This window comes from Salvelinus alpinus, chromosome 15, assembly GCF_045679555.1.
Source record: "Salvelinus alpinus chromosome 15, SLU_Salpinus.1, whole genome shotgun sequence".
NCBI classification, from domain to species: domain Eukaryota; kingdom Metazoa; phylum Chordata; class Actinopteri; order Salmoniformes; family Salmonidae; genus Salvelinus; species Salvelinus alpinus.
This window is the reverse complement of record NC_092100.1, coordinates 12598129-12670217: the sequence shown is the minus strand read 5'-3', so window position 1 is coordinate 12670217 and position 72089 is coordinate 12598129. Positions and strand designations below refer to the sequence as shown.

At 42.9% G+C, this 72089-nt stretch overlaps 3 protein-coding genes and 1 long non-coding RNA gene across 10 annotated transcripts in view; 1 reads left to right on the top strand and 3 right to left on the bottom strand.

Moving 5' to 3' along the window:
* The window catches only part of LOC139539499 (prolyl 3-hydroxylase 2-like), a 108642-nt gene extending 106363 nt beyond the window's left edge, over positions 1 to 2279 (bottom strand). The window contains exon 1 of the mRNA XM_071342515.1: positions 1729 to 2279. Within this exon, the coding sequence (XP_071198616.1) occupies positions 1729 to 2148 (420 nt within the window). The 5' untranslated portion in view covers positions 2149 to 2279. The remainder of the gene's footprint in view (positions 1 to 1728) is intronic.
* A 9385-nt stretch (positions 2280 to 11664) lies between these two features.
* On the bottom strand, positions 11665 to 14632 carry LOC139539498 (claudin-1-like). The gene is made up of 4 exons (XM_071342514.1): positions 14185 to 14632; positions 13642 to 13806; positions 13287 to 13377; positions 11665 to 12698 (listed from the first exon to the last, which is right to left on the bottom strand). Exons 1-4 carry the CDS (start codon positions 14402 to 14404, stop codon positions 12521 to 12523), a joined length of 654 nt encoding a protein of 217 aa, XP_071198615.1. The 5' UTR covers positions 14405 to 14632; the 3' UTR covers positions 11665 to 12520.
* A 21813-nt stretch (positions 14633 to 36445) lies between these two features.
* LOC139539255 (uncharacterized) lies at positions 36446 to 38106 on the top strand. Its single transcript, XR_011667897.1, has 2 exons — positions 36446 to 36522; positions 37611 to 38106. It is a non-coding gene; the product is annotated as an uncharacterized lncRNA (long non-coding RNA).
* Positions 38107 to 40826: 2720 nt separating this feature from the next.
* On the bottom strand, positions 40827 to 71836 carry LOC139539496 (coiled-coil domain-containing protein 50-like). Of its 7 annotated transcripts, none has more exons than XM_071342507.1 (12): positions 71554 to 71836; positions 65961 to 66023; positions 61144 to 61273; positions 55954 to 56044; positions 54377 to 54476; positions 48144 to 49037; positions 47162 to 47322; positions 46845 to 46889; positions 45429 to 45545; positions 45006 to 45085; positions 44092 to 44195; positions 40827 to 43863 (listed from the first exon to the last, which is right to left on the bottom strand). In XM_071342507.1, exons 1-12 carry the CDS (start codon positions 71600 to 71602, stop codon positions 43844 to 43846), a joined length of 1854 nt encoding a protein of 617 aa, XP_071198608.1. In that variant the 5' UTR covers positions 71603 to 71836; the 3' UTR covers positions 40827 to 43843. The 7 variants fall into 7 exon arrangements, with proteins under 7 accessions (XP_071198608.1, XP_071198609.1, XP_071198614.1 ...); XM_071342508.1 differs by having other exon boundaries at positions 47168 to 47322; XM_071342513.1 differs by lacking the exon at positions 48144 to 49037.
* Between the last annotated feature and the right edge of the window lie 253 nt (positions 71837 to 72089).

Here is a 72089-nt window from a genome sequence, read left to right as displayed (position 1 = left end):
GTTCTTCATTCACAATTGGTGATTGCATAATTATTCATCGTTCGCTTCATTAACTCGCCCATTCTACCCCATCATACTTTTCTTAATCTATTTCATCTACTGTTCTATGTGTGAAATTCATTTCAGTATAGTTTATGTTCAGTTGAGGCAATTATCAGGGTGATCATGAGATGCACATTTAACAGTCAGAAGGAGCGGAGCAGGCCCTACTGTCAGAAGAAGGAGGGGAGCAGGCCCTACTGTCAGAAGAAGGAGCGGAGCAGGCCCTACTGTCAGAAGAAGGAGTGGAGCAGGCCCTACTGTCAGAAGAAGGAGCGGAGCAGGCCCTACTGTCAGAAGAAGGAGCGGAGCAGGCCCTACTGTCAGAAGAAGGAGCGGAGCAGGCCCTACTGTCAAGAAAAGGAGGAGCAACGGTGGAAAAACATTTTTTTTAAGTGACATGCCCTCATAAAACTGGTTCTAACTCCAGTTCTGTTTGTGATATTAAGATTCTAACAATCACAGTGTGTTATATAGACTTATTTAGGACAAGTCAATGAAGAAGAGGGGCTTGACATTTTTTGAAATGGCAGAGTAATAACTAATATAAAATGATGAACAGTGAAAATGACTGCTTTAGCGGTTCTAGTGTTAAAGAGGGGAGGTGAACGGGGCACTTGAGATTTCTTCACAGTTCAAATAGATCTGATGTTGTTGGTGGTTTAGAGATGGGAAAAATTCACTATTTTTTTGATGTTGTTAGGCAGGCATATACATGTTTGTTTTTAGACAGTCCAATGTCAAATCAGGATTTGAGGGGCACCACCATGTAATCCAGGCTGTATCACATCCGGCCGTGATTGGGAGTCCCATAGGGCAGAAAACAATTGGCCCAGCGTCGTTGGGGTTTGGCCCGGTAGGTGTCATTGTAAATAAGAATTTGTTCTTAACCGACTTGCCTAGTTGAATAAATACAAATAAAAGTAATCAGATACCAGTGTAGTAGTTTCTGTGTAATGGGCTGGTTGGTCATCGAGGAGTTGCCAGCTGTTGGCATGACACCGGCACACCATCAGAGACCATAAAAAAAAGGAACCATGACATTCTCTGATGGAGAACAAGTTCACAGATGTGTGTACCTGTTTCGATTCAATGGCAGAGGTATTGTCTGGAAAACGTTATGAATGAATGCAGGCAGAGACATAGTGGGGGAGGGGCTATTACAATTCCATAACCTGCAGGCCTACTATGGATGTACATGCGTGTGTGAGAAAGTCGTGTTTGCTTTGGAGAAATAGTATGTTTTGTGAGGATGCTTCATATAACTGACGGAAATTCCCCTCTCAGTGTCGAACCTGTGCTACTATAGCCCGTTATGTGTTATATTTACGCTAGTAATTGGAGACAGTAGGGATGGGAAAAGACAAAGTTTCACTCAAGTCCCAAAAATGATTTGCAACAAAACTAATACAGTAGGCTATATCAGATATACTTGAGCGTTACATTGTATCTTTTCTCTCGTCGCTACCGAAAGGACAACACTGTATCACACTCAACAGCACACCGGGTAGAGACGGCGTCACGTTGCTCAGCAGCAGCAACAGCTGGGTGAGAATACAGCTGCGCACCAGTTTATTGCAGTGGCCTGTGTAGGACACCAAATGATGCACTGTAGCCTAATAAAAATGACTAATATAATAAATAACTACATCAAAAGTTGTTGGTGAGATTTACTAAAAAACATTTTACCTTCTGATAAGCCAACTGAAGATAGTTGTACGGGATTCGTCTGTGGAAATCCTGGATGACATCCTCGCTGACTTTGTGCATGGACTGTGTTCCAACTTTCTCTTCAATGCACTCGTTCTGACAATTGGATCTTCGGAGAACCACGTCAAAGAACTGCAGGTCCATGGAGACGGAATCAAACGGGTGCTGGCTCTGGCATCTCAGCCGACATCGGACTTTAGTCTGGCGGACTTCTGCGTAGCTTCTGAGCGCACCCTCCATGTGTCGCACCACATCTTTATAGTCACTTCTGTAAAAGGCTTCGACAGCATTGTTGTATAAAAGGTCGTAGGGCTCCAACGAACCATATGAAGAAGACAACAGCAGCACTTGAAGAACAATCGACAAGATACTACCAATGGAAAAATGCACAACATCCATCTTCGGCGTTAGTTATCTTTTTCACGCGCACCAGTTTGCACAAGCTCCTCGGTTTTGTGATACAATTACCAGGGCAGCTTGCGGAGTCCAGATAGAAGATGTGATAGTCACGTGATAGGCTAAGAGTTGAAAAAGGTTTGCTTCCCATTCAATGAGTCTTTTGGTAGATGTTCCGGACGGTAGTGGCGGGGCTTAAATGGGACTACTTCAGTCAAGGAAACAGTTTCTGTAATGACCCCCCACTCTCGCTCCACTAACTCCGTCCCCTCTGCGATTAAATCAATGGTGACATCTCACTGAGTTCTTACGATATTAGCAGTCATTTGACACAATTGTAAAGTCACTAGACTAAGCTTTATGAATTGCCCGATGGCGCTACATGAAATAACAATTTTATCATACCAACAATCAGCCTAGATCTATAGGCTACTTCACAACAACAAATATAAATCCTAGCTGGACGTAGCCTACTGTTTAAAGTGTCAACATATATATCTATAGTCTACTAGTAACACACGGGATACAGTAACTACTGTTCAGTTTTAGCGTTTTATAGTGCTGTTGTAACTGTTGACTAAGGCTACCCTGCAGGTCTACCTTCTAGTCTATGTTTTCCTACAAATACACAAGTTTGGCGACACAATGGTAAATGGGACTCTTTTCATTCCCTGTTTTCCTTTAACCAAACATGTTCTGTGATCTCTGAGATCGAAGAATGGCTAGAGTGGAACAACGCCACAGTATCTCAGATCATCTCGAGTAACACGCTCTGAAAATGTTCAATCACTGTACATTGTCTCCCCCTACAGGTCCCAATACTCTTTCTAGTACTTTCTGCAGAGCTTCATTACTTGCCCCTATGGCATATACAGGTAACTGCCAAAATAAATACATATATTAAAGGAAATATATTGAAAGCAGGTGCTTCCACATGTGTAGTTCCTGAGTTAATTAAACAATTAACATCCCATCATGCTTAGGGTCAATGACCAGTTGCCCATTATGTTGGTTACCATGGCTAGAAGAAGATATCTCAGTGACTTTGAAAGAGGGGTCTCAAAGGAGCATAGGGGGTTTAAAGGCTTGTGTGTGTGTTTGTTTAACTGTCCTTGTAGGTACCAGAAGTCCTCACTAGAATAGTAAAACAAGGTATATTGGGAGACATTTGAGGAAAAATGCTATTTTAGGCTTAGAGGTTAGGTTTAGGGTTACAATTGGGGTTAGGATTAAGGGGTTAGGTTAGGGTTAGTTAGGGTTAGGGAAAATAGGATTTTGGATGGGAATCAATTCCTTGGTCCCCACAAGGATAGCAATACAAAACTGTGTGTGTGTGTCAGTCACCACAACTAAGACCAATTGAACACTTCTGGGAGATTCTGGAGCGGGGCCTGAGACAGTGTTTTCCACCACCATCAACAAAACACCAAATGATGGAGTTTCTCATAGAAGACTTCCAGACACTTGAAGCTGTTCTGGCTCGTGGTGGCCCAACGCCCTATTAAGATACTTTATGTTGGTGTTTCCTTTATTTTGGCAGTTAACAGTATATCAGCAATACTTTATTTCAGGGATCATCAACTAGATACAGCCGTGGGCCGATGTTTTTCTTGAGGTGATGGTCAGGGGGCCGGACCATAATTACAAATAATTTGTAGATTGCAAATTGACCACAAGAGGCCCAAACAGACTAAAACATAATCCTTTCAAACCTTGCTTACATTTGTATACGATCACATATATCTCTCTATTATGCTTGGGAATACTTTGGGACAAATTTCCCAAATGTAAATCACTTGGAGCTGATTTGCTGGTGTTTTTACAGTATTTTATGTCCAACAATAAATAATAAAAATACATGTATTTTTTGGCTCAGAAAACTGGGGGGGAAGGCATTTAAAATCACCCGCCCCGCTGGCCGCCTGTTGGGCACCCTGCTTTATTCATTTCAACAACAAGATCTTAAGACAGCATACAGTATCTATGAATCAATGCAACCATATTTTGGATCGGGAAGAATAACTATTTCCATACCACAATATGAGCCATATGGATTGTGATATTAACTGTCCCATGATATACCTGTTGGCAACTCATTAATCCATTGGGGAACATGCAAGTGATCCGTCAAATTCTTACCTATGGAATACTCTATGGATGATTAGCTAACTCATGAATACAATTGCAGCCTATGTAATACAATCCTCGACCTGCCAGCTAACCCAACTGTTGCTGAAGGAATGAATGCTGTTATTGCCCCAGTAGAGGGCACTCAATGCTTTTAAACAGTGAAAAGTATATGGCCCACCACTACGGCAGAGTTCCTCTGTCCAGTGTCTGTGCTCTTTTGCCCATCTTAATCTTTTCTTTTTATTGGCCAGTCTGAGATATGGATTTTTCTTTGCAACTCTGACTGGAAGGCCAGCATCCCGGAGTCGCCTCTTCACTGTTGACGTTGAGACTGGTGTTTTGCTGGTACTATTTAATGGAGCTGCCAATTGAGGACTTGTGAGGCGTCTGTTTCTCAAACTAGACACTCTAATGTACTTGCGCTAATGTCCTCTTGCTCAGTTGTGCACCAGGGCCTCCCACTCCTCTTTCTATTCTGGTTAGAGACAGTTTGCACTGCTCTGTGAAGGGAGTAGTACACAGTGTTGTACGATATCTTCAGCTTCTTGGAACAAGAATAGACTGATGAGTTTCAGAAGAATGTCCTTTGTATTCAGAAAATAGTAAAAATAAAGGAAAACCCTTGAATGAGTAGGTGTGTCTAAACTTTTGACAGGTACTGTATGTAAAATGCATTTTTGGCGCATACAGTGCCTTCGGAAAGTATTCAGACCCTCTTGACTTTTTCCCCATTTTGTTACATTACAGCCTAACTCTATTATACATTTAAACTCAGTTTTCACAATTCCTGACATTTAATCCTTGTAAAAATTCCCTGTCCTAGGTCAGTTAGGATCACCACTTTATTTTAAGATTGTGAAATGTCATAATAATAGTAGAGAGAATAATTTATTTCGGCTTTTATTTCTTTCTTCACATTCCCAGGGGTTCAGAAGTTTACATACACTCAATTAGTATTTGGTAGCATTGCCTTTAAATTGTTTAACTTGGGTCAAACGTTTCGGGTAGCCTTCCACAAGCTTCCCACAATAAGTTGGGTGAATTTTCCTCCTGACAGAGCTGGTGTAACTGAGTCAAGTTTGTAGGCCTCCATGCTCGCACACGCTTTTTCAGTTCTGCCCACATATTTTCTATAGGATTGAGGTCAAAGCTTTGTGATGGCCACTTCAATACCTTGACTTTGTTGTCCTTAAGCCATTTTGCCACAACTTTGTAAGTATGCTTGGGGTCATTGTCCATTTGGAAGACCCATTTGCGACCAAACTTGAACTTCCTGACTGATGTCTTGAGATGTTGCTTCAATATATCCACATCATTTTCCTTCCTCATGAAGCCATCTATTTTGTGAAGTGCACCAGGCCCTCCTGCAGCAAAGCACTCCCACAACATGATGCTACCACCCCCGTGCTTCACGGTTGGGATGGTGTTCTTCGGTTTGCAAGCCTTCCCCTTTTTCCTCCAAGTATAACGATGGTCATTATGGCCAAACAGTTCTATTTTTGTTTCATCAGACCAGAGGACATTTCTCCAAAAAGCACAATCTTTGTCCCCATGTGCAGTTGCAAACCGTAGTCTGTTTTTTTATGGTGGTTTTGGAGCAGTGGCTTCTTCCTTGCTGAGCGGACTTCCAGGTTATGTCGATATAGGACTCGTTTTACTGTGGATATAGACACTTTTGTACCTGTTTCTTCCAGCATCTTCACAAGGTCCTTTGCTGTTGTTCTGGGATTGATTTGCACTTTTTGAACCAAAGTACATTCATCTCTAGGAGACAGACCTCGTACAAAGATTGTACTTTTTGGATAAATGTCTTGTGGTCTGATGAAACAAAAATATAACTGTTTGGCCATAATGACCATCGTTATGCTTGGAGGAAAAAGGGTGAGGCTTGCAAGCCGAAGAACACCATCCCAACCGTGAAGCACGGGGGTGGCAGCATCATGTTGTGGGGGTGCTTTGCTGCAGGAGGAACTGGTGCACTTCACAAAATAGATGGCATCATGAGGCAGGAAAATGATGTGGATATATTGAAGCAACATCTCAAGACATCAGTCAGGAAGTTAAAGCTTGGTCGCAAATGGGTCTTCCAAATGGACAATGACCCCAACCATACTTACAAAGTTGTGGCAAAATGGCTTAAGGTCAACAAAGTCAAGATATTAGAGTGGCCATCACAAAGCCCTGACCCCAATCCTATTGAAAATGTATGGGCAGAACTGAAAAAGCGTGTGTGAGCAAGGATCCTACACACCTGACTCAGTTACACCAGCTCTGTCAGGAGGAATGGGCCAAAATTCACCCAACTTATTGTGGGAAGCTTGTGGAAGGCTACCCAAAACATTTGACCCAAGTTAAACAATTTAAAGGCAATGCTACCAAATACTAATTGAGTGTATGTAAACTTCTGACCCACTGGGAATGTGTTGAAAGAAATAAAAGCTGAAATAAATCCCTCTCTCTACTATCTGACATTTCACATTCTTAAAATAAAGTGGTGATCTTAACTGACCTAAAACAGGGAATTTTTACTATGATTAAATGTCAGGAATTGTGAAAAACTGAGTTTAAATGTATATAGCTAAGGTGTATGTAATCTTCCGAATTCAACTGTAGATGCAACATTTTCATTTCAGCTTGTGTTGCCTGGCCTTAATTCAATAGGGGCCTAGTCGTAAAGATTTGTAATTTAACTTTTACAACTCCGTCGCAGACACTGCCGCCTTGCCGCCGGACAAGCTACACACCTTCTTTGCCCACTTCGAGGAAAACAGTGCTGCTTACGTGGACCACCACCACTCATGAGGACTGTGAGCTTTCGTTCTCCATGGTCGACGTGAGTAAGACATTTCAGCGTGTTAACCCTCGCAAGGCTGCCGGCCCAGAACGCATCCCAAGCCGCTTCCTCAGAGCATGTGCAGACCAGCTGGCTGGAGTGTTTACGGACACATTCAATCTCTCCCTATCCCAGTCTGTTGTCCCTATTTGCTTCAAGATGTCCACCATTGTTCCTGTTTGCATACCGCCCCAACAGATCCACAAATGACACAATCGCCATCTCACTGCACACTGCCCTATCCCTTCTGGACATGAGGAATCCCTATGTAAGAATGATGTTCATTAACTACAGCTTTCAACAACATAGTGCCCTCTAAGCTCATCACTAAGCTCAGGGCCTTGGGTCTGAACCCCACACTGTGCAACTGGGTCCTGGACTTCCTGATGGGCTGACCCCAGATCGGGAAGGTAGGCAACAACACCTGCCCTACGCAGGGACCACACAAGGGTGTGTGCTCAGCCCCTCATTTACTCCCTGTTCACCCATGACTGCGTGGCCATGCATGTCTCCAACTCAATCATCAAGTCTGCAGATGAGGGCCCTGACGGAGTGGTGCCAGGAAAATAACCTCTCCCTCAAGTTTTACTGGTAAGGCGTAGGAGGCTACCCCCACTATTTATTTGGCTGGTACGGACGCTGTACCGGACCATACCGGACCATAACGCCTTACTTTCACTTTTGCTTTAGAGCCAACTCGTAATGAATGCTTCCTGTCATATTTTCACCCTTTCTGTTTTGATATTGTTATTAAAATGCACTTGGAACAAAGGGAGTGGGCAACAACACTTAGGATAAAGATTAGTTTCTCACTCATTTTACATTGACATCTTAGTAATTTAAGTGTTCAGTGCCTTGCTCAAGGGCACATTGACAAATGCTACTTGCCACCCTACTTCTCCCAACATGAACTTTTGATCAGCACTGAGAACCTTTGGTATCTAGTACAAGCATTTGAATCAGTAAGGATGTTGTGATTAACTTCAAGGATCTCCCAGAGCATTATTATAGGGATAATCCAGTATGGATGGACCTGGACCCATAGAGATCCATTATTATGTAAACCATTGATATTGAACATACATACATGTACAGTATGTATAACTATGCCTGGACCTAATATTAAAAGAACTGAATGGACTACACAGAACCATTATTTCCTATGCATACCACCATCTCATTGTGTCCTATCTCTGCTTCTAGGTCAGAGGTTAAGGTCTGGACAATTCTCTGGACAATTCTCGGACCTACAGTAGATATGCTAATTCTAGACTTACGGGAGAATGGGGAGTGTGCTTCCCATCCGTTCTGAGTAGGAAGCCATTTCTGTTTGTTTCGTTACTAGGTACACAGTAGTAATACTAGTGAATGTGTTATGTCTTAGGCATATGCCCTACTTCTCCCCCACAGCCCATCTCATAATGAAACTGTAGTGAGGCAGGAGTTAATGTAATTCCTGTCTTTCTGAAGAATCGCTTATCTAGCCAGCCACCTTAGTATAATAACATTACGTACTGTAGCTGCCAGTAAAAAGTTGACCTTTCGGCAGTGGGTAGGCAAGAGAGGAAGAGGATGAAGATCCACGGGATATCCTGAGTGACTGGAATACTGTAAAAAAATATATATATTAAGAAAGTTGATGACATCCCAAAAAGGACACAACAACAGAAGTGCTAATGCATAGGTGCTCTTTTATTAATTCTAATGTTTTTTAAGTTTTTTTAACTGCAATACTGTATTTGGCGTAGTTTGAACAGGCTTCCAACTCTATTAGTCATTACAGCCTTTGTCTCAATTGCACATCCAAAGAAAGGTTTGACAAAAGCATTTATATTGGAATAGCATTTAGTTGACTATGAAATCTGAAAACCTTAACACTTTTGACATCCTTTTAAACTAATTTTGTCCTTGCCACAAAAGCCACACTGGTGTCAGATTTGGATTAATGCATTACATCATGTCTCATTGTGCACTAGCTAGGTTTAATAAGAGAGATATGGGTGAACTGGTTTCTATCTTATGTACACTGATTTATAGTGAGCGTCAACAGGAGATGTCCCTATCGACTCCACTCCCCTGCCTCCTCTCCTTTGCATCATACACACATCACTACTAATAGGATCCTTACTGAAGCCTGCATGTGGTCCTTGCCTTGACCCTGTCACAGACCAACCAGACCAGAGTAAAAACACAGTGCCGGTGTCTCCTACATCATGTCAGATCGTGGTACTGTATGTGGAAGTACAGTGTTTGAAGGTAAACGAGAGCTAACCAACCTGGCTGTTCTGATTTCAAAATATACTAGCACACTGGATTGAATTAGTTGTCATCTAGAATGGGATATTTTTGGCATTGTAAACAAATTGACTAAACCAACTGAAATTCTTAAACTGTACATCTTGGGTCTTTCCGGCTAGTCTAGTTAAATTAGACTACAAACACGACTTGTCATGGACAAATGGACAAGGAAAAAAAGTTACATCGATCCACCCCTTTATAAGGTTAGGGTTCCCACACGGCTATATTTGCATGTTACAGCGCTTGTTTCCGGCAAACAGAAGTGAGACAGAGTGGACTACCTGTGCTAATTAGCTATCTGCATCTCCGAACACCTGTGTGTAAATGTAAGACAGCCGCCACAAATGTGTCGTCACTGAGAAATACTGTCGCCTGTAATCAATCAAATTCAATCAAATTTATTTATAAAGCCCTTCTTACATCAGCTGATGTCACAAAGTGCTGTACAGAAACCCAGCCTAAAACCCCAAACAGCAAGCAATGCAGGTGCAGAAGCACCTAACTGTGGTAAAACCAGTAAAACAGTGTGTATTTTGAATTTGTGAAATTATTTTGATGTGATATAAAAGTAAAGGGATTTTTGTTTCTAGAACTGTAACACAATTGAGAATCAATTCACGTTTAGATGGAATATTTGGCTGTTTTGGCTTCGAGAGCCAGTTCGCCTTTAAACAGAACATGTACGGTCCTTGGACTAAAAGGAGAAACGTTAGGTTCCTTTAGTCCATTACTAGGCTTCTCCTGGAAACATTAATACATTTATGAAATAACCTGGCATCTCATTAGGCCTTTTCATTTATATTATAAGTCTCACACGGAGACATAAAGGACCTTCATATAGAGCGAAACAACAGAACAGAACTAGTCAGACAGAAGAACCATCCACTCTTTCAGTTTATGGAAAGAATACACCCACAGACAACATAGAAATAAGGTAATGTCTATTGGTGCTTTTTACCATACAAGAGCAGTTTAACCCCTAGTTTGTGTCCAGCAAATTACATGAAATAATGATCTTATCATTGTGTGATGTGTGTGTGTGAAAAGAACTGGCTTAGTGGGATTTGGTTTCAATACACATTGTTTCAAATGGTATGAGAAACATGGGCCTACTGTCACATGTCAAACAACTGACAGGTTGTTCACTGAAAGGACCAGGAATCAGTAGTGTTTCTGAGTGTTTTATTGAAACGGCCTTAAATAGACTCTGCCCTAAAATGGCCGCCAAGTGCGGATCGTTTCAGTTCTTACCTGTTACATGTGTATGGGATTTCCGATAGCTAACCCTGGTCATGGAGAGAGAGAAATGCAGACCTTTGATGATTTGCAAAAGCATTTGATGCTGATGCAAGTACAGTATTATGTTTTAATTTACAACTGAGTATTATACACTGAGTGGACAAAACATTAGGACCACCTGCTCTTTCCATGACATAGACTGACCAGGTGAAAGCTATGATCCCTTATTGATGTCACCTGTTAAATCCACTTCAATCAGTGTAGGTGAAGGGTAGGAGACATATTAAATAAGGATTTTTAAGCCTTGAGACAATTGAGACATGAATAGTGTATGTGTGCCATTCAGAGTGTGAATGGGCAATACCAATATTGAAGTGCCTTTGGACAGGGTATGGTAGTAGGTTATAAGTTCCTTTGAATGGGGTATGGTAGTAGGTTATAAGTACCTTTGAACAGGGTATGGTAGTAGGTTATAAGTACCTTTGAACAGGGTATGGTAGTAGGTTATAAGTGCCTTTGAACGGGGTATGGTAGTAGGTTATAAGTGCCTTTGAACAGGGTATGGTAGTAGGTTATAAGTACCTTTGAACAGGGTATGGTAGTAGGTTATAAGTGCCTTTGAACGGGGTATGGTAGTAGGTTATAAGTGCCTTTGAACAGGGTATGGTAGTAGGTTATAAGTGCCTTTGAACGGGGTATGGTAGTAGGTTATAAGTGCCTTTGAACAGGGTATGGTAGTAGGTTATAAGTGCCTTTGAACAGGGTATGGTAGTAGGTTATAAGTACCTTTGAACAGGGTATGGTAGTAGGTTATAAGTACCTTTGAACTGGGTATGGTAGTAGGTTATAAGTACCTTTGAACAGGGTATGGTAGTAGGTTATAAGTACCTTTGAACAGGGTATGGTAGTAGGTTATAAAAACCTGAAACCTGAAAGAGTCAAATAGAAGAAAAGCAAGAGAAAATATAAAAAGGACACAATTTGAAGGCTGTAAAAAAAGAATTACACACATTCAGTAGTATCTTTATCTAATGAAGTATCTTTATGCAAATTAATCTTGATAATAATACAGCAGATTTATGACAAGTTTACCATATATAGCACGTGATCAAGTACTAAATTAAGGGAATATTGCAGTACAGTACACTCTAAAGTTCACATTTCAAATTTACAATTTGAAAATAAAGTTTCTTGTTATGTGCAATCTGTGCCGTAGGTCAACCAACCGTATGCACACCTGCATGTCCAAACCAATACTTACCCTTGGTAAAAAGTGAAAATCATTAAATGGAAGGTATATTCTAATCTGTTGGCCCCAACATAACACAATCAGGCACAGTTCAATCAAGCTGATATTTATAGAAGCTTACTCTGCAGTAGAGTTGCACAGTTCCAGTAACATTACCAAAATTCCTAGGTTTCCCAGAAGCCCTGGTTAGGGGATTCCGGATTTCCTGCTTATTGCCCCCTGTACATTTTGAGAAAGTCATAGGAATCCTGCTCTGCAGCATTGTACATTGGTGATGGTATATAATGAAATGGTAACTACATTGGCGATATTTGAAAATTCCTTTAGTGGAGGCACTTGACTTGAGGTTGAAAACGGATATATGGCAGGTGTTACACATCATGACCACAGCCAACCATCTTCACACATCCAAACACAATTCATTAGAAAAATACTTTCATGGAGCACACAGACCTCCCAAATGAACTCTCACAATCATAATGTAGGCGAGTCACACACAGTAGAGTACTTGAGTAACTACACGTATTCTGCTCTACTGTAGTCCTTCGGTGTGAGTAGTAGGCTCTCTGGTTTAAGCCTCAACGAATTGAGCTTCCTAGGGCTTCCTCTAGGCATAGTGAGGCCCCTTAAACATAGTGGGTGCCAGGCCGGGTGCCAGGGATTACTTTGGGTTGGGTGAAGGATGAGACTGAGCGTGAGCCCTGGGGACAACTCCACAGATACCTGCAGCCCAGGAGAAATCCGCCCACCACAGAGCAGATACCTGCACCCCAGCTCACCAGCACAGCGTTGCCAAACTCAAACCTATCGGTTTAAAAAAGAAACACAAAAGAACACACCCAGTCAACACCACAGAATGTAGTCCACATCAGCCGCAAAACACAGATTATAAACTGGGTGGTTCGAGCCCTAAATTCTGATTGGCTGACAGCCGTGGTATATCAGACCGTATACCACGGGTATGACAAATCATATATTTTTACTGCTCTAATTACGGTGGTAACCAGTTTATAATAGCAATAAGGCTCCTCGGGGGGTTGTGGGTTGTGGTATCCAGGCACGCCACAATGCGTGGTGCCTAAGAACAGCCCTTAGCCGTGGTATATTGGACATATACTAGACCCCCTCGTCCCTTATTGCTTAAATAAACTATGTGTAGAATTCAAAATCTAAATAACAATTTGATATAAATTGCACTACAGCCAGGTGTAGTTTCTTAGCTTGTACACCAAATTACACCCTATTCCCTATTTTGTCCCCTTCTTTTGACTAGATCCACCCTATGGGTCCTTGGTCAAAAGTAGGGCATTCATAAGGCTCAGTCTAAAGACTATTACTATTCTTAACACATAGAGTTGTGGATGATTCTGCTACCGTGCTACTCGACAGTACCTGTTATGTAAGGAAGTAGGTGAGTCTGAGAATTCAAAGGACCGGATGATGGCGTTGGCAAACCAGGAGGTTACCGATATGGCCAGAACACCTACAGAGAAGAGCAATTTCAGGACATCTTATTACACACTATTTCATTATCAGCTTCTGTCACTCAACCTAGAGTTAAAACTAGCAGCATTTTCAGTGGTAAAAGCAGCATTTTGGGCTAGGTACAGAGCTTTACGCTAAAGCAGAGTTATGTAATATTAGATGGGACTATTTTGGGGGCATTTCACAACGTAGCATTTACTGTTCAGAGCTAAATCGATAAAAACAACTTTCATTACTGATATGATAATGTAGCCGACTGTACCTGCGATGACGAAGAGGAATCCTCCAACAATGGCTACTCTGTCCTTCTGCTTTTCATCCTCCTCCAGGCATCGGGTGCATCTCATCCCCAGCGTGGCTACCAGCACCCCAACGGCTGACAACATGACACTGAGGATCATCACCACTCGGGTGGTCAGAATCTCCGCTACACGCACAGGGCAAATGTCAAAGGCCAACGCATACTCTCAACACTCAGTCGGACATACACTAAGATTGAATATGGCTACATTGAACACATCCATATCAAAGTCACAAGGCAGTGTGCAACTTACTGAGAGAAATAACATAGACACTGGAACAGTGTGTGAACAAGTATGATTTGTAATAATAAATGGTTGTAGTCATCTGTTTCAATTATTAAAATGTATTGTGTATTATTAGGCTTATTTGTATATTTTCATTGTAATAGGACATCAACAAGTAGCCTACCATTATATTAAGCTATATTGTGCCTGCTCTGAAGGTGAGTGACCACTAGTGAACGAATAGTGGGTGATGATGGCAGACACTAAGGAAAACTTACCTGGCAGGTGAAAGAGTGACTTGTAATTGACGCACATCGTGTGTCTTGTGACGTCGACTGTGCATGACATCCATAACCCCAGGTAAGTTTCCTTTGATGTTACCGTGCTCTCTGTGTAAGAGTGCCTTTTCCACTCCACCATAGTGGTGGCAATCATTGAGCCAACAAGACCGATCAAAGCAAGAGCATAACCGGGAAGTTGAACCGCAGAGCTCGTCATGGTATTCCGATGAGATGACGTTTGATAATAAACGATACTAAAATGGGAGTTGATGAAAAATAGACAAAATACGTGAACAGTTGAAAATCTAATCTTTAAATTGTTGAAATCTCCTTGATTCTCAATGTCTGTTTAATCTATTGAAGCAAACCGAACTGCGTTATAGTTTAATTCCTGCCGCGTTGTGGACCGTTATCTCGTACTCTCAGCGTTGCGCCTGTGTTCAGTGAGTAGTGCATCCACTCTTGGCTATTTAAACCGTCTGCGGGACAATTCACTAGCGCCTACTAGTGGTTATACATAGATCGATTTCTAATGAAAAGCTCCGCACTTTCTCATAATGGGTGTGATAGCCTTTCCCTCTATCATTCATGCCCTGTTTAAAAATAAACAAAAGAACTACGCGAGATCAACTGAGACAAATGTATTCCACGGTACAAAACTAAAGCTGTGATGTGTATTAATCTGCTATAGTGACTCACATCCTACTTGTGATAATTGTGTTTTATTAATTTCATTACAATATATTCACATTAGATGGCCTTCCACATAATTCATATTTATATGCTTATGACATAGTCTGAGCTGTTAAATGAGTTTGCTTATCATTACGTTTTTCCAACCCATATGAAAATCAAACCCTTGGTGATTTTTTCCCCCAGTTTGACACAAAATCCAAACCAGTTTTAAATCCAACCAATGCAGATGATTTTAGGTGTAACGGCTTTCTTCCTGGGGTGAAGGAGAGGACCAAAATGCAGCGCGGCTAGTGTTCAACATGATTTAATAAAGAAGAGACAATAACGTGAACACTATACAAAATAACAAATGTGAAAACCGAGACAGTCCTATCTGGTGCAGAACACAAAGACAGAAGACAACCACCCACAATCCCCAACACAAAACAAGCCACCTATATATGATTCTCAATCAGGGACAACGATTGACAGCTGCCTCTGATTGAGAACCATATTAGGCTGAACACAGAAACAGACAAACTAGACACACAACATAGAATGCCCACCCAGCTCACGTCCTGACCAACACTAAAACAAGCAACACACATAAGAACTAAGGTCAGGACGTGACATTAGGCCTATGTAATGGACTTACATTTTCAGGATTGTCAGGTTTGTATGCAATTTGTATTGAAAACTAGCCAGGTTTACTGTATTTAAATGTTTCACAAACACATACTAAACACAGTTTATGTTTACATACAATGCATTCGGAAAGTATTCAGACCCCTTGACTTTTCCACATTTTGTTACGTTACAGCCTTATTCGAAAATGTAAAAAATATATACAAATCCTCATCAATCTACACACAATACCCCATAATGACAAAGCAAAAAAAGGTTTTTAGAAATTGTATAAAAAAAACATAAAACATAAATACCTTATTTACATAAGTATTCAGACCCTTTGCTATGCGGCACGAAATTGAGCTCAGGTGCATCCTGTTTCCATTGATCATCCTTGAGATGTTTCTACAACTGTGGTAAATTCAATTGATTAGACATGATTTGGAAAGGCACACACCTGTGTATATAAGGTAGGTCCCACAGTTGACAGTGCATGTCAGATCAAAAACCAAGCCATGAGGTCGAAGGAATTGTCCATGGAGCTCCTAGACAGGATTGTGTCAAGGCACAGATCTGGGGAAGGGTACCAAAACATGTCTGCAGCATTGAAGGTCCCAAAGAACACAGTGCCCTCCATCATTCTTAAAATGGAAGAAGTTTGGAACCACCGAAACTCTTCCTAGAGCTGGCCGTCCGGCCAAACTGAGCAATCGGAGGAAAATGGCCTTGGTCAGGGAGGTGACCAAGAACCCGATGGTCACTCTGACAGAGTTCCTCTGTGGAGATGGGAGAACTTTCCAGCAGGACAACCATCTCTGCAGCACTCCACCAATCAGGACTTTATGGCAGAGTGACGAGACGAAAGTCACTCCTCAGTAAAAGGCACCTGACAGCCCGCATGGAGTTTGCCAAAAAGCGCCTAAAGACTCTCAGACCATGAGAAACACGATTCTCTGTTCTGATGAAACCAAAATTGGCCTCTTTGGCCTGAATGCCAAGCGTCACGTCTGGAGGAAACCTGGCACCATCCCTATGGTGAAGAATGGTGGTGGCAGAATTATGCTGGGGGGATGTTTTTCAGTGCCAGGGACTGGGAGACTAGTCAGGATCAAGGGAAAGGTGAACGAAGCAAAATACAGAGAGATCTTTGATGGAAACCTGCTCCAGAGCGCTCAGGACCTCAGACTGGAGCAAAAGTTTACTTTCCAACAGGACAACGACCCTAAGCACACGGCCAAGACAACGTAGGAGTGGCTTAGGGAAAAGTCTCTGAATGTCCTTGAGTGGCCCAACCAGAGTCCGGACTTGAACCTGATCCAACATCTCTGGAGAGACCTGAAAATAGCTGTGCCGCAACGCTCCCCATCCAACCTGACATAGCTTAAGAGGATCTGCAGAGAAGAATGGGAGAAACTCCTCAATTACAGGTGTGCCAAGCTTGTAGCATCATACCCAAGAAGACTCGAGGCTGTAATCGCTGCCAAAGGTGCTTCAACAAAGTACCGTTTTTAGACAAGTTGAGTATCTGGAGCATCAGCATTTGTGGGTTCGACTACAGGCTCAAAATGGCCAGAAACAAAGAACTTTCTTCTGAAACTCGTCAGCCTATTCTTGTTCTGAGAAATGAAGGCTATTCCATGCGAGAAATTGCCAAGAAACTGAAGATCTCGTACAACACTGTGTACTACTCCCTTCACAGAACAGCGCAAACTGTCTCTAACCAGAATAGAAAGAGGAGTGGGAGGCCCGGGTGCACAACTGAGCAAGAGGACAAGTACATTAGAGTGTCTAGTATGAGAAACAGACACGTCACAAGTCCTCAACTGGCACCTTCATTAATTAGTACCTGCAAAACACCAGTCTCAACATCAACAGTTAAGAGGCGACTCTGGGATGCTGGCCTTCTAGGCAGAGTTCCTCTGTCCAGTGTCTGTGTTCTTTAGCCCATCCTAATCTTTTATTTTTATTGGCCAGTCTGAGATATGACTTTTTCTTTGCAACTCTGCCTAGAAGGCCAGCATCCCGGAATCGCCTCTTCACTCTTCACTAAAGCAGTGTACACCCACCAGATGTAGTGATCATAATATAATAGACATATTTAGAAAAAAAACTAATTCCAAAGACCGGACCTAAAGTTGTGTATAAACGATAATACAAGAGGTTTTGCAATGATTCCTATGTGAAAGTGTGAAAAAGAAGTGAAGAAGAAGTGAAAAATATTTGTTGTTCTAGGGAACAACCTGAAACCACACTTGAAGCATTTATGAAACTGTTTCTTCTGTTGCTGATATTTTATTTAACTGGACAAGTCAGTTAAGAACAAATTCTTATTTACAATGACAGCCTACCACGGACGACGCTGAGCCAATTGTGCCTGGAATTGAACCAGGGTCTGTAGTGACACCTCTAGCACTGAGATGCAGTGTCTTAGACCGCTGCGCCACTTGGGAGTCACTTGAAACTGACTGTTGGAACTGCCAAATCCCCATGGATAGACGATGAATTGAAAGACTGCATGGATGAGAGAGTTGAGGCAAAGAGACTGGCAAACATAGAGTAAATTTAGAAATCACGTAACTAAACTAAACAAAAATAAGAAGGAACTATACTGTGGAACAAAGATAAATGATACAAAGAACAATTGTAAAAAGACATGCAAACAAACAAATGCTGAGCCTTCATATTCATGCATAATGAACCAAATAAGGAAAGACAAGTTCAGCAAAGTGGGTGTGGAAGATATGAAAAAAGACTAGAAGACAGTGTGTGCCCTCAGACATGGAGGGGGGCAAAGGTCATTCCGCTACCCAAGATTAGCAGATCACCCTTTAATGGTTCAACATGACGACCAAAAAAATAGTGTTTGCTCAAATACAAAGTTATTTTACAGAAAACAAATGAACAACAGACTTTCAGCAGGCTTATAGGGAAGGGCACTCAACACGCTCGACACTGACACAAATTACTAATGATTGGCTGAAAAAAATTGATAGAAAGAAGATTGTGGGAGCTATTTTGTTAGATTTGAGTGCAGTTTTGATTGTAATTTATCATAACCTACTGCTAAAAAAATGTACGTGTTATGGATTTGCATCCTCTGCCTTATTATGGATTGAGAGTTAACTATCTAATAGAACACAGAGGGTTTTTGTTAATGGAAGCCTTTCTAATGGAAATTCAGTTGAGCCATTATTGGTTTTATTTTTACAAATGACATCCACTGACTTTGAATGATGCCTGTGTGTCTATGTACATTGATGACTCAATAGTATACATGTTGGCTGCAACAGTAAAATAAATAACTGACACCCTTAACATAGAGCTCCAGTCAGTTATAGAATGGGTAACTAGCAATAGGCTCAACATAGAGCTCCAGTCAGTTATAGAATGGGTAACTAGCAATAGGCTCAACATAGAGCTCCAGTCAGTTATAGAATGGGTAACTAGCAATAGGCTCAACATAGAGCTCCAGTCAGTTATAGAATGGGTAACTAGCAATAGGCTTAACATAGAGCTCCAGTCAGTTATAGAATGGGTAACTAGCAATATGCTCAACATAGAGCTCCAGTCAGTTATAGAATGGGTAACTAGCAATAGGCTTAACATAGAGCTCCAGTCAGTTCTAGAATGGGTAACTAGCAATAGGCTTAACATAGAGCTCCAGTCAGTTATAGAATGGGTAACTAGCAATAGGCTCAACATAGAGCTCCAGTCAGTTATAGAATGGGTAACTAGCAATAGGCTCAACATAGAGCTCCAGTCAGTTATAGAATGGGTAACTAGCAATAGGCTCAACATAGAGCTCCAGTCAGTTATAGAATGGGTAACTAGCAATAGGCTTAACATAGAGCTCCAGTCAGTTCTAGAATGGGTAACTAGCAATAGGCTTAACATAGAGCTCCAGTCAGTTATAGAATGGGTAACTAGCAATAGGCTCAACATAGAGCTCCAGTCAGTTATATAATGGGTAACTAGCAATAGGCTCAACATAGAGCTCCAGTCAGTTATAGAATGGGTAACTAGCAATAGGCTTAACATAGAGCTCCAGTCAGTTCTAGAATGGGTAACTAGCAATAGGCTTAACATAGAGCTCCAGTCAGTTCTAGAATGGGTAACTAGCAATAGGCTCAACATAGAGCTCCAGTCAGTTATAGAATGGGTAACTAGCAATAGGCTCAACATAGAGCTCCAGTCAGTTATAGAATGGGTAACTAGCAATAGGCTCAACATAGAGCTCCAGTCAGTTATAGAATGGGTAACTAGCGTAACATAGAGCTCCAGTCAGTTATAGAATGGGTAACTAGCAATAGGCTTAACATAGAGCTCCAGTCAGTTATAGAATGGGTAACTAGCTTAACATAGAGCTCCAGTCAGTTATAGAATGGGTAACTAGCAATAGGCTTAACATAGAGCTCCAGTCAGTTCTAGAATGGGTAACTAGCAATAGGCTTAACATAGAGCTCCAGTCAGTTATAGAATGGGTAACTAGCAATAGGCTTAACATAGAGCTCCAGTCAGTTATAGAATGGGTAACTAGCAATAGGCTTAACATAGAGCTCCAGTCAGTTATAGAATGGGTAACTAGCAATAGACTGGTACAAATATCTCAAAAACTAAAAGCATCGTTTTTGGGACATATCAGTCGCTCAACGCTAAACCTCATTTAGATCTATTATTGAAGAATGTGGCAATTGAGCAAGTTAAGGAGACTAAACTGCTGAGTGTAATCCTAGATAGCAAGCTGCCATGGTCAAAACATATACGCCCAATGGTAGTTAAAATGGGAAGAGATCTGTCTGTGACAGGGCGTTGCTCTGCCTTCTTAACATCTGAGTCGACCAGACAGATTCTACAGGCCCTAGTTTTGTCGTTCTTGGACTACTGCCCAGCTGTGTGGTCAAGTGCGGCAAAGATGAACATAGGTAAATTGCAGTTCGTGGTCCAGAACAAAGCAGCACGTATTGCACTTAGATGTACACGGAGGGCAAATGTCAGTAACATGCATGTCAATCTCTCCTGGCTCAAAGTTGAGGAGAGATTGACTGCATCACTATTGGTCTTTGTGCGAGGTACTGATGTGTTGAAGGTATCGAACTACCTGTTCAAGAAGTTGGCACACAGTTCGGACACTCGTCGGTACAACACAAGACATGCAACCAGAGGTCTCTTCACAGTCCCCAGGTCCAGAACATGACCTGGGGACTGTGACTACATGGAACTCTGCCAGTGCAGGTAACTCAAGCTAGAAATAAAACCACATTAAAACATGTATAAAAGAATACCTTACTGCACAAAGGGGACTGTCAAGAGACAAAGCCATTTTATGTATCTTGTACTGTAATTTGCACTGTACTATGTATTATTTATAAGCCGTTGGGGGAGGCGAGGTGGTGCTAAGCTGACATATTGAATTGTTTTAAGATGGTCATACTATGGATCATTTAGCTATTTGATTTAGAATTTTAGGACCTCATTAGGTATCCCAAAAAATATAAACATTTGAAAAAAAAATTATTTGGGCCTTTACTACTAAAGCCCATATAACCACATTGAGTAACACATTTATAAATTGCAAAAAGTACAGTAAAAAAAAAAGCATAATAAACAAGGGTTGTCAGTCCTAAATCTAGGAGATATAAAAAAAACTCAGGAAATATCTTATTTACATAAGTATTCAGACCCTTTGCTATGAGACTTGAAATTGACCTTAGGTGCATCCATTGATCATTCTTGAGATGTTTCTACAACTTGATTGGAGTACACCTGTGGTAAATTCAATTGATTGGACATGATTTGGAAAGGCACACAACTGTCTATATAAGATCCCACAGTTGACAGTTGTCGTGTCTTTGACTATGCCAGATTGATTGCTATGACATGCTATTCTATAAAATAATTTATCCGTAATTAATATTACCTGATTGAACTAATCACGTAAATATTAATTAACTAGAGAGGGACACCACGAAAGAATATTTATAGAGCTGTTATCTTTCGAATAAACTCTTAAAGATTTAGTAATATTTTACTAAATAACAGTCACATTAATCGTCATTTTATTCAGTCTCATCTGAAAGTTGTAAGTCCTTGATTATGATTGTAAGTCCTTGATTATCTGCAAGAATCCTGGCTAACAAGTTGAATCAGCAATACAAAATTGGGTTTAATTATTTATTTACTAAATACCTAACTAATCACACAGAAACACACATACACAATTAAATCATAACTTGATCACAAATTACGTCATACAGAAAACGTCCCTAGCGGGCGGAATAGATATGACAGCTTGTTACACAAAGGGAAGGGGCGGGATTTTAGTGAAAGAGCGGGAGATTCGGAACAGGGCAAAAGCTGTGCTCTCGTAAATATAGTATCTTATGCATTCTAAATTACCGCCCATTTGACAAGGAAAATGCAATACATATTTACTCTGAGCTGCGCTTCAGTAGGTTGGTGGTAGATGGAAGGCCGTATCGACAACCCGAGTCCTCTGTCCTTTGGAGAATGTCTCTGGAGTCACGGGAGACGTTGTAGTAACGTTGTGGGTAGTAGACGGGATACTCGGACTGTCCTTCCTAACCTGCGTTTGTAGCAGCTGTTGCCAACTCAACGGCTAGGAGATATCACTTCTGTAGTGAACACGAGTTCAAAGTTCATACCATTCACAATCAAAGTCCATGCTGATGTTGGCCTAGTTCTGTAGTTATTGTCTGAACCATCTTGACATCGGATCGTCATCCAAAATGTACCCGGAACAGGAAGTTACATTTTTGTCACTGGCTTTATATAGTGGAGGTAGAGGGGTGTGTCTGAAAAGTTTCTAACCCATGCCTCTTCACAGGGGCGGGCCACTGGTTGAGCTGAGGAAAACTTATGAAAGCACAGATCTCTCATTTGGAAGCTAAATTTACATTTAATCTCTTCACAAATAATCTCATATTCAAACATTTGAATTAAACAACAATTCCATGTGAATCCGATACCTCTGACGTTTAGACTTTCTACAGTAGAGTTTATGTCATTCTATCATTGATGAGAATGTGTCAGAGGGCAACCGAACTGACATAATATACCTTAAGTACCACCGCATATGTACAGTTGGTTGGATTACCAGAATATAGTTAATTTCCCCCAACTTCTGATGTTACCCAGAATCTCTATGTTAACCCATGGGTTTCCTTATGTCACATCAGTTATAGTGGGGAGAGAGAAAAAGGGGGAAAGAGGTATTTATGACTGTCGTAAACCTACCCCCAACCCAACGTCATGACACAGTGCATGTTGGAGTAAAAACCAAGTCATGAGGTCGAAGGAATTGTGTCGAGGCACATATCTGGGGAAGAGTACCAAAACATTTCTGCAGCATTGAAGGTCCCCAAGAACACAGTGGCCTCCATAGCATGGGGGAATTAGATTCTCCATTGTTTGGCCCAAGTCCATGCTGATTTTCACTGTAATATAGGCCAGCATCCTCATCATGTGTCCGGGGGTCCGCGTCATGTTCAGAATATGACAATGGATAATTAGAGCAGAACTATTGTCCCTTGAGCAGTTGTATTCATAATCATAATACCGTTCCACTCTGACATAGAGACACCATTTACATTCAAGGTGATGAGCAGTAGCTAAAGCTCGTAGGAATCACACAAAAGCAAGAAGTTGGAGGAGGGGCACTATGCTGGTCCACCCAGTTCCGATTCCTGGAAATGAGGTTAGTAGGCTAATTAACAAACAATCCTGATTAGATCGCACATAGGACCTGTATTTGTGTGTGTTACAGACATTGCGCTGCACATTATCACAGGTTGGTCACAATGAAAGTAAATTAGAGATGCCGTCTGACAACATCACTATTTCAGTAGTTCTTCAAAGTAAATAAAGCATACTTTTATGACTGCTGAATACCAACTATCAATCTTAGATCATGTATTTTCAGGTAGAGATACCTCACGAAGCAACTGTCTCGTCTCACTGTCTCAGACCGGACAGGTAGGCGCGCAATGGATTCAAATAATTGAAAAATGTTGGTCAATTAGGTCTAGTTGTTAAAAAAATAATAATTTAAACTAACATTTTGGTTTAATCGCTCAACACTAATGGGTTCAAATCCTATTAGAAATCATTTCAAATACTTTATCTGTGATTGATTGAGCAATATAATAGTCCCAAAAGTGCAGATCATGCCTATCTGGCACTCAAGGTAGGCTACATCAAATGTTGAAAGTATATAAAATATTTAAAATAGTATTTGAACCCAGGCCTGCTGTATAGTCACTGGATAGAATGTACAGTATCCTCAAAAATGCAATAGGTTAACCACAACAACTAAAACAGGCCTCTAATTTCTTATCTTGTCATTTGTATACTGTCACAGGTTTGAGGAGGTAACCCTGCAATCAATCAATGCAAGGCTACTCCCTGTATGTCGGGGAAGGTCATACTCGGTAAAACAGACACATTAAGTAAAACATGTTTGCAGGTCAATTCTTTTGCAGGTCATTCTAAATTACGGCAATCAAAACAATGATGACTTAATTTCCAGATCTGAAATGGAAGCCAGCTAATTGTTCTATGTACATACCTGTAGAGCAGCACTGTGTGTAGTGTAGAGTATATCTGGTATTATAAACTGGGTGGTTTGAGCCCTGAATTCTGATTGGTTGACAGCCGTGGTATATCAGACCGTATACCACGGGTATTGTCACGCCCTGACCGTAGAGATCCTTTTTATGTCTCTATTTTGGTTGGTCAGGGCGTGAGTTTGGGTGGGCATTCTATGTCTGGTGTTCTATGTTGTTCTTGTTTTGTATTTCTATGTGTTTGGCCTGGTATGGTTCCCAATCAGAGGCAGCTGTCTATCGTTGTCTCTGATTGAGAACCATACTTAGGTAGCCTGTTCCCACCTGTGTTTGTGGGTGGTTATTTTCTGTTTAGTGTTTGTGGCACCTTTCAGAACTGCTCGTTGGTCGTTTTTGTTCGCGTGTTCATCTTTATTAAAAGTATTATGGATACGTACCACGCTGCACTTTGGTCCTCCTCTCCTTCTCCCGACGACAATCGTTACAGGTATGACAAAACGTTTAGTTTTACTGCCCTAATTACGTTGGTAACCAGTTTATAATAGCAGTAAGGCTCCTCAGCGGTTTGTGATATATGGCCAATATACCACGGCTAAGGGCTGTGTCCAGGCACTCCGTGTTGCATCGTGCAAGGAGAGCCGTTAGCCGTGGTATATTGGCCATATATCACACCTCTTCGGGCCTTATTGCTTAACTATCCATTGTCATTCTGGGATAAGATTGCCATCTAGTGGACTATCTAAGAAACAGATCTACAAGACAAGTGACAGTCAGATCTGTGAACTAGAGCGCCACACATACTGACCTCAGTTATTCCCTGAAATATCATGATCACTTCCTAATACCAAATGTAGCATTATCCCTTTCTCATTATCCCCAAACACTATTCACTTTCCTATTACTGACTGAACTTTGTGACCTTTGACATAGATCTAGAATGTATTTGATCATCAGTTAAATCATACTTAGGATATTTAAACAGCATTGTTTGGTGGGGGGGGGGGGGGGGGGCAGATCTGTGAAGTTTGATAATATGTACACTGACTGATACTGACTGGACCAGAAAGGACACACAAATAATCTCACAGAATGTCGCTCTTGGGAAAGTAACATGGAGCAGCAGGTAGCCTAGTGGTTAAGAGTGTTGGGCCAGTAACCGAAAGGTCGCTGGTTTGAATCCCCAAGCCGACTAGTTCAAAAAAATCTGTTGATATGCCCTTGAGCAAAGCACTTACCTCCAATTGTAAGTCGCTCTGGATAAGAGTGTCTGCTAAAATGTCATAATTTGGTCACACTTAATAGGTTATAGTAAGTTGTACAGACACCATGTATTATTATGTAGACCTACATGTACAGTAACTATACAACTCTTTTCATTCAAACTTAATGTTTTGTTTTATGTACCTTATCTGCAGATACAGACTACATGAATACATTCTCTTCACCAAAGTAATTACAAGTTAACTAACTACATAGCATACAGGAAGTAACACCAGTAATGCAGAAAAACAAAACGTCCCTTCATGGTAGGCTTGAGGCCTATAGCAGAGATGTGATTGAACACATGCTGAGGACTGCTTTGGCATGTATTGGAGGTGACTCATTCTTAGCACAGGCCTCAGGACTGCTGCTCTCAAACCAGTCCGATGTCATTCCTGCATCAGGCACAGCACACAGCTCAAAGAGCACAGTGCCCTGGGCCAAACGGTCCGCTGCCTATTTTTTATTAACATGATGTGAATGCCTGCTTCCTCTCTCTCTCTCTCTCTCTCTCTCTCTCTCTCTCTCTCTCTCTCTACCCACATACCAGCATTCAACAGGGTGCTGATGCATATTAAATCACTATACAGGTTAATATGTTTCCGATCCACCACTTTTACTGAGAGGGTAGCCAGAATCATAGCTGCGGGAAGTACGGGTGCTGAGGGTGCTGCATCACCCCCTGAAAAATCTGAATTTAATTATTTAAAAAAAAATGGAGTGCACTGGGCCTTTACTAGTCCTGTATCAGCGAACCAATATAGCTGTCTGTAGCCGCCAAAAAACATCTATATAGCGTCTGTAGCCGCCGAAAAACATCTATATAGCGTCTGTAGCCACAAAAACATCTATATAGCGTCTGTAGCCGCCGAAAAACATCTATATAGCGTCTGTAGCCACAAAAACATCTATATAGCGTCTGTAGGCGCAAAAACACATCTATATAGCGTCTGTAGGCGCAAAAACATCTATATAGCGTCTGTAGCCGCAAAAACACATCTATATAGCATCTGTAGCCACAAAAACATCTATATAGCGTCTGTAGCCACAAAAACATCTATATAGCGTCTGTAGGCGCAAAAACATCTATATAGCGTCTGTAGCCACAAAAACATCTATATAGCGTCTGTAACCGCAAAAACATCTATATAGCGTCTGTAGCCACAAAAACATCTATATAGCGTCTGTAGCCGCAAAAACACATCTATATAGCGTCTGTAGCCGCAAAAACATCTATATAGCGTCTGTAGCCGCAAAAACACATCTATATAGCGTCTGTAGCCACAAAAACATCTATATAGCGTCTGTAGCCACAAAAACATCTATATAGCGTCTGTAGGCGCAAAAACACATCTATATAGCGTCTGTAGGCGCAAAAACATCTATATAGCGTCTGTAGCCACAAAAACATCTATATAGCGTCTGTAGGCGCAAAAACACATCTATATAGCGTCTGTAGGCGCAAAAACATCTATATAGCGTCTGTAGCCGCAAAAACACATCTATATAGCATCTGTAGCCACAAAAACATCTATATAGCGTCTGTAGCCACAAAAACATCTATATAGCGTCTGTAGGCGCAAAAACATCTATATAGCGTCTGTAGGCGCAAAAACACATCTATATAGCGTCTGTAGCCACAAAAACATCTATATAGCGTCTGTAGCCGCAAAAACATCTATATAGCGTCTGTAGCCGCCAAAACATCTATATAGCGTCTGTAGCCGTACAAAACATCTATATAGCGTCTGTAGCCGCCAAAAAACATCTATATAGCGTCTGTAGCCGCCGAAAAACATCTATATAGCGTCTGTAGCCACAAAAACATCTATATAGCGTCTGTAGCCGCCGAAAAACATCTATATAGCGTCTGTAGCCACAAAAACATCTATATAGCGTCTGTAGGCGCAAAAACACATCTATATAGCGTCTGTAGGCGCAAAAACATCTATATAGCGTCTGTAGCCGCAAAAACACATCTATATAGCATCTGTAGCCACAAAAACATCTATATAGCGTCTGTAGCCACAAAAACATCTATATAGCGTCTGTAGGCGCAAAAACATCTATATAGCGTCTGTAGCCACAAAAACATCTATATAGCGTCTGTAGCCACAAAAACATCTATATAGCGTCTGTAGCCGCAAAAACATCTATATAGCGTCTGTAGCCGCAAAAACACATCTATATAGCGTCTGTAGGCGCAAAAACATCTATATAGCGTCTGTAGCCGCAAAAACACATCTATATAGCGTCTGTAGCCACAAAAACACATCTATATAGCGTCTGTAGCCACAAAAACATCTATATAGCGTCTGTAGGCGCAAAAACACATCTATATAGCGTCTGTAGGCGCAAAAACATCTATATAGCGTCTGTAGCCACAAAAACATCTATATAGCGTCTGTAGGCGCAAAAACACATCTATATAGCGTCTGTTGGCGCAAAAACATCTATATAGCGTCTGTAGCCGCAAAAACACATCTATATAGCATCTGTAGCCACAAAAACATCTATATAGCGTCTGTAGCCACAAAAACATCTATATAGCGTCTGTAGGCGCAAAAACATCTATATAGCGTCTGTAGGCGCAAAAACACATCTATATAGCGTCTGTAGCCACAAAAACATCTATATAGCGTCTGTAGCCACAAAAACATCTATATAGCGTCTGTAGCCGCCAAAACATCTATATAGCGTCTGTAGCCGTACAAAACATCTATATAGCGTCTGTAGCCACAAAAACATCTATATAGCGTCTGTAGCCGCAAAAACACAATCGCAGCACCCCCACTCCCAAACTACTTCCCAAACTATGGCCGAAATGATATTACACTGACTGACAAATTGTTTCTGCGAATGGGAATCATACAGTCAATGACAATGTTAATTAAGATAGGCTATTACTCAAAGTAAAGAACCCTGTGTATTTACTCAAGTCCTCACTTCTACGCAGAGCCCAAAGGTGTGGCACCGCAACCACAACATTTCAAACCAACCGATTCTGAGAAAACTCTTAGTGCTTCTAAAAGGGTAGGAGGACATCTTATCCTGCTCCATTAGGGAGGAGAGAGGACATCTTATCCTGCTCCATAAGGGAGAGAGGACATCTTATCCTGCTCCATAAGGGAGGAGAGAGGACATGTTACTCCTGCTCCATAAGGGAGGAGAGAGGACATCTTATCCTGTTCCATAAGGGAGGAGAGAGGACATCTTATCCTGCTCCATAAGGGAGGAGAGAGGACATGTTACTCCTGCTCCATAAGGGAGGAGAGAGGACATGTTATTCCTGCTCCATCAGGGAGGGGGGATATGTTACTCCTGCTCCATCAGGGAGGGGTGAGATGTTACTCCTGCTCCATAAGAGAGGGGGAGATGTTACTCCTGCTCCATAAGAGAGGGTGAGATGTTACTCCTGCTCCATAAAGGAGGGGGGAGATGTAACTCCTGCTCCATCAGGGAGGGGGAGATGTTACTCCTGCTCCATCAGGGAGGGGGAGATGTTACTCCTGCTCCATAAAGGAGGGGGGAGATGTTACTCCTGCTCCATCAGGGAGGGGGAGATGTTACTCCTGCTCCATAAGGGAGGGTGAGATGTTACTCCTGCTCCATCAGGGAGGGGGAGATGTTACTCCTGCTCCATAAAGGAGGGGGAGATGTTACTCCTGCTCCATAAAGGAGGGGGGAGATGTTACTCCTGCTCCATCAGGGAGGGGGAGATGTTACTCCTGCTCCATAAAGGAGGGGGGAGATGTTACTCCTGCTCCATCAGGGAGGGGGAGATGTTACTCCTGCTCCATCAGGGAGGGTGAGATGTTACTCCTGCTCCATAAGGGAGGGGGGAGATGTTACTCCTGCTCCATCAGGGAGGGGGATATGTTACTCCTGCTCCATAAGGGAGGGGGAGATGTTACTCCTGCTCCATCAGGGAGGGGGATATGTTACTCCTGCTCCATCAGGGAGGGGGAGATGTTACTCCTGCTCCATAAGGGAGGGTGAGATGTAACTCCTGCTCCATCAGGGAGGGGGAGATGTTACTCCTGCTCCATAAGGGAGGGGGATATGTTACTCCTGCTCCATCAGGGAGGGGGAGATGTTACTCCTGCTCCATAAGGGAGGGTGAGATGTTACTCCTGCTCCATCAGGGAGGGGGAGATGTTACTCCTGCTCCATAAGGGAGGGGGGAGATGTTACTCCTGCTCCATCAGGGAGGGGGAGATGTTACTCCTGCTCCATAAGGGAGGGTGAGATGTTACTCCTGCTCCATCAGGGAGGGGGAGATGTTACTCCTGCTCCATCAGGGAGGGGGATATGTTACTCCTGCTCCATCAGGGAGGGGGAGATGTTACTCCTGCTCCATAAGAGAGGGGGATATGTTACTCCTGCTCCATCAGGGAGGGGGAGATGTTACTCCTGCTCCATCAGGGAGGGGGAGATGTTACTCCTGCTCCATCAGGGAGGGGGAGATGTTACTCCTGCTCCATAAGAGAGGGGGAGATGTTACTCCTGCTCCATCAGGGAGGGGGAGATGTTACTCCTGCTCCATCAGGGAGGGGGGAGATGTTACTCCTGCTCCATCAGGGAGGGGGAGATGTTACTCCTGCTCCATCAGGGAGGGGGAGATGTTACTCCTGCTCCATAAGGGAGGGTGAGATGTTACTCCTGCTCCATCAGGGAGGGGGAGATGTTACTCCTGCTCCATAAGGGAGGGGGAGATGTTACTCCTGCTCCATCAGGGAGGGGGAGATGTTACTCCTGCTCCATCAGGGAGGGGGAGATGTTACTCCTGCTCCATCAGGGAGGGGGAGATGTTACTCCTGCTCCATAAAGGAGGGGGGAGATGTTACTCCTGCTCCATCAGGGAGGGGGAGATGTTACTCCTGCTCCATCAGAGAGGGGGATATGTTACTCCTGCTCCATAAAGGAGGGGGAGATGTTACTCCTGCTCCATCAGGGAGGGGGAGATGTTACTCCTGCTCCATCAGGGAGGGGGAGATGTTACTCCTGCTCCATCAAGGAGGGGGAGATGTTACTCCTGCTCCATAAGGGAGGGGGGAGATGTTACTCCTGCTCCATCAGGGAGGGGGAGATGTTACTCTTGCTCCATCAGGGAGGGGGAGATGTTACTCCTGCTCCATAAGGGAGGGGGGAGATGTTACTCTTGCTCCATCAGGGAGGGGGGAGATGTTACTCCTGCTCCATCAGGGAGGGGGAGATGTTACTACTGCTCCATCAGGGAGGGGGAGATGTTACTCTTGCTCCATCAGGGAGGGGGGAGATGTTACTCCTGCTCCATAAAGGAGGGGGGAGATGTTACTCCTGCTCCATCAGGGAGGGGGAGATGTTACTCCTGCTCCATAAAGGAGGGGGGAGATGTTACTCCTGCTCCATCAGGGAGGGGGAGATGTTACTCCTGCTCCATCAGGGAGGGGGAGATGTTACTCCTGCTCCATCAGGGAGGGGGGAGATGTTACTCCTGCTCCATCAGGGAGGGGGAGATGTTACTCCTGCTCCATAATCTTTCCCTCCTTTAGTATCCCTCTTCTGATCTCTCATTAACAACTGAACAAATAATTAACTCCATAATTTAACTCCACTTTCCACTTCATAAAATACTGCATGGGCTGAAATACTGTCTGCAGAAGAAATAAGCCATGAATCATTATCACTTTAAGGCAAAAATGTACAAACATTGACACATTTCAGTTCATTGCAGTGCAGTTGAAAAAAGTTAAACAATGCACTGTGACAATGTTAATTGCTAACCATAACGTTTTTAGGGGAAATAGCAGAACCTTTGGCTACTATGAAGTAATTTCACACAGTTTGAGTCAACACTATTCAAAAGGCTGGTTTAATTACAGAAGTTGCTTGCTTGAGTCTGATAATAAGAAATCCTCTCTGCCTGTGACAACCTCTACCGGTTTTTCCTGAAGACGTGCCCAAGGCTTATCAGCTCAAGAAAAGTGTAAATGGCATGAATTAAAAGGGGTTCGGCACATTTGGAGTGGCAAAGGAACTAGGTAAAGATAATTTCTTGGGCTTGCCATCAACAGAAAAACCACTGTCTCGGGTGAATTGTTTAGGAGTTGTCCTGTCCTCTCCGATCAGTGCACGAAAAGTTGATCTGATAAAACTGGGCGTGTGTATTTTCCTAGTTTTCCATGTCTCAACACGGCATGTTCTCATTTCAGGACGTCTGCATTTACTTTCAATTCTCAGGTGAGACATGAGTGACTGCTCTTCAGGATCAATTGATATCTACATAGTTCAAGTTTACTTCACGCTCTACTTGATATATTATGACATGTTTATTACATGGAACATTTTATGATGCCGAAAGACCGAAACAGGTGAGTTAGCCAATGTACACCTTGACCTGTCAGTAGTATATTCATTGCTGTATGCTTGACGATTTTCATTCACTAGCCTGTGTATTCATAGTGTTGTAACAGTAATTCCAAGTGTACCACTCTGATTCACAGTTTATCTGTAAATGAAAACTTTTTGTAGGCTAACATACCTGACTGATGCAATGGTGCCTAAAAAAATTATAACATAGCCTAAATGTTTCAACCTAGGTAGCCTCATCAGATTGAATGAATTCAACACAGGCTAAAATCCTTAATGTATGTAACTGGTATAATCAGTGCATTGATAATGACACAGAATAACTTTTTGCTGTCAATAGAAGTGCAAAAGGTTAGGTTTGATACTGTTTAGGATTCTATATGTTTAGGAATATATATATATATATATATATATATATATATATATATATATATATACTACCGTTCAAAAGTTTGGGGTCACTTAGAAATTTCCTTGTTTTTGAAAGAAAAGCGCCTCTTTTGTCCATTAAAAGAACATCAAATTCATCAGAAATACATTGTTAATGTTGTAAATGACTATTGTAGCTGGAAACTGTGTTTTTTTTAATGGAATATCTACATAGACGTACAGAGGCCCATTATCAGCAACCATCACTCCTGTGTTCCAATGGCACATTGTGTTAGCTAATCGAAGTTGATCATTTTAAAAGGCTAATTGATCATTACAAAACCCTTTTGCAATTATGTTAGCACAGCTAAAAACTGTTGTCCTGATTAAAGAAGCAATAAAACTGGCCTTCTTTAGACTAGTTGAGTATCTGGAGCATCAGCATTTGTGGGTTCGATTACAGGCTCAAAATGGCTAGAAACAAAGCACTTTCTTCTGAAACTAGTCAGTCTATTCTTGATCTGAGAAATGAAGGCTATTCCATGCGAGAAATTGCCAAGAAGCTGAAGATATCGTACAACGCTGTGTACTACTCCCTTCACAGAACAGCGCAAACTGGCTCTAACCAGAATAAGTAAGAGGAAAGAGTACATTAGAGTGTCTAGTTTGAGAAACAGATGCCTCACAAGTCCTCAACTGGCAGCTTCATTAAATAGTACCCGCAAAACACCAGTCTCAACGTCAACAGTGAAGAGGCGACTCCGGGATGCTGGCCTTCTAGACAGAGTTGCGAAGAAAAAGCCATATCTCAGACTGGCCAATAAAAATAAAAAATTAAGATGGGCAAAATAACACAGACACTGGACAGAGGAACTCTAGCCTTGAAAATGTGCTTTTCTTTCAAAAATAAGGACATTTCTAAGCTGACCCCAAACTTTTGAACGGTAGTGTATATATGGTAATACTTTAGCAATGAACCATGATATTACTGTATTGCAATAGTTGTAACTACAATGATAAGACAAATCACTAATGACACAAATCTCCACGAGGACTGTAACAATGTACAACAGTAGCCTACTTCTCACAGGGTCCTTTCCAAGTGTTACAAGTTGCCCACACAGCTAGAAACCTTGCCTGAGATGCACTGATGAATTTCAGTCATTGTTTCTGGTAGTGTGTGTAGCAGGTACGTCAACAGGTGCCAATGCCTCTGGTTAAGTTGTGAGAAACAACGTTTCAATAACCTGAGAAGAGTTTGCCTGATATTGGGAAGGTTTCTAGTCACAGAAAAAGCCTTATTCTAGACTTCAAACATGATCAAAGGAGATTCTCCACTGAAGGTGCTTCTTAGTCCAGAACTAGGCTTAATCTGTCCGGGAAACCAGGCCGTAACACTCATATGGTTACAGGCAGGGGGCAGTGATGTGTCTCAAAGGAGAATAGAACCATTGTATGACATAGTCCACTGTGGGCAGTTTCAGTGGTGTTGCCACATCCAAGCGAACCATGACAATGTCAGGTATGTTGGTAAACCAGCTCTACTGAAGCACCAAACCCTCCTTTCTACTTCAATTCACAGGGAAGAGTTAGACGAAATGGGACATTGTACTTTCCCTGATGACTGCAACCCAGCATGACTCACTTTCATCTTTTTTTTTATTCTCTCCTTTTCCAGGAGACATGTTTGTGCTGCAGGTAAAACCAGGGCATCACCAGAACGCTGTTATACCTGAATACATGTTCTCTTTAAACAGGTAAAACCAGGGCATCACCAGAATGCTGTTATACCTGAATACATGTTCTCTCTCTACAGGTATAACCAGGGCATCACCAGGACGCTGTTATACCTGAATACATGTTCTCTCTCTACAGGTAAAACCAGGGCATCACCAGGACGCTGTTATACCTGAAAACATGTTCTCTCTCTACAGGTAAAACCAGGGCATCACCAGGACGCTGTTATACCTGAATACATGTTCTCTCTCTACAGGTAAAACCAGGGCATCACCAGAATGCTGTTATACCTGAATACATGTTCTCTCTCTACAGGTAAAACCAGGGCATCACCAGGACGCTGTTATACCTGAATACATGTTCTCTCTCTACAGGTAAAACCAGGGCATCACCAGGACGCTGTTATACCTGAAAACATGTTCTCTCTCTACAGGTAAAACCAGGGCATCACCAGGACGCTGTTATACCTGAATACATGTTCTCTCTCTACAGGTAAAACCAGGGCATCACCAGAATGCTGTTATACCTGAATACATGTTCCCTCTCTACAGGTAAAACCAGGGCATCACCAGGACGCTGTTATACCTGAATACATGTTCTCTCTCTACAGGTAAAACCAGGGCATCACCAGAATGCTGTTATACCTGAAAACATGTTCTCTTTAAACAGGTAAAACCAGGGCATCACCAGAATGCTGTTATACCTGAATACATGTTCTCTCTCTACAGGTAAAACCAGGGCATCACCAGAACGCTGTTATACCTGAATACATGTTCTCTCTCTACAGATAAAACCAGGGCATCACCAGAACGCTGTTATACCTGAATACATGTTCTCTCTCTACAGGTAAAACCAGGGCATCACCAGGACGCCGTTATACCTGAATACATGTTCTCTTTAAACAGGTAAAACCAGGGCATCACCAGGACGCTGTTATACCTGAATACATGTTCTCTCTCTACAGGTAAAACCAGGGCATCACCAGGACACTGTTATACCTGAATACATGTTCTCTTTAAACAGGTAAAACCAGGGCATCACCAGAATGCTGTTATACCTGAATACATGTTCTCTTTAAACAGGTAAAACCAGGGCATCACCAGAACGCTGTTATACCTGAAAACATGTTCTCTCTCTACAGGTAAAACCAGGGCATCACCAGGACGCTGTTATACCTGAATACATGTTCTCTCTCTACAGGTAAAACCAGGGCATCACCAGAACGCTGTTATACCTGAAAACATGTTCTCTCTCTACAGGTAAAACCAGGGCATCACCAGAACGCTGTTATACCTGAATACATGTTCTCTCTCTACGGGTAAAACCAGGGCATCACCAGAACGCTGTTATACCTGAATACATGTTCTCTCTCTACGGGTAAAACCAGGGCATCACCAGAACGCTGTTATACCTGAATACATGTTCTCTCTCTACGGGTAAAACCAGGGCATCACCAGGACGCTGTTATACCTGAATACATGTTCTCTTTAAACAGGTAAAACCAGGGCATCACCAGGACGCTGTTATACCTGAATACATGTTCTCTCTCTACAGGTAAAACCAGGGCATCACCAGGACGCTGTTATACCTGAATACATGTTCTCTTTAAACAGGTAAAACCAGGGCATCACCAGAATGCTGTTATACCTGAATACATGTTCTCTCTCTACAGGTAAAACCAGGGCATCACCAGGACGCTGTTATACCTGAATACATGTTCTCTCTCTACAGGTAAAACCAGGGCATCACCAGGACGCTGTTATACCTGAATACATGTTCTCTCTCTACAGGTAAAACCAGGGCATCACCAGAATGCTGTTATACCTGAAAACATGTTCTCTTTAAACAGGTAAAACCAGGGCATCACCAGGACGCTGTTATACCTGAATACATGTTCTCTCTCTACAGGTAAAACCAGGGCATCACCAGAATGCTGTTATACCTGAATACATGTTCTCTCTCTACAGGTAAAACCAGGGCATCACCAGGACGCTGTTATACCTGAATACATGTTCTCTCTCTACAGGTAAAACCAGGGCATCACCAGGACGCTGTTATACCTGAATACATGTTCTCTCTCTACAGGTAAAACCAGGGCATCACCAGAATGCTGTTATACCTGAATACATGTTCTCTCTCTACAGGTAAAACCAGGGCATCACCAGAATGCTGTTATACCTGAAAACATGTTCTCTTTAAACAGGTAAAACCAGGGCATCACCAGGACGCTGTTATACCTGAATACATGTTCTCTCTCTACAGGTAAAACCAGGGCATCACCAGAATGCTGTTATACCTGAATACATGTTCTCTCTCTACAGGTAAAACCAGGGCATCACCAGAATGCTGCTATACCTGAATACATGTTCTCTCTCTACAGGTAAAACCAGGGCATCACCAGAATGCTGTTATACCTGAATACATGTTCTCTCTCTACAGGTAAAACCAGGGCATCACCAGAATGCTGTTATACCTGAATACATGTTCTCTCTCTACAGGTAAAACCAGGGCATCACCAGAATGCTGTTATACCTGAATACATGTTCTCTCTCTACAGGTAAAACCAGGGCATCACCAGGACGCTGTTATACCTGAATACATGTTCTCTCTCTACAGGTAAAACCAGGGCATCACCAGAACGCTGTTATACCTGAATACATGTTCTCTCTCTACAGGTAAAACCAGGGCATCACCAGAATGCTGTTATACCTGAATAAATGTTCTTTCTCTACAGGTAAGTGGGAATACCCAGACCGCTGTTATACCTGAATACATGTTCTCTCTCTACAGGTAAGTGGGAATACCCAGACCCACCTTTTTCCCTGACAAGAGGAACTATAAAGATAGAATGCAGCACAACACAAGTTCTCAGTGTAACATTATAACACTGTAAACAATAAGGCATTTTTAACTCAGTTCAACTTACTAGATGTCTTTTAGTCAATGAAAAGTAATTATTACTTATAGTGTTTATGTGGTGCTGACTCAAAACTAAATGAGAAGTTACATCAACTCAATTTGTTTAAGTTATGATAACAAATTCACTTTTTATCCAACATCAATTGTTTTTAATATCTGTGTTTTTGCATGTACATTGAGTGATTGATTAATCTTATACTAAACAAAGATAAATAACATACATTTTTCAAAATTCATCAAATCATTTAGTGACATTTTTTGCACCCATTACTGAAATGGAAAGGGCAGTCCATCATTACTTTAAGACATGGCGGTCAGTCAATCTGGAAAATTTCAAGAACTTTTACATTTCTTCAAGTGCAGTTGCAAAACCTATCAAGCACTATGATGAAAATGGCTCAAATGAGGACCGCCTCTGCTGCAAAGGATAAGTTCATTAGAGTTACCAGCCTCAGAAATTGCAGCCCAAATAAATGCTTCACAAGTAACAGACACATCTCAACATCAACTGTTCAGATGGGGCTGCTTGAATCAGGCCTTCATGGTTGAATTATTGCGAGTGAACCACTACTAAAGGACACCAATAAGAAGAAGAGACTTGCTTGGGCTAAGAAACACGAGTAATGGACATTAGACTGGTGGAAATCTGTCCTTTGGTCTGTTGAGTCTAAATGTGAGATTTTTGGTTCCAACCGCTGTGTCTTTGTGAGAAGCAGAGTAGGTGAACGGATGATCTCAGCATGTGTGGTTCCCACCGTGAAGCATGGAGGAGGAGTGATGGTGTGGGGGTGCTTTGCTGGTGACACTGTCAGTGACTTATTTAGAATTCAAGGCACTCTTAACCAGCGATACGCCATCCCATCTAGTTTGCGCTTAGTGGGACTATCATTTGTTTTTCAACAGGACAATGACCCAACACACCTCAAGGCCTTGTAAGGGCTATTTGACCAAGAAGGAGGGTGATGGAGTGCTGCATCAGATGACCTGGCCTCCACAATCACCCGAACTCTACCAAATTGAGATGGTTTGGGATGAGTTGGACCACAGAGGGAAGGAAAAGCATATGTGGGAACTCCTTCAAGACAGTTGGAAAAACATTCCAGGTGAAGCTAGTTGAGAGAATGACAAGAGTGTGCAAAGCTGTCATCAAGTCAAAGGGTGGCTACTTTGAAGAATCTAAAATAGAAAATATATTTAGATTTGTTTAAAACTTTTTTGGTTTCTACATGATTTCATGTTATTTCATAGTTGTGATGTCTTCACTAATATTCTACAATGTACAATATAGTAAAAAATTCTATAAAACCCTTGAATGAGTAGGTGCATCCAAACTTTTGACTGGTACTGTATGTAAATAAGATATTTATTTGTTATTTTTAATAAATTTGCACAAAAATAACTTTTCTGTCCGTATGATTTTTTTGTGTGTAGATTGAGGACAATAAAAAAAATATCTATTTTAGTATAAAACTGTAATGTAACAAAATGTGGAAAAGTGAAGGGATCAGAATACTTTCCGAATACTCTGTATGTGACTTGCAGGAAGGGTTGCACAATTCTGGTACATTTTCCAGCTTTTCCAGGAATCCTGGTTGAAAAATTCCTTAAAAATTCTCAAACCAGAATATACACTGCTCAAAAAAATAAAGGGAACACTTAAACAACACAATGTGACTCCAAGTCAATCACACTTCTGTGAAATCAAACTGTCCACTTAGGACGCAACACTGATTGACAATACATTTCACATGCTGTTGTGCAAATGGAATAGACAAAAGGTGGAAATTATAGGCAATTAGCATGACACCCCCAATAAAGGAGTGGTTCTGCAGGTGGTGACCACAGACCACTTCTCAGTTCCTATGCTTCCTGGCTGATGTTTTGGTCACTTTTGAATGCTGGCAGTGCTTTCACTCTAGTGGTAGCATGAGACGGAGTCTACAACCCACACAAGTGGCTCAGGTAGTGCAGCTCATCCAGGATGGCACATCAATGCGAGCTCTGGCAAGAAGGTCTGCTGTGTCTGTCAGCGTAGTGTCTAGAGCATGGAGGCGCTACCAGGAGACAGGCCAGTACATCAGGAGACGTGGAGGAGGCCGTAGGAGGGCAACAACCCAGCAGCAGGACCGCTACCTCCGCCTTTGTGCAAGGAGGAGCAGGTGGAGCACTGCCAGAGCCCTGCAAAATGACCTCCAGCAGGCCACAAATGTGCATGTGTCTGCTCAAACGGTCAGAAACAGACTCCATGAGGGTGGTATGAGGGCCCGACGTCCACAGGTGGGAGTTGTGCTTACAGCCCAACACCGTGCAGGACGTTTGGCATTTGCCAGAGAACACCAAGATTGGCAAATTCGCCACTGGCGCCCTGTGCTCTTCACAGATGAAAGCAGGTTCACACTGAGCACATGAGCACATGTGACAGACGTGACAGAGTCTGGAGACGCCGTGGAGAACGTTCTGCTGCCTGCAACATCCTCCAGCATGACCGGTTTGGCGGTGGGTCAGTCATGGTGTGGGGTGGCATTTCTTTGGGGGGCCGCACAGCCCTCCATGTGCTCGCCAGAGGTAGCCTGACTGCCATTAGGTACCGAGATGAGATCCTCAGACCCCTTGTGAGACCATATGCTGGTGCGGTTGGCCCTGGGTTCCTCCTAATGCAAGACAGTGCTAGACCTCATGTGGCTGGAGTGTGTCAGCAGTTCCTGCAAGAGGAAGGCATTGATGCTATGGACTGGCCCGCCCGTTCCCCAGACCTGAATCCAATTGAGCACATCTGGGACATCATGTCTCGCTCCATCCACCAACGCCACGTTGCACCACAGACTGTCCAGTAGTTGGCGGATGCTTTAGTCCAGGTCTGGGAGGAGATCCCTCAGGAGACCATCCGCCACCTCATCAGGAGCATGCCCAGGCGTTGTAGGGAGGTCATACAGGCACGTGGAGGCCACACACACACTACTGAGCCTCATTTTAACTTGTTTTAAGGACATTACATCAAAGTTGGATCAGCCTGTAGTGTGGTTTTCCACTTTAATTTTGAGTGTGACTCCAAATCCAGACCTCCATGGGTTGATAAATTTGATTTCCATTGATAATTTTTGTGTGATTTTGTTGTCAGCACATTCAACTATGTAAAGAAAAAAGTATTTAATAAGAATATTTCATTCATTCAGATCTAGGATGTGTTATTTTAGTGTTCCCTTTATTTTTTTGAGCAGTGTATATATATTTTCTTTATCTGGTAATTTGGAGAAAATTACTGGAATTTTGCTACCCTACTTGCAGGCCTGATGTGGCCTGTAAACCTCAAGTTTCAGACAACTGTAGGAGGGTGAAACTAGACCTCATATAAGGCCTTATGAGATGTGTAATGTATTGTCATAAAGAGTAGAATTATAATATTCGCCTAGCATCTCACTTGGTGAAAGGCCACAGGACGGAACATTAACAGAAATCAACAACCATGTCTCTATCACTAACAAATGCAGTCATGGGTGGTAACTCTACAATTCATCTCAAGGCAAGGCACACTGAGAAATGATATTGGAGGCGTGGCTTAGTGGGTGTATTATTCAAAATGGTCAAGCTGATCTAGAACCCCAACAAATCTAGAACCCCTACAGTGTCACAGTGACTATTGTTTAACGACTACAAAATAACTAAGTAGCTGTACAACGATTATATTAAGTGCAAGAGGTTTCCTCAAAGGTTTTGAGTAATGGCAGCACATTGGGATGTAGAGTATGGTTGACTATACACTGATATATTTAATACTTGTGCTTTGATTGCCAATGGAAAGAGATACAGGGCTGTTAAACAACTTGCAATATGCTTTTCCAGCCATGTGTTGATTAATATCTGCCAACTAAACCTGTAACTCGCAGAATAAATGCTTTAAGCAAATTCCTGAGTCTGAATTCTCCAGGACAGCCAATGGCACCACATGCTCCTCAACACATTTAGGCTAGTTGGGCCTTTCATAAACCATTCACTTGTGCCTTGCATCATACTTTGGTCTCCAATAGTCTTGATAGAAATGTGATACAGAACCTGAAGTTAGAAAAATAATAGTGACAAAGAATTGTACATGAATATTTTATGAATAAACACATGCAAATGTAAATGTTTATGCCAACTGTTTATTCAGTTCATGATACAAAACAGTCACAGTAAGTGTCAACAGTCACTTTTATGATTTCATTTGTAGATTGCATTCAGGCCCTGGATGGCAAAACAAAAACATTACACTTGATTTCGGTTCAGATTGCACTCAAAGCATATAGAACAATCATTACACAGCAATCATCAATATGCACTCACTGTCTGACCAGATAATGTACATGTTTTAATTTGATATTCAATATGTCCACAAGATGGTGCTATTATCCCACAAATAGACAGATCTCAGTTCTGAGCGGTTCTACACCAATACTCCTCAACCGTCATTACCCTAGAAGGAGCTGAGATTCCCCGGTATCTACAAGTCCCTGAAAAAAATAAACCATCCCTATGGCACAAATCCCATCCATCCAACAAGTCAGAACATTTCACACATCTAGAATGTCTTTGATACGCACAGAAGTCTCAAAAGAATATATTGAGGCAGACGCTACCAACTTGGACAAAACATATCAACAAAAACACCATCATAGACTATGATGAACATCACTCAATGGAAAAATGTAAATACGACGGAATCATAATTAAACATTTCATTAGATCAAACTGGAAACTGTGTGGGATTACTCTTTATATATGTGTAATAAACAATAATTAGGCTATAATACATGATATGAACATGTTGGTACCATGACCATTGGCAGTACAGTATGTCTCCATCACAAATGGCACCCTATTCTCTACTTTTAACCAAAGCACGATTGGCCCTGGTCAAAAGTAGTGCACTATATATAGGGAATATGGTGCAATTTGGGATGCATGCTCTCTCTAAAAGTCCCTATATAGTCTCCTGTAATCCCTTTGATATAGCATGGATCCTATTAAAGTATGACGTCTGGTAATAAAAAAGTGTTTAATCTATCGCCACTATTACCACCCTCATTCAATACGTAAAACAAAAAAAAGACGAAACTGGCCATGGAGAAGTTGACCCCCATCACCCAGCTGCCGGGAGAAGTTGACCCCCATCACCCAGCTGCCGGGAGAAGTTGACCCCCATCACCCAGCTGCCGGAGAAGTTGACCCCCATCACCCAGCTGCCGGAGAAGTTGACCCCTATCACCCAGCTGCCGGAGAAGTTGACCCCTATCTCCCAGGTGCCGGAGAAGTTGACCCCTATCACCCAGCTGCCGGAGAAGTTGACCCCTATCACCCAGCTGCCGGAGAAGTTGACCCCTATCACCCAGCTGCCGGAGAAGTTGACCCCTATCACCCAGCTGCCGGAGAAGTTGACCCCCATCACCCAGCTGCCGGAGAAGTTGACCCCCATCACCCAGCTGCCGGAGAAGTTGACCCCCATCACCCAGCTGCCGGAGAAGTTGACCCCCATCACCCAGCTGTCTGAGAAGTTGACCCCTATCACCCAGCTGTCTGAGAAGTTGACCCCCATCACCCAGCTGCCGGAGAAGTTGACCCTATCACCTAGCTGTCTGTCTAAAGGTCCCTTTGAGTGGAATTACATCATGTTCTCACTTACTCTGTTGATTCAGTGGATGACTGATACTTCCCTCCACACTTTGTTTACCCTGAGAATGTTTACTCATGTTACACGCACAGGAAGTGATATCCCTCTTAGAGAGTGGTGTGTGTGTGTGAGACAGTGAAGGCATTTCATTAGGAATGGAATGTACAGGAAACAAGAAATGCCTTTTAAGAGTGATGCCAAATCAAATAAGATTAAATAAAATTATATAAAACTAAATAAAATGCAGAAACAGAAACTTGCACTTTAACAGGTAACCAACGAGTCAACCATTCAATCAATGGACACTGTCGGTTAGGAAAAACACAACCTGGGGAGTATTCATTATTGTACACTGTAGCAAAACATACCGCAATGGAAAATGTTTTGCAACAAAAACAAGAGTTTCTATTGGACAAATTGAGGTTGGTCCCTCCCCGTTTTGTCCCGTTCCTAGTGAATACAGCTCTGACAAAACAAGCACAAGAGTTATGTTTGGCACAGATCTGAAATGTACATGCATTCAATTCCTACTGGTCCACTTCTCTTAGCGCTGAAAGCATTTGCCGATGCCAGTTTGTAAGCAGATAAGACAAAATCAAATACTGACGGCACATCCAATCAAATATATTAGGGGTAATATTTAAAATAGCATGTTTTGTTGATCCACAAAACAACTGATTGGCGTTTGCGGTGGCTTGTGCTCTAGCTGACTAACAAAGAGAACAGAACACTGTCAGTAAGTATGCACGTAGAAACACAATGATAGCAGTATGTCCCATAACACTTCACCTCCAAGTCCGTATTCCCAGCAGCTATATACACCAGCCCCTTAGAAAGACATGGGAACACAGGTAGAGAGCAACAAGTCCACATACGATCACCATCCGCTTCCGGACTGGAAAGACGTTAACACAAAGATCCATTCTCCTGATATAATAGAGTTTTGGACTGGGCCGGTCATGTTGTTGTTCAGCCTTGATGTGCAGCACGATACAAGCACAGGAGAACTGGAACCTGGGAGTGCACAGAACCACGCGGCCACCATTTTACCTTACACATCCCATAGACAGCCATAGATACAGAGACAGAGATTGCACAGTTATATATCCAGCAAAAGGCCTGATCCACCATGACGAGCATGATCCACGGATGGACAGAAACACCAGCAAACGACTAATACAGCAAAACAGGAACATTTCACTCTTTTTTAAATCATCATCCACAGTTAAGAGCCAGCAGGAGTTAGAATGTCACAAGGCGTCTCCTTTCGGTTCTTTGTTGTCGCGCCAATTAAAAGAAAGAACAAATGACAGCGTGTGAGTTTCAGCTCTCAGCTGCACCTCCTCTTGGCCAACACCCTCCCCGAACCCACTGCCAACGACTAGGTACATTGTTCCAAGGCTCTTGGCCAATAGAAAGTGATGGGAGTTTTAAAAATATGGCAAAGAAAAAAATTGAAATAAACTCAGATGGATGGCTTAGGAAGCCTCGGTCACTGTCTGTAATAGACACCTAGAAGATATAGGGAGGAGAGAGAGAGAGCGCATCAGCTTGATCTTTAATACCTAATAATATAATCACTGGCTAGAATGGTTGGAGCTCTCTAAGAAATACATTTGGTGTATGCCAACCATGTGGTATGCTGGATAGAAAGTTAGCTGTATGAGAAGTGTTAAATCTAAATTCTTTGGGTTTTAGGTTGAGGCCCGAGTTAAACCCGACAAAAATAGCTGAATTTACCTTTGAAAGCTGCCTCAGGTCTGGCTGGAGACCCGGAAGAATAGTGGCTCCCTGAGTAGCTGGACTCCACATTCTCATAGTCATGTGGAGGAGGTTGAGAAGGCCTGTGAGAGGGCAGAGAGCGAAAAAAATATTTTAAGGCCATAATATTGTTACAACACGGGGTGTATTCATGTTGTTGGCAGGCTAATGACAGAGTGAGGCCAGCACCTGGCAGGCTAATGACAGAGTGAGGCCAGCACCTGGCAGGCTAATGACAGAGTGAGGCCAGCACCTGGCAGGCTAATGACAGAGTGAGGCCAGCACCTGGCAGGCTAATGACAGAGTGAGGCCAGCACCTGGCAGGCTAATGACAGAGTGAGGCCATCACCTGGCAGGCTAATGACAGAGTGAGGCCATCACCTGGCAGGCTAATGACAGAGTGAGGCCAGTACCTGGCAGGCTAATGACAGAGTGAGGCCAGTACCTGGCAGGCTAATGACAGAGTGAGGCCAGTACCTGGCAGGCTAATGACAGAGTGAGGCCAGTACCTGGCAGGCTAATGACAGAGTGAGGCCAGTACCTGGCAGGCTAATGACAGAGTGAGGCCAGCACCTGGCAGGCTAATGACAGAGTGAGGCCAGCACCTGGCAGGCTAATGACAGAGTGAGGCCAGCACCTGGCAGGCTAATGACAGAGTGAGGCCAGCACCTGGCAGGCTAATGACAGAGTGAGGCCAGCACCTGGCAGGCTAATGACAGAGTGAAGCCAGTACCTGGCAGGCTAATGACAGAGTGAAGCCAGTACCTGGCAGGCTAATGACAGAGTGAGGCCAGTACCTGGCAGGCTAATGACAGAGTGAGGCCAGTACCTGGCAGGCTAATGACAGAGTGAGGCCAGTACCTGGCAGGCTAATGACAGAGTGAGGCCAGTACCTGGCAGGCTTTTGGTGGTTCCTGGGCTTCTGGTATTCATCCTCTCGTAGTCTGGGATGCACTACCTCATCTGAGCTTGGCTGGAACACACACAGACAGACACTATCTTCAGTCTGGTCTTATCAACAAGTTGATCAAAAAATGCACCTTAAACTGTGCCAATAAACCTGCACTAACAGTAGGTTGCTTTGGATGAGAGCGTCTGCTGAATGACTAAAATGTAACCTGTGCTGCTCTTACTACAGTACTCCTATGTAAAAAAAAATTATAAAAAAAACAGGTCATATCAACAAATTAATTAATTGGCGGGACCGCCATTACAATATGAAACACATTATCTTGATGATCAGAATACTGTACATGTAGTCCTGAAATCGTAAAGTCATCTCATTCAGAAAAATAAGGAGAGAGAGAGAGAGTTACCTTGTAGTCTCTTCCCTCTGGCCTCCTCCTCTCTTCCGGCCTCATCCCCTGCTTCTCCTTCTCTCTGGACTTCTTGTACTCCATCTTCTCCCGCTCCATCAGCAGCCGGGCTATCTCCTGACAACACCAATACAACGTGGTTATTCTACTCCCGCTCCGTCAGCAGCAGGGCTATCTCCTGACAACACCAATACAACGTGGTTATTCTACTCCCGCTCCATCAGCGGCCGGGCTATCTCCTGACAACACCAATACAACGTGGTTATTCTACTCCCGCTCCGTCAGCGGCCGGGCTATCTCCTGACAACACCAATACAACGTGGTTATTCTACTCCCGCTCCGTCAGCGGCAGGGCTATCTCCTGACAACACCAATACAACGTGGTTATTCTACTCCCGCTCCGTCAGCGGCCGGGCTATCTCCTGGCAACACCAATACAACGTGGTTATTCTAACCCCGGCTGCTGACGGAGCGGGAGATCTCCTGACAACACCAATACAACGTGGTTATTCTACTCCCGCTCCGTCAGCAGCCGGGCTATCTCCTGGCAACACCAATACAACGTGGTTATTCTACTCCCGCTCCGTCAGCAGCAGGGCTATCTCCTGACAACACCAATACAACGTGGTTATTCTACTCCCGCTCCATCAGTGGCCGGGCTATCTCCTGGCAACACCAATACAACGTGGTTATTCTACTCCCGCTCCGTCAGCAGCAGGGCTATCTCCTGACAACACCAATACAACGTGGTTATTCTACTCCCGCTCCGTCAGCGGCCGGGCTATCTCCTGGCAACACCAATACAACGTGGTTATTCTACTCCCGCTCCATCAGCGGCCGGGCTATCTCCTGGCAACACCAATACAACGTGGTTATTCTTCTCCCGCTCCATCAGCAGCCGGGCTATCTCCTGGCAACACCAATACAACGTGGTTATTCTACTCCCGCTCCAACAGCAGCAGGGCTGTCTCCTGACAACACCAATACAACGTTTACTATACAGTTACAGTACAAACACAGACACTTTCTACCAATGAATTTGAGAGTGGCTCCATTTCTCCAGCTGTTTACTAAAACAAGAGGCGGGGTAACGGTATGTTGTTCCTCCAATCTGAGATTGGCCCTTTCAGACACATAGTGTTTCATCATATGGCTTCTGCCACACACGGATATAACCATGATGTGGTGAGAGTTGATTACCCAGGTTAACACTGACCAAAAGGAATGAATGAACCAAGGGACATTATTTATTTAACAAAGGTAAACAACTTTTACACACCTTGCTTCATTGCTGTGTCAAAAGTTGAGACTTGAGAGACAGGGCAAGAGAATGAGAGAAAATGAAAGAGAGCGCGAGAAAGCGAGTCGGTCAGTGACGACTGTTCCAGACAGAGAAGCAGCCGGCCGTCTACTCACCTCATCCTGAGCCACTTGGGCCGCACGCTTGTCCATCTTGCTTCCCTGGAACCGAAAAATAATTAAGAACCAATTGAGTCATATTTTCCCTCAGCATAGAACATTCTGTTCCCTGGGCTCTATCATGACATAACATAGGAAGTGACTGTTGAGCCGGAACATTTCTCACAGACATCTGAAACTGCACAAAACAAAGCTGAGGTCTACTGAATGTTACGTATGTTAACTAAACGATGGGACAGAGTTTTAGCTACCATGTTGTCCAAGGGTTTTATGATGTTTTAATAAGGGTGTTATATTGTCCTAATAACTCTCACCTTCACCTCTTCCTCCTGTAGTTTCCGGGCCACCTCCATGTCCAGCAGCTCCTGCTCCCGCAGGTCCAGCTTAGTGATGCCCTGGGTGGCCTCGCCGAGTCCGTAATTCCCTGCCATTACCACTGCTCCACGACCCCCTGGTCCTCCTTGCACGATACGACCTGCAGGGGGCGCCACACAACATAGAGTCAATACAGCTGTTTGTAGTCTGGAACAGTGTTTCCCCAATGCTGTTCCTGGGGACCCAAAAGAGTGTACTTGTTTATTTTTGCCCTAGTACTACACATCTGATTCAACTAATCGTCAAGCCTTTAACTTGAATCAGGAATAAATAACTAAGACGTGCAGCCTTTTGGGACCCCAGGACCAGGAAACACCAGACTAGAGTGGATGAGAACCACAGAATCCCCAACTCTGATTCTTCTAGGGCTGCAGTATCTACAGGTTTAAATCACTGCTATTTTAATCAATGTCTGATTTATGGTCAGAGTAGGTAAGTGTGGACAAATTGATGGCAAATCCATGCCAGTACTTGATCAGTTCTGGTGAGTAGACTAGACAGGGATGAAAGTGCACGCCGACAGAAGCCCTTGAGGAATAGAATTGGAGTGTAACAGTAAAAACATTACAGAAAGAAATGTCATGTATAGAAGCTGATCAATACTAGAATCATGTCTGTTCTACGCAGTATATTTCTATCTGGGCGCTCTGTCACACACACACCCACACCTGATTCAACTGTTTCACAGAGACCTTTGGCAGCAGGGCCTTGTATTGTGACTGACTGTGGAATTCCACCATAATGACTGAAAGCTGCTACACCAAGATGATGATGACGAAGAGGAAAATGATTGTTGATAAATGATTATTTAGTTAGAGAGACAAAACCACCACCAGCAGCTCCCAGCCATGGGCCAATCAAGAACCCACACACACACCACACCCACAAATGGTCGGCCACGGGCCCGGCGCTAGGCCGTACCTGGCTCCCTGGGAGCGGGGTGAGTATGGGAGCGCTCCTTGCCCGTGCTGGGGCCCTCCCCAGGGTCCCTGTGTCCCCTCTCCCCTCTCTCTCTCCCCATCCTGGGGCTCCTCCTCGCCGCCTCCTCACACAGCTCACTGGGGCCAGAGTGGAGCGTCAGGCGGGCCCTGGCCCCCCCTTCATCATCCCCAGGGCCAGGGGCCTCCTCCCCACCACCGTCCCAGGCCCTGCTGCGGCTACTGGGGATGGGCTCGTCCTGGACTTCATCCAGACCTCGCTCCTTGCTCTTGGTTCTCTCTCGGTGTCTGTCTTTGTCTCGGCTATGCTCTTGGTCTCTCAATCGCTCCCCGTGTCTTCCCTGTCTTGGTGCGTCTCTCTCAATTTCCTCATCACTCCTGGGTTCTCTCCGTCTGTCTCTTTCCCCCTCTCTCTCCCACTCCCGTTGTCTCTCTCTATCCCTGTCCCAAGCCTCGTCTCTCTTCACAGGGATATGGGACGGCGGGGGCGGCCGGGCGGGCCTCTCCTTCCTCCTGACCACCCTATCCCCCTCCTCCTCTCGCTGTTTCCTGGGCTCATGGTTGTCTGCAAAGAAGGTTGACTGGGACCCCTGGTGGTCTCTGCTCCTCTGGCCCTCCTTCCCTCTGCTTCTACCCTCAGTGGGGTGGTGGTAGTCGGGGTACCTGTCCCCATGTTTGCCCCTGCTACTGGAGTGGTGGTGCTCAGGGTGTGCGTCTCCATGCCTGCCCCTTCTCCCCTCTCCCCTACCCTCTAAATGGTGCTCAGGGTATCTGGAAAGAGAGTTGGTTCTAGTCTCCACAGCATCTCTCTCCGAAGAGAGAGAGTTAGAACCAGGCCGCCTGGGTTTGTCATCCAGGTCCAGAGAGGCTCGGATGGCTGGGTTGAAGGGAGGGAGGATGGATATGAAGAGATGGAAGGAAGACATGGATGGGTGGAACAAGACAATAACAGAGATGTCAGTGAAGCTGGGTTGGTTAGTTATACAGTTGAAGTCAGAAGTTTACATACATCTTAGCCAAATACATTTAAACCCAGTTTTTCACAATTCCTAATGACTCCAACACTTAGGTTGGAGTCATTAAAACTCGTTTTTCAACCACTCCACAAATTTCTTGTTTTAACAAACTATAGTTTGGCAAGTCAGTTAGGACATCTACTTTGTGCATGACACAAGTCATTTTTCCAACAATTGTTTACAGACTATTTCACTTATAATTCATTGTATCACAATTCCAGTGGGTCAGAAGTTTACATACACTAAGTTGACTGTGCCTTCAAACAGCTTGGAAAATTCCAGAAAATGATGTCATGGCTTTAGAAGCCTCTGATTGACTCAAATAATGTCAATTAGCCTATTGGAGGTGTACCTGTGGATGTATTTCAAGGCCTACCTTCAAAATCAGTGCCTCTTTGCTTGACATCATGGGAAAATCAAAAGAAATCAGCCAAGACAACAGAAAACAAATTGTAGACCTCCACAAAGTCTGGTTCATCCTTGGGAACAATTTCCAAATGCCTGAAGGTACCACGTTCATCTGTACAAACAATAGTACGCAAGTATAAACACCAAGTGACCACGCAGCCGTCATACCGCTCAGGAAGGAGACGCGTTCTGTCTCCTAGAGATTAACGTAATTTGGTGCGAAAAGTGCAAATCAATCCCAAAACAGCAGGAAAGGACCTTGTGAAGATACTGGAGGAAACAGGTACAAAAGTATCTATATCCACAGTAAAACGAGTCCTACATTGAAATTACCTGAAAGTACGCTCAGCAAGGAAGAAGCCACTGCTCCAAAACCGCCATAAAAAAAGCCAGACTACGGTTTGCAACTGCACATGGGGACAAAGATTGTACTTTTTGGAGAAATGTCCTCTGGTCTGATGAAACAAAAGTAGAACCGTTTGGCCATAATGACCATCGTTATGTTTGGAGGAAAAAGGGGGAGGCTTGCAAGCCGAAGAACACCATCCCAACCGTGAAGCACAGGGGTGGCAGCATCATGTTGTGGGGGTGCTTTGCTGCAGGAGGGACTGGTGCACTTCACAAAATAGATGGCATCATGAGGTAGGAAAATTATGTCGATATATTGAAGCAACATCTCAAGACATCAGTCAGGAAGTTAAAGCTTGGTCACAAATGGGTCTTCCAAATGGACAATGACCCCAGCATACTTACAAAGCTGTGGCAAAATGGCTACAGGACAACAAAATCAAGGTATTGGAGTGGCCAACACAAAGCCCTGACCTCAATCCTATAGAAAATTTGTGGGCAGAACTGAAAAAGGGTGTGCGAGCAAGGAGGCCTACAAACCTGACTCAGTTACACCAGCTCTGTCAGGAGGAATGGGCCAAAGTTCACCCAACTTATTGTGGGAAGCTTGTGGAAGGCTACCTGAAACATTTGACCCAAGTTAAACAATTTAAAAAGGCAACGCTACCAAATACTAATTGAGTGTATGTAAACTTCTGACCCACTGGGAATGTGAATAAATAAATAAAAGCTGAAATAAATCATTCTCTACTATTATTCTGACATTTCACATTCTTAAAATAGTGGTGATCCTAACTGACCTAAGACAGGGAATTGTTACTAGGATTAAATGTCAGGAATTGTGAAAAACTGAGATTAAATGTATTTGGCTAAGGTGTATGTAAACTTCCGACTTCAACTGTATATATAAAACATAATAATACAAATCAGACCAGCTACTGATAGTTTGAGAAGGACATGTACTTTCTATGCCTGTAATATGTGATTGTCCCACCTAGCTATCTGAATATACTAACTACTGTAATATGTGATTGTCCCACCTAGCTATCTGAATATACTAACTACTGTAATATGTGATTGTCCCACCTAGCTATCTGAATATACTAACTATTGTAATATGTGATTGTCCCACCTAGCTATCTGAATATACTAACTACTGTAATATGTGATTGTCCCACCTAGCTATCTGAATATACTAACTATTGTAATATGTGATTGTCCCACCTAGCTATCTGAATATACTAACTATTGTAATATGTGATTGTCCCACCTAGCTATCTGAATATACTAACTATTGTAATATGTGATTGTCCCACCTAGCTATCTGAAGATGATTTCACTAACTGTAAGTCGCTCTGGATAAGAGTGTCTGTTAAATGACTCAAATGTAAATGAACTTTTACAGCCACAGTTAACCTTCCTAACATGCACTGACAAATCACAGGCCTGGATTCGAGTGAAAACAAACAATGTGTGAAGGACACAGGTGTGTGTCAGCCGAATGGAATGGCAGGCATCCAGCAGCAGCTGTCGAGGTTAATCTGATCAACAGAAACTACTCTGTAAATGTTGAAATAAAAGGCCAGGTAGAAACCACCTAGTCCTTAATGTCTTGTTAATTACATAATCATTTAAAATGCTCCGTAACCCTCAACAATGGGCTGTTCTCTGTATTATGGCAGATAGCCAACTACTTCTCCATCAGTCAACTGTCAGTTTTATAAGCCGACTGAGCAGTTAAGTGTGGAAATGATGCTCTGGCCTGCTTTTCTCTCTCAATAACAAAACCCAGACACATGTCTTTCCTTCCTCTGTCTCACCTCCCTCTCTTCACACCTCGCTCTCCCCCAGTGGTTTATCTGCAGAAGCTGAACGCTAAACCAACCTCTGTTTCTCTCTGAATGAGAAGACAAACATGGCAGCTAGGCAGCGTCCGTCACTTCCTGAGAAGGGTGGCCAATCACACGGGCCTGAGGAAACGACTCGCCCGAGATAAGACGTGGCAGAGTGTGTGTGTGTGGAGGGGCATGTACACACTAGAGCTGGGTGATACAATAATAAAATAAAATAAATCCATATTGCGACAAATTGACTGAATTATCACAATAACGATCAATTGGACGATACAATTTATTTATTTTTTATTACTCTTAAAACTACTACTTTAAAATTATGTAGTTGTAAAAATGTCCCATCAACAACCACCCATATTAGAAGACTTCTCATTTCAAACTTTTTATTGTAATGAACGATATGAGCAAAGTGTCCATGAAAAGGGGTCGGTGTGGAAGAATTGTTTGATTTATCGTCCCAGCTCTAGCACACCCACGGCAGCATGGGAGAATGTTTGTTTGTGTAATACAGAGGGAGCCCTGGGTTCTAAAGCCAGCCCAGCTAGACAGTAATACATGAGAGAGCAGGGTGAGGTAGTACTACATACAGCTTTAGCCATATTCATAAAGCCTCTCAGAGTAGGAGTCCTGATCTAGGATCAGGTCCCCCAGTGTCCATATGATCTTATTCATTGTGCTCTAAAAAGGCAAAACTGATCCAAGATCAGCCCTCCTACTCTGAGAGACTTTGTGGCTATGGCCCTGGGTTGGTTATGCATCTACAGGAAGAGGATTTTCCCTAGGAAAGAAGAGATTCGTGTGGAAAGACATGACGGCAGAACATTCCTGACAGCAGTGACTGTCCCTTCAGCCCTGATCATTCCAACGCTCAGAGACAGAGGGGAAACCAGAACATTCCTGACAGCAGTGACTGTCCCTTCAGCCCTGCTCATACTAACCTACATACTGTAACCACAGCCTGCATGCTAGCAGATACCCATAGACTTCCAGTCATTCCGCTAACGCTAGTTTGCATTGGCTAGCAAAACTACCTCTAACTTCCTTCCTACAGGACACGGAGACATAAAAATGGTATCCACGAGTTCATCTGACTCAATAAAAAAATAATACTTTGGTCATGTTAAAAAAAGGTCATCTGACTTAGAAAACAGTCCTGATCCTATAGGCCTAGTCCGTTTCCAAAACAACACACTGAATTCAGACATTTTCACTCATTTCTATTGTAAAGTGAAGTCTTTCTACTCAATACCACAACTCATTTTATAAATCAAAATTTTATAAATCTCTTATATAAATATATAAGTATTCAAATAGTTTCGCTGTGAATTTGGGGTTGAATCAAGGTACTAGAATGTACTAGTGGACACCAGAGCTGGTTCTGCATTAACTTATTTTATTATCCACCATCGCTTTCCAATGAGACATTAAAATAAAATGTCTTACTGTTTTAAGGCAGGGGGATGGGGAGACTGGAAACCACAATGGAAGAAACATTAACTGCCAAAAGGCTCCTTGAAGTTCTGACATCAGGCAAGCTTCTATTAATTTATCCGTTTAAAATGGAGCCTTATTGCTACAGTTGAGTCAAAGCTGCTCTCGCAGCCCTGCAAAGCACCGCCTCAGCTCACTAACGAGCAGAACTGCAGTGTGTGTGTAAAATAAGCAGAGAGGGAGCAAGATGACAAATGACTCCTCAGTATCTACGCACACACGCTCTACCTCAAGGTCAGCTATTTTCTTAAAACAGCCCTCCTAAATCCTCATTCTAAATCAACTCTATTCTAACACACTACTCCACCCCCCCCCCCCTCCCCTATATTTGATTTTGATAACCCACCCACCCTTACACATAACCAGAGTGGCACATAGCCTTCCCTCCGACAACAGAATAATATATAATCCCACAGCCTTCCCTCCGACAACAAAATAATATATAATCCCACAGCCTTCCCTCCGACAACAGAAAAATATATAATCCCACAGCCTTCCCTCCGACAACAGAAAAATATATAATCCCACAGCCTTCCCTCCGACAACAGAAAAATATATAATCCCACAGCCAACAGAAAAATATATAATCCCACAGCCTTCCCTCCGACAACAGAATAATATATAATCCCACAGCCTTCCCTCCGACAACAGAATAATATATAATCCCACAGCCTTCCCTCCGACAACAGAATAATATATAATCCCACAGCCTTCCCTCCGACAACAGAATAATATATAATCCCACAGCCTTCCCTCCGACAACAGAATAATATATAATCCCACAGCCTTCCCTCCGACAACAGAATATATAATCCCACAGCCTTCCCTCCGACAACAGAATAATCTAATCCCACAGTCTTCCCTCAAACAGAATAATCTAATCCTAAATCTCTCACTCCAACAGGACTCTAATCCTAATCCCTCACGCCAACAGGAATATAATGCGATATGCCCAAACCAATAGGAATATAATCCTATATCCCCCAACAACAGAATAATATAATCCTAACTCCAGCAGGAATATAATCCTAATCCCTCACTCCAACAGGAATATAATCCTATATCCACAGACAGGGGGTGCAGACAGAGGGTGCCAGTACCATTATCCTCGTAGTACTCCTCCTCAAAGTTGGCCTCCAGCTGCTTCTGTCGCTTCCTCTCCTCCTTCCTCTCTTTCTCCTGCAGTTTACGAGCAATGGCCTGTAAACACGCATTGAGACACACACACACACACAAATAAACAAACCCCTCCAAACTGCTGACACCTCACTTGTTTTTTTTTACCCTAGATTGAGACATTTTCCCCTGAGGACTGGAATTTAAAGGACTAGGTTTTAATAAGTATTAGGAATCAGCAGAATAGGCCTGCCAGTTCCAATCAGACCTGGATTAAAATACATATTAAATAAATTGAGCATTTGCGTTAGCCTGCCTGGGCTAGTGCCAAATATGGAGGGTTTAAAGTGTTGGGATTATTATATTGGTTCCATTGAACCAGGTAGACTATCAAGCACAGATTTAAAAGGTGCAATTTTTAGAAATTGCTTCACCATTTCCTGGTTGCTAAAATTCTAATAAATAGTTGGCCTAATTTCTGTTTATGTGACAAAACAATGTATCGTGTAGAGAAAGATTAGATGGTACAATCTTTTCAATAACCAAAAATATTATAATTTCAGCTGGTGTACAAAACCGAAAGTTAGAAGTAAAAACGAAACTTAACAGGAAGCATATAAATAGCTCACTTAGAACTGATCTACCACTTCTTAGACTTGCTTTCAATGAGAATGACAGATCTATAACTCACATTTCTATGCGAATTTGGTCAGGTCGCCCCAAAGAGTTTAACTATTTCAACTATTTGAAATTTCATATATACTGAACAAAAATAACACGCAACATAACAATTTCAAAGATTTTCCTGAGTTACAGTTCATAAAAGGCAATCAGTAAATTTAAATATATGAATTAGGCCCTAATCTATGAATTTCACATGACTGTGCAAGGACACAGCCATGGGTGGCCCTGGGAGTCTATAGGGCTTTATTAGACAGAAATACTCCTCGGCACCCCGCACCGCCTCAATTCTCTGGCAACAGCTCTGGTGGACATTCCTGCAGTCAACATGCCAATTGCACGCTCCCTCAAAACATTTGTGGCATTGTGTTGTGTGACAAAAATGCACATTTTAGAGTGACCTTTTATTGCCCCCCCCCAGCACAAGGTGCACCTGTGTAATGATCATGCTGTTTAATCAGCTTCTTGATATGCCACACCTGTCAGGTGGATGGATAATCTTGGCAAAAGAGAAATGCTCACCAACAGGAATGTGATGAAATTTGAGAGAAATAAGCTTTTTGTGCATATGGAACATTTCTGAGATCTTTTATTTCAGCTCTTGAAACATGGGACCAACACTTTACATGTGTTTATATTTTTGATCAGTATAGTATTTGATGTCACCAGACATGAGGTCAACATTGGGCTAGACATTCTTTCTAACACTAAAGTAAAATAAGTACAGGCTGTAACACCAGTAGTGGTTTTCAATAAGCCAATCGGGTGATCCGCCCATGGTGACCCATCGATACTACAGTTTGTGATTGGAGGGAGGAGGAGGTATGCCCATGTTCACTGGTTGAGGCGGGAGGAGGGGGAGGGATGTAGTGTCACTTACCGCATCCTTCTCCTCCTGCATCCGCTGCTGCTTGGCCTGTCGGACCAGTTCCTCCTGAATCTCCTGGGCGATCTCATTGTCACTGCGCTCACTAGGTGTGTGTGTGTGTGTGTGTGTGTGTGTGTGTGTGTGTGTGTGTGTGTGTGTGTGTGTAGGAGACAAACAAGATGAGAAAAACACCATCAGAAGTAGATACACAACTGCCCCAAAACTTGTACCCTGACCAAGGTTCTGGTTAACTCAAATTAGCTCAAAATCAAGTCACTTATCTCAGAATGTGGCTTATGAGAACAATGTTCAATCCAATGTATGAGACAAGACTGTGTTCCTGCTTCTCCATGTCGGCTCAGGATTCAAAGCAGCTACCTTTCAGTTCCTGGCCCAACGCTCTAACCGCTAGGCTACCTGCCGCCCTCTAACATCTACACAAACGCACCACGTATGCATGGGTAGTATATACACAGTATGCTCTGATACAATTGTCTCTGCATTTCCAGCCAAACAACCCTGTTTCATAGCGCTGATGGCAGTAACAAGGCTACTGAACACAAGGATTCTAATCAAGTGCTTAGGCTGATAGCATCTCTGTCTCTGGCCCAGGTAGGTGTTCTCATATCGTAGAAAACCCTGATACATTTCAGAACGGATAATGATTCCATCTGCAGCCAGCCACGTGTCCTTGAAAAATGTGATGAGACAAGAGACACCACTGTGAAGGCGATGCTAGAAGATGTCCCCGTTAGAGAATGTAGCTAGAAAATGTATGTTGCAGGGTACATTAGGGTACATGGTAGCAAAACTTTTTGCAAAAGAAAACAAAAAAACGTGCATTTCCTATTGGACGAGTTCAGACAGTCGATCCCTGTTTCAGTTTTCGTGAATCCTGATTTAGCCAGTGTAATACAGTTCTAATAGGTTGTTTATCTCAGAGGAGGAGTGTTGATCTAGGATAGGGCTATTTCAATCTTACCCTGCCAGGTATGGAGTACTGCTGTTCCACTTGATAATGAATTACACCACTAAAATCAGTACCTGATTAGAGGGGAAGAATGGGGGGAAAACAGTGCTGCTGGCTCCGAGGTCCAGATTTGAATTTGAGGGATCTAGGATGGTGTCTTTTAAATGATGGTTTATGAACAGGCCCTAGTGTATTCTAAAAGTGATGGGCGTCTGGGGGTGCCAGGGAATATCGGTAGAGAGAGCGAGGTAGAGATGGGTATTGGGCAGAGAGGATGACAGCAGAAGCTTCTAGCATGCCAAATCGGCATTAGCCCAGGCTGTATGGGCGGCGGAGCATCTGGCTTTCTCTTGGGGGTGCTGCTCTGCTGCTAGCGAGCGTGAGGGCGGCTGACTTGAGTGTGTCAGCATATCGGACTAAAAACACACTGGGGAAGGAAAGACTGGAGCCTTTTCCTCCACATCTGACACCCAAATCTCTCAATTTCCAGAATAGTGTGGGGTGTATAAATGTGGCGTTGGGGGGGGGGGGGGGGGGGGATATGCATAATAGAGCACGGCGATGTTATTTCTACATTTGCTTCATAAGTAGTGCATTACCTCAGGGTGTCAACACATACATTCTAAGTGATTTCAACAGGTCTCTCTCCATTCTGATTGTTTTATACTGTTCAATTCAACTTCAACCCCCCCAAAAATGTCAGCATTTTTTAAAATCAATTTCTGCATTTCCTGCACTCATTTGAGATCATTTCCACATTGCCAATATCGTGCAGCCCTACGTAGTAAACAATCTAGGGCTTATTTTTTTAACCAAATGTGGCAATTGAGATTTAGATCAAAACACTTGTGTGAACTGTTGGAATCATGGAAATAGAATGATAATAATAATAATTCTATAGTTAGAGTATATTAGTGGACACTGTGAATACAGTGTTTGACATGACAACAAATGAAAATGCCAGGGAAGAGTTAGTGCATTTGGAGTGATGATGGATTCTGTTAAAATGTAACACGTCTCAAGATAAACTGTAGTTAGTTTGTATCCTGTTTAGTGAATGATTACTGTGAGAATTAAATGGAGTTTAGGCCATAAAACGGTGTGTATACTCATTTAGACAGGTTGACCTCATCAGAGAAGAGGAAATTGCCTAGGATCAGAGAGCAGGGTCAGGCCCAGAACAGAAGATGGACGGATTGTGATTCTGACATCTGGCTAAACAAAGCCGGGACCATGGACATTCCACAGGGGAAAGGAGGGAAACTCATTGAGGTCATAAAATGTATAGCTTTGGGTGGTGATGCCTATAAGGGAAGAGTATAACATGTGTTGTGACCTTTCTAAAATGTATGCACTCAGCTGACTGTATCCTTGGTATTAAAACACCTGAAACTTCTCTTGAGATTTGTCTCAATTCCTTATTGCAAAGAGGTTGCAATAGCATTTTTCTTTTGAACAAAAGTATTCAGACCCCTTCACTTACCACATTTTGTTATGTTACAGCCCTATTCTAAAATGGATGAAATTACATTGTTTCCTCATCAATTTGCACACAATACCCCATAAAGACAAAGTGAAAACAGTTTTCTTGAAATGTTTGCACACGTATGAAAAATAAAACAGAAAAACCTTATTTACATAAGCATTAAGACCCTTTGCTATGAGACTCGAAATTGAGCTCAGGTGCATCCTGTTTCCACTGATCATCGTCAAGACGTTTTTACAACTTGATTGGAGTCAACCTGTGGTAAATTCAAATGATTGCACATGGTTTGGAAAGGCACACACCTGTCTATATAAGGACTCGTCCTAGAGCTGGCCGCACAGCCAAACTGAGCAATCAGGGGAGAAGGACCTTGGTCAGGGAGGTGACCAAGAACCCGATGGTCACTCTGAAAGAGCTCTAGAGTCCCTCTGTAGAGATGGGAGAACATTTCAGGAGGACAACCATCAGGCCTTTATGGTAGAGTGGCCAGACGGAAGCCACTCCTCAGTAAAAAGCACATGACAGCCGCTTGGAGTTTGCCAAAAGGCACCTTAAAGGACTCTCAGACCATGAGAAACAAGATTATCTGGTCTGATGAAACCAAGATTAAACTCTTTGGCCTGAACGCCAAGTGTCAAGTCAGGAGGAAACCAGGCTCCGCTCATCACCTGGCCAATACCATCACTACGGTGAAGCATGGTGGTGGCAGCATCATGTTGTGGGGTTGTTTTTCAGCAGCAGGGACTAGGAGACTTGTTAGGATCAAGGGAAAGATGAACATAGCAAAGTACAGAGAGATCCTTGATGAAAACCTGCTCCAGAGCACTCAGGACCTCAGACTGGGGTGAAGGTTCACCTTCCAACAGGACAACGAACCTAAGCACACAGCCAAGACAACCCAGGAGTGGCTTCGGGCCAAGTCTCTGAATGTCCTTGAGAGGCCCAGCCAGAGTCCGGACTTGAACCCGATCGAACATCTCTGGAGAGACCTGAAAATAGCTGTGCAGCGACACTCCCCATCCAACCTGACAGGGTTTAAAAGGATTTGCAGAAAAGTAAAGCGTCATACCTTAGAAGACTTGAGGCTGTAATCGCTGCCAAAGGTTCTTCAACAAAGTACTGAGTAAAGGGTCTGAATACTTATGTAAATGTGATATTTCAGTTGTATTTTTAATACATTTGCAAAAATGACTTAAAACCTGTTTTTGCTTTCTCATTATGTGGTATTGTGTGAGAACTCAAGTAGCAGATTCAATTATAAAAATGTACGTTACGCTTGAACAAATACCATTATCGAAGGTAAAGTAAAAACCCAAACAGGACCATGCATCAATACCGGTATATAGTAAAATACGGTATACAGCCCAGCCCTAATGTAAAATACAGTATGACTTAGTGTACTACCCTAGGCTCTAGAGGGTAGGTCAGGGAGACTCACAATCTAACACACTAGTTATGCGGTCTCTATCTTTAAGGTTAAGGTGTGAGTTAGATTGTGAGACTCCATGACATATCCTTCGCTGTCTCTAGAGCCTCTAGAGCACACTGAATGTGTGTGTGTGTGTACTGGGAATATTTAAGATGAATAAAGTTCATATTAAGTTAAGAGTAATTCACACAATGCTTAGCATATCCACACGTTTTCCCTTTCTGCAACACACATGATTTCCAGTGTTCTGTTTGTGACACTGATGTGTGTTGGTTGATGGTCACGACACTTGATACTGAATGTTATGGGTTGTTCTCATATCATTTGATAGTGATTGACTTCAGTTACTGAAGGCACAAGGACACACTGAATATTATAGTATTGATGACATTATGAACAACGTGATTCTGTAGCAGCTGGCAAAGTCACAGTCTAATGTTTGTACTTCGTACAGGCTGATGTTTAGAGAACATTTGTGTTATGGGATTTTTATGAATAATGACTAAATTATGTATACATTTGACGTAGAATTATAACTAAACAGAATACTACTATGTTACTGTATGGATGTATGAATCTTATTATAATCATAATACTGAATATAATGTGTGTAATTTTAATCAAGAATTAAAACAAGGACTGTCTGTTCCTTGTTAGAAACGAATGGAGTTATCATCAGCCAGGCTGGAATGATGTGTCCCTTACAGGACATTCTGTCTCTACCCAGGGAGGGGAGAGACCTTGGGCTGGTTGTAGATTGTTTAACAGGTGGCAGACAATGTAAGAAGGCTGTGAACTGTATTGCCATTGTATCCGAGAGGAGCAAGGACATTTTAAAACCTATGACATCATCTTTATTATATAACCTGATGTAAATTGTACTATGGTCAGTACTCTCGAGAATAAACGCTATTGATTGATTGATTTTGAGACTGGTTTCTGTCCATTTAATGCTGATAAGTATCTTACAAATTCTTATGAATGGGCAGAGTGTTTTAATTGAATAGGTTGATGAACATATAGGAATGAAATTCCTTTAACAATTTGGTACTGTCTGACTGGACTATAAAAAGCGGCCGTCTCCAAGAGGCCAGAGACATTTTCTATGCTTCTGTTCTGAAGGTGTCTCATTAAAATGATTGTATTAAAACTGGATTCATCTTTGATTGATATTATCAACGACCGCTCAACTTTTTGGTTCCCCTGAAAATACCCGTTACAGCGTCTGTGTCTTCTCCCACATCTGACCAAATTGCTTCTGCTGTGCCATGGTCATAGTGTGTGGTGGAATGATGTGGTTAATATTATCTCACTCACATGTCTCTGTGCTGTCTGTGGGCCTTGGCCTTGGCCCTCCGGTCCTCCTCTTCCTGCAGCTGCTTGGCCAACGCTACGTCCTGCTGCACCAGACGGCTCTTGTGGACGTTGGACGCCAAGTGGCTCTCGACTGCGGGGACAAACACAGCAACAAACACAGCACTCAGAATCAGTACACACCCAAGGCATGAATCTCTTCTTCACTCTCTCACAGGTCATCCGGCCAACCCACAATGCTGAGGAACAAAATGGACGACATCATTCACAACCCTCCAGTTGAATTTGTTTTGGTGCCTTTTAAACCGCAGGTCTCGGATGCAAGTGAGCCGAGAGGGTGTTTATTTTGAACATAAATTTGGATATCCATTTGGACAAGACGAGTAGCATGTTTAGTGTACACTGTGGAGGAGACGAGGGATATAAACACGGACGCTTCGGCCCTGAAGTTACAGAGCCAAGCTCAATGAGTCAGGACATGACAAACTAGCCCAGGTGAAACTTAATGACGAGCTGCCATTCCAAGGCTGGCCCCATTGGATGAAACAGACCAAAGAGCTGGACAGGGTAGGTTCTAAATCCTCGCTGCTGACGCACTCCCCGCTCAAAATAGGTGGAGGAGCATCACTCAAAGCCTTGCTACTCATTAAGCTCCACTGGACTGGTTATTTATCCACTGGTAGGTTCCAAGTGAAAAGTACCAAATTACGCAACAATTTACTAGAGGCTCCATAAAGTTCCTACTCTGAGATAGCGAGACGACAACGGGGGGGGGGCAGTGAATCACAGCTATATGAAGGAAACTAATGGGCTGACATATCGATTATAGGATGACGCTGATCGATTGTGCAGTGGGTTTTCGGTGCCACACAAAATTGAGGGCAAACATACGTCAGAAAACAAAATATATTGTTACGTTCAATGCTATTCTTTTCTCTGGGGGAAACAAATGACTGTTGGCCGTATTTCTAAGAAGTCAAGATAAAGGTCTGGTGTTTACTCAACCTTGGCGTAGCCTCAGAAGTTTCTGAACGGACTAATTCTTCCAGTTCTCTGCGGCTGGCATTGTAAAGGGCCAGACGGCATTGGACAATGTGAGTGCAACAGAGTGCATGAGACAGTGATGCTGGACAATAAGAGAAATCATTGAGGCTTAACAATACCCTAGTTTATAGGCCTAATGTGGTGGAGAGACATCAGCCCTAGTTTATAGGCCTAATGTGGAGGAGAGACATCAGCCCTAGTTTATAGGCCTAATGTGGTGGAGAGACATCAGCCCTAGTTTATAGGCCTAATGTGGTGACAGTTTCCACTGGATTCGTTACGCTATGGCCCTGCTCCAGTCAAGTCTCACCCCTCCCCTAGTCAAGAATCAACCGGTGGCAGAGGGCAGTTTCACGAGGACAGCAAATATTTAATATGATTTTTCAATGACAACCTCATCTCTGTAGCCCACACATACAATTACCTCTTATCCCTTAGTCGAGCAGTGAATTTCAACTACAAAGACCAGGGAATGATGTCATTTTAGAGAATTTGACAGTACGTACATCCAGCCTCACAACCGCACACTACGTGTAACTAAGCAAGCTCAGGACCTCCACATCCGGCTTCTTCACCTGCGGGATCATCTGAGACCAGCAACCTGGACAGCTGATGAAACTGAGGAGTATTTCCGTCTTTAATAAAGCCCTTGTGTGGAGAAAAACTCATTCAAATTGGCTGGGCCTGGCCCCCAAGTGGGTGGGGCTACGCCCTTTCAAAGCCCACCCATGACTATTCCCCTGCCCAGTCATGTGAAATCCATAGAGTAGGCCCTAATAAACTTATATCAATTCACTGATTTCCTTATATACACTATAACTCAGTAAAATAGTTGAAATAGTTGCATGTTGCATGGATATGTTATTTGCACAAGTAAGAGAAAGACCTTTTTCTCAGAGGCATGGGCTTTCATCTATTCTGAGTTGTGACCTTTTGACCTCAACAGCTAAGGAATACTGGGAGGGAGCCAATTACAGTGAGATGACATGTCCGTTATAGAAGGCTTTGAGTGAAACAGTGAAGAGGGGCTTCACAACAACAACACAGACGGACGCAAAGAAACTGATATGGCAAAGATGACATTCATCTAAAAATACTCAAACTAAGCTGGGCGACATATCGAATGAATTTGATTCATTCTAAATGTATGTTTTGGCGAGATATTCCGAATGCCTATATCGCAAGAGTCAATGTTTTGTTGTTTTCCATTTTTTTGAGAGTTTAGTTCCTCTTTTTCTCACGTTGTATGTTTGGTCGTCTCCTTCGCTCCTGTCTGCACCTTCCCATTTACCCCAGAGATCTGTATATAATGACGCGATGCACGTCACCGTCCTAACAAATGGAAGTCGTTGTCCCAAAGGCAGGAAGGCAGACGACAAGCTTAAGTCCATAGAAACACATTGGCTTTATTTTGGAAAGATTTTAACTTCACTCTCGCTTTACCTCTTCCTCTGTGGTTTACACACAACCAAGCCCCTCCCCCTGCCTCTCACGCCAACAAGGTTGAGCCATCACATCTTCCTCTGTGGTTTACACACAACCAAGCCCCTCCCCCTGCCTCTCACGCCAACAAGGTTGAGCCATCACATCTTACTACCTGACAAGCGGTTTCAACTTGCTATTTGCATTTGAGGTTTGGTCTAACAGAATCGTTCATATGGACCAAAACACACAGACATTATTTTACTGTAATAAGAGACATCTTTTCTAACGATACCCTTATGGCTCAACTACTCAAACTTCACACAGAGCAGACACCTCTAAAACGAGTATCAATTTACATTGATTCTGGCCCATTAACGCTCAGTGAGTCACATGAGGGTCCCACTAGCACCATTTTAAGCACAATTTTAACCAAAGACACTTATACTAGCTGTCTAGTCTGTTTTAGAAATGTGCAATAAGCATAACACAATTATATATATATATGGAATTGGCAACTTGTTCTCATTCTGAGAAATAAAGTAGGCAACTTGATTTCAACATCAGAACAAAGTGGACAGGCTAACATGCTTTTCAAGCTGTTGGAGACAAACAGAAGTATACAGAATAAAGAAGGCAACTTGATTTCAACATCAGAACAAAGTGGACAGGCTAACATGCTTTTCAAGCTGTTGGAGACAAACAGAAGTATACAGAATAAAGTAGGCAACTTGATTTCAACATCAGAACAAAGTGGACAGGCTAACATGCTTTTCAAGCTGTTGGAGACAAACAGAAGGGTGTGTTCATAACAATTAAACTGTTCAACTTTGTTGGCTAGCAAATAGATCCAAGTTAGCTAAACATGAAATATAAAGATTAGCTGGCTAATCACTAGCACGTGGGCTTGACAGACTGTTGATGAGACATGTGTTAATGTTCTATAGCATAATGCCTGCTACAACAAGTTAGTCATTATTAGTGATTATAAACTGAGTGGTTCGAGTCCTGAATGCTGATTGGCTGACAGCCGTGGTATATCAGACCATATACCACAGGTAAGACAAAACATGTATTTTTACTGCTTGAATTACATTGGTAACCAGATTATAATAGCATTAAGGCTCCTCGAGGGTTTGTGGTATATGGCCAATATACCACGGCTAAAGGCTGTATCCAGGTACTCCACATTGCATCGTGCATAAGAACAGCCCTTAGCCGTCGTATATTGGCCATATACCACACCCCCTCGTGCCTTATTGCTTAATTATGCATGGTTCTAGTTCCGTTTGTAAAAAGGGTATTTTCATAGACAGACTTGAAAACCAGATCATGGATTATTGCAAAAAATAAAGCAGGTTAAACTATTTTGACCAAACAATTAAATTATTAGTGTGTCTTATGGTTGTGGAAGGCTTAAATTTAGCCTAAGTATAACTTCACAAGCCCTGAATTCATTAGATTATTGCTGACTGTTTGAAATGCAGTGTATTTTACAACAATGTTTATTTAGAGAAAACATTTACCACTATATCTTCGTTGATACGGGCGATGCACAATATATATTGTAATTTTCACCAAAATCGATATGATTTTTAGGCTATGTATCCCTAATTCAAACACGCAATCAATAATTCATGCAGGGATACAAACACCACAGACATACACAGGTTTCTCAAGGAAAATCATAGAATCTCTAACGTTTCCCCGATGACATCCCCAATCCCTGCTAAGCTGATTGTGCTGGCCTAACGTCCACCCAGACCAGACCAGTCTGACAGAGAGAGAACAGACTGGACTGTTTTGTTGTACTACTGCAGACAGGCATTAATAACATGATCCAGACACAGTGAGCAAACGCCCGGCCCAGCCCGCTAACAGCCACCACAGAACCAGTGTGCCATTGTTGTGGCTGCAGACTAGCAGCTGTGTTTTACAGCTGCTTACTGCCTGCTACCACTGACGCTGAGGTTTAGGGTCAGACATGAGATTTTCAGGGGGAACACGGGACCATTTGTGTTTTCATTACAGACATTTCTAATTCCAAATGCATGGAAAATGTTGATAGTTTGTATTCCCATAAAGAAAGCAAAAAAAGGGTGGTACTTGGAATACTTGACATGAAATAGCCATATGCTGCAAAGAAAGCTCAATGTGTTTGCATAAAATAGTTAGTACTATTATAGATAATGAGACGTAAAGGAGACTTCGATGGAGGAGGTTTACTGTGCACAAAGCGGACTGTCTGCATCCAGAGGGCGCTGCTTTGGGAACAGCCAAGACGACCTGAAAGCATTAGTGATGGGAGCATAAAGCAGATTCCAGGTCATCCTCAGGTGTGGTAGTATACTTACTCTCCTGCTCCTGGAGGTTATGGGCCAGGCAGTGGTCCTCCAGAACAGCAAAATCCCGAACAACTGTAGACAGAGAGACAGGAAGTTACTTCAAAATGAAAGTTAGTAATGAAAATAGGCTATACTACTCCACACTTGGGAAGTTATGTCTGTTGTTGCGATATTATGTCTGTGTTAAAGTTGTCTGTGTTGGGGCGATATTATGTCTGTGTTAAAGTTGTCTGTGTTGGGGCGATAGTATGTCTGTGTTAAAGTTGTCTGTGTTGGGGCGATAGTATGTCTGTGTTAAAGTTGTCTGTGTTGGGGCGATAGTATGTCTGTGTTAAAGTTGTCTGTGTTGGGGCGATAGTATGTCTGTGTTAAAGTTGTCTGTGTTGGGGCGATAGTATGTCTGTGTTAAAGTTGTCTGTGTTGGGGCGATAGTATGTCTGTGTTAAAGTTGTCTGTGTTGGGGCGATAGTATGTCTGTGTTAAAGTTGTCTGTGTTGGGGCGATAGTATGTCTGTGTTAAAGTTGTCTGTGTTGGGGCGATATGGCTGAAGTTCTTATGGAAACACAGACCAAAAAGCCTTTTGAGAAGCTGTTTTGTTTGGTTGGTACTGTATGAACTCAGCTTGATAACCACTGTTCCATGTTCCGAGACATTGTGTACACCACCTACACATGATGTTCTACTACAGCACGGATAACAGATACGCCCTGATCAAGGGCAGGAAATGAACTAAAGCACCAAAGACTAAACAACAAGGCTTTTGTGACCCTAATAACAAAAGCGCCACCAATTTAACCTTGACGGCTAATCTTACACTTTGCACCTGTGGCAGCTATTGGGGCTGAACTACAGCATCAATTGGAGAAATGGCAAGGCAGTTGTAACAATCAGACAGAACATCAGGCCCACAGAGGGGAAGCCCATGACCTGCTTTGTGGTCAAAAGGACGATTGCTGCACTAACAAGCCGTCTCTGATGCCTGTTCAGAGATCTAGAAGACAAAAGGAGAAGCTGAACCTGCCCAAGTCTGAAGTAGGTGCCCTAAAAGAAGAGCCTATATTTAATCGCTCTGTAAATAAAGAGAAAAGCATTAACTGAAAGTGGGGTTGAGCAAGCGACCCTGTTCTTTCATGGTGAAATCATCTGGGCTTAATAAAGATTGATGATTTTGTTCTGTTGGCAGAAGCAAGTTTTTTCTCTCTCCAACAAATCAACAGATTTGCTCATTTCAAATTAGGCTAGGCCACATCGCTTTCTAGACTGTGTATAGGCCTACCTAAACCAAGCCAAAGCATGCTGTGGTAAATCTAAAAAGATTTTTAATGTAGAAAAACAAACTGCCAGTAATAAGTTATTAAGTCTTATAAGAACTTAAGTCCCAGCTTCCAAGGCACGACAGCATGGCAGTGTTTGTTATAATGAGCCTTCTCAGATGTCACTCAGTCAGAAAAGTAAAGCTCTTTATTTGCTGTCTCTGGGATATGTTGGGCCACTTCTGAAATCACATGAACTTTTGCTGAGGACATGGAAACCTTTTAATTAGTTTGTGGGGAAGAGGATAGAGGCAGCAGCTTCCAAACAGGCAGCACAACACTGTCAACAAGCATTCAGACTGCCAGACGGAGGCAGCAGCTTCCAAACAGGCAGCACAACACTGTCAACAAGCATTCAGACTGCCAGACGGAGGCAGCAGCTTCCAAACAGGCAGCACAACACTGTCAACAAGCATTCAGACTGCCAGACGGAGGCAGCAGCTTCCAAACAGGCAGCACAACACTGTCAACAAGCATTCAGACTGCCAGACGGAGGCAAAGCAGTTGTGAAGGTGCGAAGTGGCAAAGTGCCATAGCTTAAGACAAATCAGAACAAGAACAATCACAGGAGCAGAAATTACAGACAGAAGAATGGAACTCATGGAAGGAATCTGAAAGTCTGTCTGAGATGATGGATGTCTCTGACAAGGAGCATTGTAGGTTTCCCCTCGGGCATCACTTGAAGGAGAATTGTAGGTTTCCCCTCGGGCATCACTTGAAGGAGAATTGTAGGTTTCCCCTCGGGCATCACTTGAAGGAGAATTGTAGGTTTCCCCTCGGGCATCACTTGAAGGAGAATTGTAGGTTTCCCCTCGGGCATCACTTGAAGGAGAATTGTAGGTTTCCCCTCGGGCATCACTTGAAGGAGAATTGTAGGTTTCCCCTCGGGCATCACTTGAAGGAGAATTGTAGGTTTCCCCTCGGGCATCACTTGAAGGAGAATTGTAGGTTTCCCCTCGGGCATCACTTGAAGGAGAATTGTAGGTTTCCCCTCGGGCATCACTTGAAGGAGAATTGTAGGTTTCCCCTCGGGCATCACTTGAAGGAGAATTGTAGGTTTCCCCTCGGGCATCACTTGAAGGAGCATTGTAGGTTTCCCCTCGGGCATCACTTGAAGGAGCATTGTAGGTTTCCCCTCGGGCATCACTTGAAGGAGAATTGTAGGTTTCCCCTCGGGCATCACTTGAAGGAGAATTGTAGGTTTCCCCTCGGGCATCACTTGAAGGAGAATTGTAGGTTTCCCCTCGGGCATCACTTGAAGGAGAATTGTAGGTTTCCCCTCGGGCATCACTTGAAGGAAAATTGTAGGTTTCCCCTCGGGCATCACTTGAAGGAGAATTGAACCGCCAGTCATCATGCAAGCTAGCGTTATCAGTAGTGCTGATGCGATATTCATATGATAACCAACACTATTAGCATAATCTTTATAATTTAAGGGGATCAACCAGATTACATAGGAAAACCCTAATCTAGGGTTGCGACAATTACCGTATAAGTGACGGTTATGGATGAAGACACTCGTGAAAATATAATAACCTCCATAACCGTAAAAATAAATAAAAGGTGACTGAAGACGGCTGGGCATTCGTGCGGTTGAGTCTGTTTCTTCGATAACATGGACTCTTAAAGGTGAAATATGTAAAAATCACTCCGCCATTTCCTGGTTGTTAAAATTCTAATAGTTTGCCTAATTTCAGTTTATGTGACTAAACAAGCAATAGTCTATAGAATCTAAACCGCTGTGAAATATATTTTCAAAAACCAAAAATATTGTATTTTCAGCTGTTTAGAAGCTGGTGTACAAAACCGAAAGTAAGAGACGTGTGAAAACAAAGTTCTAGTGCGTTTCACATCAACCTGTATGCACCACAACCCATCTCGATCAGTTGACACCCAACAAGAAAATGATTATTCGAAAAGACATGCTAATGTCTTTTTGCATTTAACTCCATCAGTCCAATAAAGCATAGAAACTTGGATAGAGCCCTGCTGCCCGTAGAGGCTGTTTTCATCTAGAACATTCTCAGGGTGAGCAACACAGGCATTATTTGCTGATGAACATTCAAAATGGTTTCTGTTTCATAGGCTGGGTAAACTGTACTTAAACCTCTTCTGTTTAACTGGAATGGAATCATTCTGGAAATGCTATTAAGGGACTTTCCTATTACTGTCACAACTGTGGTGAACATCTTTGAGGAGGATACAAAAAAAGCAGTGATTATAAATATGTAATTAACCATGTACCTCTCTGTTACTGGCAGCGTGTGGCTAACGTCTGGACTAATTTGACTACCATGGCAGATGTTTCTTTCAAATAATATCCAAATAGCCCTACCAAGCTCAGGGACATAGCCTAAAGATGGGCCTATGTCAACTTGGTTATTCCACCGACCATTTAGGCCTTCATTTGACTAGTTCTCCTCCCCCTCTCTCTGCTAGCGAGCCTGCCACAGTTCAACCTCACACAGCAAGGCAAGCCACAATCTGTTCTCAGAGATGACCTCATCCATATCATACATAATTAATGACAAAAGCAGCAGTCCACAAACTGTGCAGCAGTATTTCTCAAATCACTGTCTGTCAGCTGCTGTAGTGCCATGTAAAGACAACCCAGAGCCCCTACGATTAATGGACAGCCCCATAATGAATCAAACTCCCCTGACACATGTCACTGCTGGGCTGGGGAGGGATGAGCTGCAGCTCCACTGGGGTTAATAGATAGAGAATGGGCAGAACGGGGAGAGGGTAGATAGACGGATGTGTCATAGTGAGAGAGGATGAATTAGGTCCCATTCCATAAAACCCCCACCCCAGACAGGCTCACATAAACGTTGATTAACACTGACCATGTTTCAACCTTTTGCTTAATCTCTTAATTAAAAAAAACCCCAGGAGATTCAATCTAGCACTGACCTAACCTACTGAACATTGTTATTTCTCCATTAAAATGTGCCTCGATGTTTCAATGCATGGCCCTCTACTGTACCGTGCATGGATCACAGACAAAGAGCAATGCAAAAGTCTGTCTACCATGAAACGTGCTGAGGTTGCACATCTAGGAACAGGCCTAGATCAGGCCTGGAAGAAATAACCCACACGGTTTCATCCAAAAGTTAACTGAGGCTGGCAATAAATTCTTATTTTCCCTGTGAATATAAATCTTTTTGTAATTTGTAAGCAGGAATAAATTAATAAATAGGGGGTGGGGGTGGGGGTGGGGGTGGAACCATCTCAAACAAACATATGTATCACTTGGATGGTTCCCTGGAGACAGCCGCAGAGCAGTGGAAAGGCACGTTCTCCCATCATGCTCTCTTCCAGACCAGCATGTCAAACATTCCATGGAGTTGGACCAGAGCAGCTGTTTCCCAATCTCAGGAAGAGATAGTCTGCTCCACATCCCCAACCCGAGCAGATTGAAAGCATACACAAGAACAGGATATTTGTAGGAGATATACAAACAAGGGCATTGTTTTAAGTGTGTTATGGTCTGTCTGTAGTGTCCACTCATATCTCAACAGCTGTTATGAGCTATTGTTTTGGAGACGAGTTAGGGCTCACCAATTCCCACCACTCTTCAAATTCTGAATAACATTTTGTTGCAGCCCAGAACTAGGCCATTTTGAGGAAACTTTGAGTAAAGGAAATTCGTTTGGGAATGTTTTGCACATTTACATGACATATTTTTTCAACACATTGCTAGGTGGGACAACATAGCACGGTCCACTAATCTGTGCATTCATCTGTCATGGGAACACGGAGTGTGTGCTCAGAACATGTGGTGAGAAACGTTACAAAACCATGTTCTGATGTTGCCCACAGCATCTTAGATGTCCAGACCGTATCCTGGAGAGATTGAGTGACAGCATCTGGCTCAACCACCTGAATGCCATTGAATACAATAACTAGCTAGCCAGGGGAAAAGCAGACAGTTTGCAGTAAAAGTCGAAAATCCATTGCCACCTCTGCAGACCAGAGATAGCTGGTCTGCAGAGGTGGTTAGCTGCCAGACAGTTAAACACTCGCACAATCATTCCAAATTCCAGAATCACGTGTGAATTTATTTGTCCCCAGTTAACGTGAGCTAACTAGCAAAAACATGAAAGACAGATACCTAACTGTGACCCAGTGTGACCCAGTGTAACGTTAACTATTTGACAAAACAAACATAGATTAAGCATATATGATGCAGGTACTTGACACCTGTCAGACAGGTGTCAACAATCGAGGCTAGCTCTAGCTACAGTTTATCTATCGTGCTGCTAAGTAGCTAGCTAGCAAACGTTACCTTCTTTTACTCCAGGCAGTTTGTTCTGATCGATGCTAAATTCAGCCATGTTGTCAGCGAAGTGTCAAAACCGTTCACGTTGAATGACGCTTCCACGATTTCCCGAAGGGTACAGTACCGGAATCTGATTTATAGTTTTTTTTGTCATAAACCCAATTGATGATTCCCATACTAGTACGGGTGTCCCTTTGATTAGTTTCGGTAGCTAGCTAACCACCTCTAAACCTCCCGTCGCCAGTCCGATTCTTGTGGGTATCTCTCTCACAGACCCTCCCTCCCTCCCTCCCTCTCTCTTCCCTCCTCCTTTGCAGCTGTGGATTTCATTAGCTAGCTTGCTGGCTTGCTTCAAGGCCAGCTACGGGATGCAGGGCGGGTCATATAATTCACTTTTGAATATGTGACGAATGAAAGAGGTTAGAGGAGATTAGGCTATTTATCTATGTAAAAACAAAAGAGAAAATGAAGGTGTAATATCAACATAAAAAAATGTCCTTATTTGCACACGTCATAGTTGTAATCACTTGTGTTTTTACCAA

Coding starts and splice junctions, on each gene's coding strand:
- LOC139539498 (XM_071342514.1), bottom strand. CDS start 14,404: ATGACGAGCTCTGCGGTTCAACTTCCCGGTTATGCTCTTGCTTTGATC. Junction 13,378..13,641: donor ATTCCTCTTCGTCATCGCAG/GTACAGTCGGCT, acceptor TCTTCTCTGTAG/GTGTTCTGGCCATATCGGTA. Junction 12,699..13,286: donor CCTACTTCCTTACATAACAG/GTACTGTCGAGT, acceptor TTAAACCGATAG/GTTTGAGTTTGGCAACGCTG.
- LOC139539496 (XM_071342507.1), bottom strand. CDS start 71,602: ATGGCTGAATTTAGCATCGATCAGAACAAACTGCCTGGAGTAAAAGAA. Junction 54,477..55,953: donor TGCAGGAGGAGAAGGATGCG/GTAAGTGACACT, acceptor GCGTGTTTACAG/GCCATTGCTCGTAAACTGCA. Junction 45,086..45,428: donor CAGAGGGAAGAGACTACAAG/GTAACTCTCTCT, acceptor TGTGTGTTCCAG/CCAAGCTCAGATGAGGTAGT.